Source organism: Brassica napus, unplaced genomic scaffold (assembly GCF_020379485.1).
Source record: "Brassica napus cultivar Da-Ae unplaced genomic scaffold, Da-Ae ScsIHWf_1842;HRSCAF=2478, whole genome shotgun sequence".
NCBI classification, from domain to species: domain Eukaryota; kingdom Viridiplantae; phylum Streptophyta; class Magnoliopsida; order Brassicales; family Brassicaceae; genus Brassica; species Brassica napus.
Window position 1 is genome coordinate 177395 of NW_026015259.1, and position 70079 is coordinate 247473.

Consider the following 70079-nt stretch of genomic DNA (forward strand, 5'->3'; position numbering starts at 1 on the left):
ATTTTCTCAAGAAATTTCTGTTTTAGGCTTGGATCAGAAATAGAATTTAATATTTCAAGATGTAATTCTTGATCTTTAGTGAGGACATAGATATTCTTTTCATTTGACTCTGAACTAGATGATGAACTATTTAGTTCATCAACTTGAAGGGCCTTTTCAGAAGCCACGGATGAGTCAGAGTCATATGACGAAGAGGAATCATTTAGTAAAAGATTAGCTATTTTATTTGAAATTTCTTCTCCGAGGTTTAATTCCTGGATTTTGCGATTAAAACGGCAAAACTTTGAAGTGTGACCTTTCTTATTGCATTTGAAGCATGTAAGATCTTTATAGAAAGGTTTTTTGGCTGGGGTTTCCTTTGAAGGGAATTTGTTTTGGGGTTTTTTCCATGAATTTTCACGACTTCTAAAACTTTTATAGTTTCTAGAATGTTTTCTAGGCTTATTTTTAGAGTAGTAGTTTTTGTTGCAATCTCCTACACAAGATTTACTACCTTGATTGGGATCTATTTCAAATTGTTTACAGAATGATCCTAATTCTACTTTCGTTCTTTTGAGTTCCCATTTAAGATGTTTCTGGAGTTTCAGGTCTTGGCATATCCTAAGACCTTCTTGTTGAGCAATACTGACCAACTCTCCATAAGTGAAATCATCATAGTCTATTATTTGGGTTTCCATGGAATCTCTAATTTTGTTTCTAACTTTGTCTCCTAAGAGAGTAGGAAGGCCAGTTAGGAATTTTTCTTTCCAAAAAGGTTGGTTAAAATCCTGACGGAGTAAGACTCTAGTAAGAAATGTGTTTTTGTACCATTGGAAATCACTTAGTTTTTTGCATTTAAGGTTTGAAAGGAGTTCAGCATTTTTATCTCTAAGGACCGAGGGGTCTCCTATAAAATGCAAGGTTATGGCTATGACTAAAGTAGCAACTGCATCTTGTTGAGGATTTCCGAGATTATCTAGGATTGGTACATTATCTTCATCTGTTTTAATTGAATCTAGGATTTCTGTTCGTTGCTGATTGGTTAGGTAATTATCCCACCATCCTTTTAGCTGTCTCGAAAAGCCAGCTATTAGGAGTTTAGCTACGGTTTTATCCTCATTTCCTATTTGGGTTCTATAAGCGGTTGCGGCCATTGTCATTTTTTGGTTCATAAAGCATAATTTTATGGATTTATAATTAACATTTATAATTTCAGGGAACAAATTTTTCTATTAAAACTGAGGAACGTGATATTCAACTTACAAAACCTTTTGAGACAATTCATTTATTTTCTGAAAGTGCTTTACAAATAAGAAGTGGCATATATATATATATATATATCATTAAAATTAAATTATATACTATATAAAATATATAAATATGTTAATTTCATAATTTCATAATTTGCATTGAAAAATTATTGAGATCTTAATATTTTAATTTTGAAATTTTTATTTATAAATCTCACATTAAAAGTTTTGTGATTAATGACTTAAATTTTTATTACAATAAATATATAAATGTTTATTAAAATCATATGAGTAGAAAGTGTCAATAGTAAATCTTTATATTAAAATATACTATATATATGTCAATATCACTAAAGTTTAATTATATACCAAATAAAATTATGACACGATTGTAAATAAACGAAAAGTTTTGGTTTGATTTATGTGCTTAGTCTAATATAAATACTTTTATGTATACAAATTATTTTTAAATAGGTGGTTTCTAATATGATATTTGATTATGACAATCCCAAAAATACACTTCTTCAAATCGAAGTGATTTTTAATATTGGAAGTACTATATATATTATTTCATTCAGATTAAATATTTTAATCTTGATTTGTATTCTTAAAAAGCTTTTTGTGGGAACCGAAATTCGCACTGTCGATTTCCGTTTAAATAAGGAAACTAAGAAAACCCTAGTTTCCCAGAGGACCCGGATATCTGTTAATTACCACACGTCAAGCAATCAGAACACGAGAATAACAACGATAAAGATAAGAAATCGAAAAGAGAGCAAAGTAGATCTTATTCCGAATCTGCGTATGAGCGTTACAACAAGGTATAAGCCTGGGCTCGAGAGCTGTCGGCGAGATTCCTAGTTCTAGCAACCCTAAGACGGCTAAACCTAATTGAGTCGCAGCTCGAAATAACAAAAACGGAAAGTTGCCTAAATCGCTCTAAGTGCTAAGTTTGCTCTCGAAAAAGTCCTCTCCCTTGCTCCTCGCCTAGGACTCCTTATATACTAGCTCCAAGGTCGGTTTACGCTTTTACTCTTCTGCCCTTAAGCCGTCATAGCATAAAAATGGAGATATTCCATTTTTCCCGATCTTCACAATTATCTTCAAAACTTCCGTATTTATCCGCGGAAACTTGACATTTATCCTTCCTCGTGGGCCAAGCGTGAACCATGCTGTGGTTCACGGGCTTTTGGTTAGGAAAAATCGTAGGATGGGCCTCGATTCGTGATTTAGGTCCCTTTGGGCCGTCTTCCGACTCGACACGTTTACTACGAGTTTTCCGCGGTTTCTAATCCGCGAAGTTTGATCGATGAATTAGAATAGCGGGAAACATGGACTGAGCTTGCTACAGTCTTCGGGAGATAGCATTCGAAGGTTTGACGAGAATGCAAGGACTGGTGTCGTATCGATGTTCGGAAAGGTTCAATCGCTACACAGCGACCGAACTTGGCTCGAGCCCGGTCGCTACGTAGCGACCGAGCGAGATGAGTGCTCGGTCGCTACGTAGCGACCGAGCGGGACGATCGCTCGGTCGCTACGTAGCGACCGAGCTTGGCTCGAGCTCGGTCGCTACGTAGCGACCGAGCGGGACGGACGCTCGGTCGCTACGTAGCGACCGAGCGAGACGGACGCTCGGTCGCTACGTAGCGACCGAGCTTGGCTCGGGCTCGGTCGCTACGTAGCGACCGAGCGAGACGGACGCTCGGTCGCTACGTAGCGACCGAGCTTGGCTCAGGCTCGGTCGCTACGTAGCGACCGAGCGAGACGGATGCTCGGTCGCTACGTAGCGACCGAGCTTGGCTCGGCTCGGTCGCTACGTAGCGACCGAGCGAGACGGACGCTCGGTCGCTACGTAGCGACCGAGCTTGGCTCGGGCTCGGTCGCTACGTAGCGACCGAGCGAGACGGACGCTCGGTCGCTACGTAGCGACCGAGCTTGGCTCGAGCTCGGTCGCTACGTAGCGACCGAGCCGTGTGCATGCTTGGTCGCCGCGTATCGATCGAGCTTGGCTTGTCCGAGGTCTGATTTCCATACTCGAGTTTGTCCGCGGCCGATTTGGATACATGTCCGTTGCCTTCGGACAATCGGTATTTAGTGGTTCGATTGAGATTTGGACGATATTTTACTGCAAGGCTCTTCGTAAAGATATCTTTACGAAGATTACTTTTCGTAAAAACGTTTATGCTGATTTTTACGGACTTTCAGACATTGATTCCGTCGTGACCGATTTTGACCCCAACAGTTAGCCCCCCAGCTCGTTAGAACCATGAGCTTCTAGCGTGAGGTTCTAGCGAGTGGCTTGGCAAGCTAGGTGAGTTAGGCGGAATTAATGGTTGAAAAGGTCTGTGGTAAGTGATCTTCTCGCTCTCCTAAAAGTAGAAAGCGCGATAAGATTGGGGCTGCGCCTTATAACGGCTGCCTACGTACCCTTGTTGAAGGGATCAAGCCTTTCGTAGTTCGTCTTGGAGTTAAGGTTCTTATGACTAGTTTTCCAGTAGGACCTTTATGGTCTAGTTTTTATGTAGCGGTTATAAGGCGTGTTGCTGCCGATGGCATTTTGTATGGGTGTAGAGGGAAGACTACGAGTTGTCGTCTCGTAATCTAACTCTGTGTGTATTGCCATATCCATAATCTGTTTCGAGAGTTTTCCGCAGTGTGTAAACTTGCGGGATTTTTCTGAAGACGTTCGAATATTGGCAAAGAGACAAATTTTGGGATCTCGTATCAGGGTGTTTGATACTATGCCTAGAGATGTTAGAGACCAGTGCGCTGGGTTTAGGGCAAGACCTAGGTTTACTTTCGGTTTAAGGATTGTGCGGTGACTGGCCGGCTATCGTTTTTCCTGTTGCGATTTCTTCCTGATTCGTATCGATTTAAAGTCCGCGATAGGTTCTCGGCTTATACGACTTGTTTGATACGAATCGAGCATCTCTCCGGAAACCGGAAGTGCTAGACCAAAATTTCGGATTTCTTTTATAGCGCTATTATCCTTGTGTCGGATGTAAGAGAGTCATCTTCTACGAGATGGCTAAGTCTGTTTAGGACGTTTAAGAGTTTGTTGTGATCAGCAACAAACTTAATGGTAAAAATTACTATTTTGAGTCTTCGCGAAGAATATGTTTTGAGAAGATGTTAGTGCGTATGACTGTCTGGTCTTCCATGAAGGTGTTTTTATCGAGGAAGGAAATTTCGTCGAAGAACTAATCTTCAGGCGTCCGCGACGTCTCGCGATGCTGAAGATTTGTTATTCTTTCGTATGCCACGTTTCGTGCTTGAAATGTTCGCGGGCTTTGAAGATATTTCGCGATGTTGCGAGGGTTTAGTATTAGCCCTGTGTTTGAGAAACGTTCTGGTTTGACTATGAATGTTCGCAGCCAAAATTGTTGTTCCTGCTCGGATGCTAATAGCTTTATTTGCGATCGAGGAATTATGACTGAGGTGTCGTGTAAATTTGTCCATGGGAACAAGCGTTTTCCTTCATGGTTCTTTGTGAAGAGTTGGCCTTCCGAGATGTATTTCGTGCATTTTTTAGGATGTTTCGTATAGCTCTAGAAGCTTTGTTACGAATTTTTCCTTACATGCCGCGTATTATGGTTAAAACGTTGCGGGCTTAAAGTGAATTGTGGAGCGTATTGAACTTGGTCAATTTTCGAAAAGTTTAGATTTTCCGTTAACCGTTTGGTTGTTAGGACTTAGTTTCGTTACGAAGAATTTATCATATGATTTCCGACTGTGGGCTACACGATAATTTATCATATCATATAACCGATTTTACGAAGGTTGTAAATCAGTGATATGTAAACATATGTCAAAGTAGCATTGTTTCTGCGGGTTCTACGAGAAACGTTCCCGCTGTGATTTTGATCTTAGATGAAAGTTGCTTGGAGTTACCCATGGAGTATTACCGAAGTTTATTTCAATACGATCTAGTCGCGGAACGCTTTTCATAGGTTTTTCGAGAGGATTCTCATGACACATTCGTTTCTTGAACGAATTGGTCAACCAGAAGTGGTTCTAGCTAACCATCGAGAGGAAAGTGATCCTTTTAACGTGCACGATGCTACATATATTCTCGAGTTTTCTTTGTCGCAAATGTTTTCGATGCTTTTCCGTGGCTTACTTGGTACAACGGAAACTGAAAGAAATGCTTTGGTGATTGAAGATTTCTCGTAGAAATTTTTAAAACGAAACTGGCTTTCTGAAGCCGGAAAAGGTTTCAATACTTTGGCTAATCGTCGAGTTTCAGTTTGATATTGGTACAAGTTTTCTGTACGCATGATTGCGATAAGAAATGATGTATAGTTTTTGAGATTATGTTCATGATCGTCTGGATATGTTGCTAGCGTTTAGACGAATATTAAGATTGTCGTTTGCCTATTCTTGACGATTTGCAGAAGTTTTTTGAAGTTTGGGAGTATACGAGTATAGTATACGTACCTACTCCCCCTTTTTTTTTTTACGAAAGAAAACGGTTGAACCGATACTTTGAAGGGTTGTGTACGTTTCCTCTTCTGATGTTTGGAATGATCGATAATTCGGGGCGATTTATAGACGACGCTTGGACTGTGATTTGGTTGTTTCCACGTTGACGACTTGGGATATGTCGGTTCCGAGAAAATTGCCAGAAACGAATCGGTTTTAAGACGACGTTCATGTCTCTAACTTTTTCTCTCTTTAGGAAGCGAGCATGATATGCGTGGCGATCGTTTCTCGACTTTCGGAGAGTTTAGATCGGTTTGCAAGATCTGGATGAACAATTATGGAACAATATACCGAGACAGGAAAAATCGCCTAAGACTTATTTCGCTAGACTATCCACCTAGGTTTTAAGTTCCCTAAAGTTCTACGGCAGTCTCTTAGGCGTTTCTATTTCTTAGTAATTTTCTACGAAATTCCAAGCCTGATTTCAAGTCGGGAATACCTTAGTTCTCTCGTAGATCTGGGTTAGCCTCCTCTCTGTTTTGCTTGCTCATTTGCCCTTACTCTTTTCATGTCTGTCTGCTCATTTCGAATAGCAAGAATATTGATTCTTCCTGGATATCTATGCTTTCCTGGCCGCGTTTAGGCAGCTACCAATTTTCTCGATTTTCGTGATCCATGTTTCGATCTTAATATCATTGGATTTACGAAAATGAATGAGCATATCGTCGAAAAAATCGAGTTGTGAGAGGAAGGATTGGGAGATCGTGGAGAGAGGCGGATGGGCGAATTCTGATTCTCGGATTTTGCTCCATCGCTTCCCTTATCAGAGATTCTTTTTCTATGATTGTTGTTAGAATTTTGAAGGTTGTCAAATGTTGCTTATTTTAGTTTTACGAAAGTTTTTCCGAAAAAATAATAGCGATCGACTCGTTCGCAAGTTGGTCACTACGTAGCGACCGACCGAGTGGCTAGGTCGCTCGATACGTAGTGACCGACCGAGTGGCTTGGTTGCTCAATACGTAGCGACCGACCGAGTGTCTTGGTCGCTCAATACGTAGCGACCGACTGAGAGTCTTCGTCACTCAATACGTAGTGACCGACAAGTGCTTGGTCGCTCAATACGTAGCGACCGATCGAGTGTCTTGGTCACTCAATACGTAGCGACCGACCGAACGTCTTGTCACTCAATACGTAGCGACCGACGGAGTGTCTTGGTCGCTTAATACGTAGCGACCGACTGAGAGTCTTCGTCACTCAATACGTTGTGACCGACGGAGTGTCTTGGTCGCTCAATACGTAGCGACCGACTGAGAGTCTTCGTCACTCAATACGTAGTGACCGACGGAGTGTCTTGGTCGCTCAATACGTAGCGACCGACTGAGAGTCTTCGTCACTCAATACGTAGTGACCGACGGAGTGTCTTGGTCGCTCAATACGTAGCGACCGACTGAGAGTCTTCGTCACTCAATACGTAGCGACCGACGGAGTGTCTTGGTCGCTCAATACGTAGCGACCGACTGAGAGTCTTCGTCACTCAATACGTAGTGACCGACGGAGTGTCTTGGTCGCTCAATACGTAGCGACCGATCGAGTGGCTAGGTCACTCAGTGGCTAGGTCGCTCAATACGTAGCGACCGACCGAGTGTCTTGGTCGCTCAATACGTAGCGACCGACTGAGAGTCTTCGTCACTCAATACGTAGTGACCGACGGAGTGTCTTGGTCGCTCAATACGTAGCGACCGACTGAGAGTCTTCGTCACTCAATACGTAGTGACCGACGGAGTGCCTTGGTCGCTCAATACGTAGCGACCGATCGAGTGGCTAGGTCACTCAATACGTAGCGACCGACGGAGTGTCTTGGTCGCTCAATACGTAGCGACCGACTGAGAGTCTTCGTCACTCAATACGTAGTGACCGACGGAGTGCCTTGGTCACTCAATATGTAGCGACCGATCAAGTGGCTAGGTCACTCAATACGTAGCGACCGACCGAGTGTCTTGGTCGCTCGATACGTAGCGACCGACTGAGAGTCTTCGTCACTCAATACGTAGTGACCGACGAAGTGCCTTGGTCGCTCAATACGTAGCGACCGATCGAGTGGCTAGGTCACTCAATACGTAGCGACCGACGGAGTGTCTTGGTCGCTCAATACGTAGCGACCGACTGAGAGTCTTCGTCACTCAATACGTAGCGACCGACGGAGTGTCTTGGTCGCTCAATACGTAGCGACCGACTGAGAGTCTTCGTCACTCAATACGTAGTGACCGACGGAGTGTCTTGGTCGCTCAATACATAGCGACCGACTGAGAGTCTTCGTCACTCAATACGTAGTGACCGACGGAGTGCCTTGGTCGCTCAATACGTAGCGACCGATCGAGTGTCTTGGTCGCTCAATACGTAGTGAGTGACCGAGTGCCTTCGTCGCTCAATATGTAGCGACCGACCGATTGGCTTGGTCACTCAATACGTAGCGAATGGTCGGACCAAGGCCGATCTACCCCCAGTTTTATCCGTACTTCCACAGTTTGGTCGTTACCGCGCGGTTCCAGGCCTATCGAGTGGTGTTGCGAAGTCGAGTCTTTTCCCGCGAACTTTAGTGGTTCCGCGGGGATGGATTGCTCGAGTCCTTGCCGTTAAGGTTTCAACCTGTTTGGTCAAGGTATTCACGAGCTTATCCTGTTCTTCCGACCTTTTCTCATAGGTGGCGAACATCTTTTTAAACTCCTCGAGCGTCGCGGCGTTGGTTTGTGCATTGGCCGCGGATACGTCCGCTGCTGGAGAATGGAGATCGGTGCCGCTGCCTCCGTTAAGAGGGGTTTGCACGTTATCCGCGTCGTTGGTTGACATGTCTGATTGAGAGTGTTGTGGCTTTTGCGGGTTAGATTGATCCGTAAGTCCCCCTCCTTCTAGCGCCAAACTGTGGGAACCGAAATTTGCACTGTCGATTTCCGTTTAAATAAGGAAACTAAGAAAACCCTAGTTTCCCAGAGGACCCGGATATCTGTTAATTACCACACGTCAAGCAATCAGAACACGAGAATAACAACGATAAAGATAAGAAATCGAAAAGAGAGCAAAGTAGATCTTATTCCGAATCTGCGTATGAGCGTTACAACAAGGTATAAGCCTGGGCTCGAGAGCTGTCGGCGAGATTCCTAGTTCTAGCAACCCTAAGACGGCTAAACCTAATTGAGTCGCAGCTCGAAATAACAAAAACGGAAAGTTGCCTAAATCGCTCTAAGTGCTAAGTTTGCTCTCAAAAAAGTCCTCTCTCTTGCTCCTCGCCTAGGACTCCTTATATACTAGCTCCAAGGTCGGTTTACGCTTTTACTCTTCTGCCCTTAAGCCGTCATAGCATAAAAATGGAGATATTCCATTTTTCCCGATCTTCACAATTATCTTCAAAACTTCCGTATTTATCCGCGGCCGACTGAGAGTCTTCGTCACTCAATACGTAGTGACCGACGGAGTGTCTTGGTCGCTCAATACGTAGCGACCGACTGAGAGTCTTCGTCACTCAATACGTAGTGACCGACGGAGTGCCTTGGTCGCTCAATACGTAGCGACCGATCGAGTGGCTAGGTCACTCAATACGTAGTGACCGACGGAGTGTCTTGGTCGCTCAATACGTAGCGACCGACTGAGAGTCTTCGTCACTCAATACGTAGTGACCGACGGAGTGTCTTGGTCGCTCAATACGTAGCGACCGACTGAGAGTCTTCGTCACTCGATACGTAGTGACCGACGGAGTGTCTTGGTCGCTCAATACGTAGCGACCGACTGAGGGTCTTCGTCACTCAATACGTAGTGACCGACGGAGTGTCTTGGTCGCTCAATACGTAGCGACCGACTGAGAGTCTTCGTCACTCAATACGTAGTGACCGACGGAGTGCCTTGGTCGCTCAATACGTAGCGACCGATCGAGTGGCTAGGTCACTCAATACGTAGCGACCGACCGAGTGTCTTGGTCGCTCGATACGTAGCGACCGACTGAGAGTCTTCGTCACTCAATACGTAGTGACCGATGAAGTGCCTTGGTCGCTCAATACGTAGCGACCGATCGAGTGGCTAGGTCACTCAATACGTAGCGACCGACCGAACGTCTTGTCACTCAATACGTAGCGATCGACGGAGTGTCTTGGTCGCTCAATACGTAGCGACCGACTGAGAGTCTTCGTCACTCAATACGTAGTGACCGACGGAGTGTCTTGGTCGCTCAATACGTAGCGACCGACTGAGAGTCTTCGTCACTCAATACGTAGTGACCGACGGAGTGCCTTGGTCGCTCAATACGTAGCGACCGATCGAGTGGCTAGGTCACTCAATACGTAGCGACCGACGGAGTGTCTTGGTCGCTCAATACGTAGCGACCGACTGAGAGTCTTCGTCACTCAATACGTAGTGACCGACGGAGTGCCTTGGTCACTCAATACGTAGCGACCGATCGAGTGGCTAGGTCACTCAATACGTAGCGACCGACCGAGTGTCTTGGTCGCTCGATACGTAGCGACCGACTGAGAGTCTTCGTCACTTAATACGTAGTGACCGACGGAGTGTCTTGGTCGCTCAATACGTAGCGACCGACTGAGAGTCTTCGTCACTCAATACGTAGTGACCGACGGAGTGCCTTGGTCGCTCAATACGTAGCGACCGATCGAGTGGCTAGGTCACTCAATACGTAGCGACCGACGGAGTGTCTTGGTCGCTCAATACGTAGCGACCGACTGAGAGTCTTCGTCACTCAATACGTAGTGACCGACGGAGTGCCTTGGTCACTCAATATGTAGCGACCGATCGAGTGGCTAGGTCACTCAATACGTAGCGACCGACCGAGTGTCTTGGTCGCTCGATACGTAGCGACCGACTGAGAGTCTTCGTCACTCAATACGTAGTGACCGACGAAGTGCCTTGGTCGCTCAATACGTAGCGACCGATCGAGTGGCTAGGTCACTCAATACGTAGCGACCGACGGAGTGTCTTGGTCGCTCAATACGTAGCGACCGACTGAGAGTCTTCGTCACTCAATACGTAGCGACCGACGGAGTGTCTTGGTCGCTCAATACCTAGCGACCGACTGAGAGTCTTCGTCACTCAATACGTAGTGACCGACGGAGTGTCTTGGTCGCTCAATACGTAGCGACCGACTGAGAGTCTTCGTCACTCAATACGTAGTGACCGACGGAGTGCCTTGGTCGCTCAATACGTAGCGACCGATCGAGTGTCTTGGTCGCTCAATACGTAGTGAGTGACCGAGTGCCTTCGTCGCTCAATATGTAGCGACCGACCGATTGGCTTGGTCACTCAATACGTAGCGAATGGTCGGACCAAGGCCGATCTACCCCCAGTTTTATCCGTACTTCCACAGTTTGGTCGTTACCGCGCGGTTCCAGGCCTATCGAGTGGTGTTGCGAAGTCGAGTCTTTTCCCGCGAACTTTAGTGGTTCCGCGGGGATGGATTGCTCGAGTCCTTGCCGTTAAGGTTTCAACCTGTTTGGTCAAGGTATTCACGAGCTTATCCTGTTCTTCCGACCTTTTCTCATAGGTGGCGAACATCTTTTTAAACTCCTCGAGCGTCGCGGCGTTGGTTTGTGCATTGGCCGCGGATACGTCCGCTGCTGGAGAATGGAGATCGGTGCCGCTGCCTCCGTTAAGAGGGGTTTGCACGTTATCCGCGTCGTTGGTTGACATGTCTGATTGAGAGTGTTGTGGCTTTTGCGGGTTAGATTGATCCGTAAGTCCCCCTCCTTCTAGCGCCAAACTGTGGGAACCGAAATTTGCACTGTCGATTTCCGTTTAAATAAGGAAACTAAGAAAACCCTAGTTTCCCAGAGGACCCGGATATCTGTTAATTACCACACGTCAAGCAATCAGAACACGAGAATAACAACGATAAAGATAAGAAATCGAAAAGAGAGCAAAGTAGATCTTATTCCGAATCTGCGTATGAGCGTTACAACAAGGTATAAGCCTGGGCTCGAGAGCTGTCGGCGAGATTCCTAGTTCTAGCAACCCTAAGACGGCTAAACCTAATTGAGTCGCAGCTCGAAATAACAAAAACGGAAAGTTGCCTAAATCGCTCTAAGTGCTAAGTTTGCTCTCAAAAAAGTCCTCTCCCTTGCTCCTCGCCTAGGACTCCTTATATACTAGCTCCAAGGTCGGTTTACGCTTTTACTCTTCTGCCCTTAAGCCGTCATAGCATAAAAATGGAGATATTCCATTTTTCCCGATCTTCACAATTATCTTCAAAACTTCCGTATTTATCCGCGGCCGACTGAGAGTCTTCGTCACTCAATACGTAGTGACCGACGGAGTGTCTTGGTCGCTCAATACGTAGCGACCGACTGAGAGTCTTCGTCACTCAATACGTACTGACCGACGGAGTGCCTTGGTCGCTCAATACGTAGCGACCGATCGAGTGGCTAGGTCACTCAATACGTAGTGACCGACGGAGTGTCTTGGTCGCTCAATACGTAGCGACCGACTGAGAGTCTTCGTCACTCAATACGTAGTGACCGACGGAGTGTCTTGGTCGCTCAATACGTAGCGACCGACTGAGAGTCTTCGTCACTCGATACGTAGTGACCGACGGAGTGTCTTGGTCGCTCAATACGTAGCGACCGACTGAGGGTCTTCGTCACTCAATACGTAGTGACCGACGGAGTGTCTTGGTCACTCAATACGTAGCGACCGACTGAGAGTCTTCGTCACTCAATACGTAGTGACCGACGCAGTGCCTTGGTCGCTCAATACGTAGCGACCGATCGAGTGGCTAGGTCACTCAATACGTAGCGACCGACCGAGTGTCTTGGTCGCTCGATACGTAGCGACCGACTGAGAGTCTTCGTCACTCAATACGTAGTGACCGATGAAGTGCCTTGGTCGCTCAATACGTAGCGACCGATCGAGTGGCTAGGTCACTCAATACGTAGCGACCGACCGAACGTCTTGTCACTCAATACGTAGCGACCGACGGAGTGTCTTGGTCGCTCAATACGTAGCGACCGACTGAGAGTCTTCGTCACTCAATACGTAGTGACCGACGGAGTGTCTTGGTCGCTCAATACGTAGCGACCGACTGAGAGTCTTCGTCACTCAATACGTAGTGACCGACGGAGTGCCTTGGTCGCTCAATACGTAGCGACCGATCGAGTGGCTAGGTCACTCAATACGTAGCGACCGACGGAGTGTCTTGGTCGCTCAATACGTAGCGACCGACTGAGAGTCTTCGTCACTCAATACGTAGTGACCGACGGAGTGCCTTGGTCACTCAATACGTAGCGACCGATCGAGTGGCTAGGTCACTCAATACGTAGCGACCGACCGAGTGTCTTGGTCGCTCGATACGTAGCGACCGACTGAGAGTCTTCGTCACTTAATACGTAGTGACCGACGGAGTGTCTTGGTCGCTCAATACGTAGCGACCGACTGAGAGTCTTCGTCACTCAATACGTAGTGACCGACGGAGTGCCTTGGTCGCTCAATACGTAGCGACCGATCGAGTGGCTAGGTCACTCAATACGTAGTGACCGACGGAGTGTCTTGGTCGCTCAATACGTAGCGACCGACTGAGAGTCTTCGTCACTCAATACGTAGTGACCGACGGAGTGCCTTGGTCACTCAATATGTAGCGACCGATCGAGTGGCTAGGTCACTCAATACGTAGCGACCGACCGAGTGTCTTGGTCGCTCGATACGTAGCGACCGACTGAGAGTCTTCGTCACTCAATACGTAGTGACCGACGAAGTGCCTTGGTCGCTCAATACGTAGCGACCGATCGAGTGGCTAGGTCACTCAATACGTAGCGACCGACGGAGTGTCTTGGTCGCTCAATACGTAGCGACCGACTGAGAGTCTTCGTCACTCAATACGTAGCGACCGACGGAGTGTCTTGGTCGCTCAATACGTAGCGACCGACTGAGAGTCTTCGTCACTCAATACGTAGTGACCGACGGAGTGTCTTGGTCGCTCAATACGTAGCGACCGACTGAGAGTCTTCGTCACTCAATACGTAGTGACCGACGGAGTGCCTTGGTCGCTCAATACGTAGCGACCGATCGAGTGTCTTGGTCGCTCAATACGTAGTAAGTGACCGAGTGCCTTCGTCGCTCAATATGTAGCGACCGACCGATTGGCTTGGTCACTCAATACGTAGCGAATGGTCGGACCAAGGCCGATCTACCCCCAGTTTTATCCGTACTTCCACAGTTTGGTCGTTACCGCGCGGTTCCAGGCCTATCGAGTGGTGTTGCGAAGTCGAGTCTTTTCCCGCGAACTTTAGTGGTTCCGCGGGGATGGATTGCTCGAGTCCTTGCCGTTAAGGTTTCAACCTGTTTGGTCAAGGTATTCACGAGCTTATCCTGTTCTTCCGACCTTTTCTCATAGGTGGCGAACATCTTTTTAAACTCCTCGAGCGTCGCGGCGTTGGTTTGTGCGTTGGCCGTGGATTCGTCCGCTGCTGGAGAATGGAGATCGGTGCCGCTGCCTCCGTTAAGAGGGGTTTGCACGTTATCCGCGTCGTTGGTTGACATGTCTGATTGAGAGTGTTGTGGCTTTTGCGGGTTAGATTGATCCGTATGTCCCCCTCCTTCTAGCGCCAAACTGTGGGAACCGAAATTTGCACTGTCGATTTCCGTTTAAATAAGGAAACTAAGAAAACCCTAGTTTCCCAGAGGACCCGGATATCTGTTAATTACCACACGTCAAGCAATCAGAACACGAGAATAACAACGATAAAGATAAGAAATCGAAAAGAGAGCAAAGTAGATCTTATTCCGAATCTGCATATGAGCGTTACAACAAGGTATAAGCCTGGGCTCGAGAGCTGTCGGCGAGATTCCTAGTTCTAGCAACCCTAAGACGGCTAAACTTTTTTTCCGATCCGTCATAGCATAAAAATGGAGATATTCTATTTTTCCCGATCTTCACAATTATCTTCAAAACTTCCGTATTTATCCGCGGAAACTTGACATTTATCCTTCCTCGTGGGCCAAGCGTGAACCATGCTGTGGTTCACGGGCTTTTGGTTAGGAAAAATCGTAGGATGGGCCTCGAGTCGTGTTTTAGGTCCCTTTGGGCCGTCTTCCGACTCGACACGTTTACTACGAGTTTTCCGCGGTTTCTAATCCGCGAAGTTTGATCGATGAATTAGAATAGCGGGAAACATGGACTGAGCTTGCTACAGTCTTCGGGAGATAGCATTCGAAGGTTTGACGAGAATGCAAGGACTGGTGTCGTATCGATGTTCGGAAAGGTTCAATCGCTACACAGCGACCGAACTTTGGCTCGAGCCCGGTCGCTACGTAGCGACCGAGCGAGATGAGTGCTCGGTCGCTACGTAGCGACCGAGCGGGACGATCGCTCGGTCGCTACGTAGCGACCGAGCTTTGGCTCGAGCTCGGTCGCTACGTAGCGACCGAGCGGGACGATCGCTCGGTCGCTACGTAGCGACCGAGCTTTGGCTCGAGCTCGGTCGCTACATAGCGACCGAGCGGGACGATCGCTCGGTCGCTACGTAGCGACCGAGCTTGGCTGAGTTCGGTCGCTACGTAGCGACCGAGCGGGACGATCGCTCGGTCGCTACGTAGCGACCGAGCTTAGCTTAGCGACCGAGCTTTGGCTCGAGCTCGGTCGCTACGTAGCGACCGAGCGGGACGGACGCTCGGTCGCTAGGTAGCGACCGAGCTTGGCTCAGGCTCGGTCGCTACGTAGCGACCGAGCGAGACGGACGCTCGGTCGCTACGTAGCGACCGAGCTTGGCTCGGGCTCGGTCGCTACGTAGCGACCGAGCCGTGTGCATGCTTGGTCGCCGCGTATCGATCGAGCTTGGCTTGTCCGAGGTCTGATTTCCATACTCGAGTTTGTCCGCGGCCGATTTGGATACATGTCCGTTGCCTTCGGACAATCGGTATTTAGTGGTTCGATTGAGATTTGGACGATATTTTACTGCAAGGCTCTTCGTAAAGATATCTTTACGGAGATTACTTTTCGTAAAAACGTTTATGCTGATTTTTACGGACTTTCAGACATTGATTCCGTCGTGACCGATTTTGACCCCAACACTTTTGATGAAATATCATGACAAGATTCCAATCACCTCATTTTGAGTTTGTTTGTAAGAATGAGATACCTGAACTATTTATTATATGTTATCTGGTTTATCATTTAGTAAACAAACAATTCTTACTTTATACATAGTTTACATATACTAGAATGGTAAAATATGGTATATATTTTTATCCGTACACTCTTAAGTAATCTCAAAAGCGTAGATTAATAAAATAAGTAATTTGTTTTGTTGTTTTAGAATTGAATAATTTTTATACCAAACTGGTGAATGTATACTATACATACATTTATATTTCGAGTTTGCACTTATATTCTAGAACAACTTGATATATTAGATTTGAACACTAACCTGTGAATAGAGTTTGCCGGTGGTTTTCTTCAAAAAATTTATTCTTAGATATGTATCTGGAGTGGAGCTAATTTTTACAGATGTCAATCTTTTTAAACTGACACTTATGTAGTTCACTGAATTCATAGAAGAAGTTAAAAAAGAAACAAAACTCATATCAGTGAAACATAAACGAGAATGAAAGCACAATTTTATAGAGGTAGAAAATAAAATCACTTATGGAGAGTCAATCGTAAACAAACCGAGAGCATAAAACCTAATCATCTTTCGTCATTTTACAATCGATGTTGTCTATCTGGTTTTTGTGATTTGTGCCAGCCACAAAATTTAAATTTTTTTTGTGCATATGAAGTCTTAAAATGAGCTGTAAATCTGTAATACATTAACTCTTCAACAACGATGAGACATATAAAAAGGCCTACATTTGTATTTGTCATTTTACAATCAATAAATATTATAGTGTTTAAAATGTTAAAATCATTTAATGAACAAACATTACTATTAAAAACTTACTCCGCGCATGCGCGTGGATTATCATCTAGTGGAATATTACTATAACGGATAAGCATATATAATATATATAACCTACTTTAGTTTTAGAATATGTATATTTTCTTCTTTCTCAAAAAAAATACTGTATGTATATTTTCTTTCAAATATGCTTATCAGTTATGTACACATGTATTTCCTCTTTGATATATTTCAAAATCATTTTTATCCATATGATATTTAACTTTGAATTGTTTCTTTTGATTATAGAGGAGCTGAAAGCTAGAAAAGTTTGTCATATGAATTTTAACCTACAATGAACTGTTTGGAAAGAGATTTGATTATCTTAGATAAGCATGTTACAGAAGTGTTCACTCCAAGGAACATACAACTCACTAGTGTAACGTGCATTGGTTTAACTCTTGTTATAGTCCGCAACTCAATTGTTCAAAAGTAAGTGGTCATTACTTGTGTGGTAAGCTTATAACAATAATGCGTGTCTTTGACTTAACAATATATTACTCTTGGTATGAACTAAAAGCTAGAGATGAACCTTGGGCTGTTTCCGAACCTTGGCGAACTCAAGCTACTATTTTTCACTGTTTGTTATTGCTGCAAGTCTCTGAATACAAGTCTTCAGTTGCATAGTACAACTAATGATGGATATTTGCATTGTAAATTTATTATATTCGAGTCAACGACCGTTTTGGAATATGCTCTCATTGGACCGTTGCTGTCTCTTAATTCAATAACAAACGCAAGAGGAAGCTATGCAACAAACGCAAGAGGAAGCTATGTAAATATTTCATCTGTTGTAAAGAAAACATTTTAAAGTGTTACAGTTAACCCAAAAAACAAAAGTGTTACAGTTGTCCAACATATCTTTCTACTCACATAATGGGTTCTTCACCATCTATGATTTTTAAGATTCTTCCTTCTAAAAGAAAACATTACTATATCGCGTGAGGTCAGATACAAGAAACATAGATGCTAACAGCTAGCTTCAAGGCCAAGCGAAGTCAAGCTGGTTGTTATCAACATCCCATACTCCAAGACCAATCTCATCAAACAACTGTTCATAGCTCCAGCTTGAGTATCCCACGAAAAACCAATAATCACTTGGTTTCACATCTCTAGACTTCAACTCTTGGATTCGACGGGCCACCGACTCGTGATCAAGGAAATACACGCCTGGTGAGAGTTCAAGATCCGTGGAGGGGTCTCCCTCTCGGCTCAGAGCCAAAAGCGGCTTCTCTGGATCCATCACTGGACCTCCGAGAGACAGAATCGTGTCTTTCAAGAGCTCAGCTGTTTGGCCGCCGTCCAGGTCAGGGAACGATGACCATCGTAACTGTTTGTTGAAGATAACACCCATGAAACCGGATTCTCGGCCTGCTTTTAGGATCAGAATCTTTGAGTTTGCAAACGGTGGACTGTCACCTAGCCTTTCTGTAGCAACCAGGATTGTGCCAATTTTCACTTTAGGAACAGCAGGTTTGACCGAGTGCATTGGAGGCGATTGGGGACTGACCTGGTCCTGGGTTACCTCTCTTTCAGGAGGATCTCTGTTGCTTACAACGACCTCAACAAGTTTATCCACGTCTTTCTCTTTCACTTCATTGTTTACAGCTGATGAAGATTGGTCGAGCTTGTTTGAGTTTCTTCTTCCTTTTCCAGACAGAGTAGGAATGATTCCTGCCAGAGATAGATTCATAACTTACTTTGTTTAGGGTCTAGCTTATGACAACAGTATTAAATAAATGCTGTTTTCAAAACCAGCTAAGCCTGAAAGAAAATATGCTACTACGAAAAAAACAGGATCACTAGTTGCAATGCATATTAAGATCCTGCAGAACTATGTTGCTTTTATATTATTTTTTTTCTCTGGAAATTCAGTGAGTGACGTCATGTTGTGCCTTCAGATATAATAATATTTTGGCACGTGTAAAAAGTGAATAAACAAGGATGGTGATGTTGACTTACTGAAAAACTCACGAGAGTTATTTGCATGTCGAGCCAGAAACTCGGTTATGTCAGTTACAGACGTTTCCCCTTCATATAAAATGACTTTGTTTCTCTCGGCTGGAAAGAACACCACAGAAGGATACACTTCTCTCTGCAACGTTACATATTCATAGAGCGAGTTAATACTGAAATGAGACTAGGTGAAAGTGTATAAATAAACTCTCAATATTTAAAGGTGTTTTGAGAGGAAGAAATTTTTGCATTGTGATATGCAAATACTATAATCAATAGAACAAACCAGACTAGAATCAGATAAGCTATCATGAAAAGTACCTGATTTATTGAGTTTAGGATCAAGCTACAATCATTCAACGTGCAGTCCATTAAGTAGATCAATGGAGACTTTAGATTCTCGCCATTAGTTGGTGTCTCTGCTTCAGAACAGAAGAAGACCATGAATAAAATTGGAATACATGTCCATTTCACTTTCCGTAATTATTAGTCATTCTAAGTCACATAATTATAAAGACTCAATTACCTGATTTATGTTTGTTCTTGGATTCTCTCTGTAAAATCGCTTTACAATCCTTTAGTGATCGGTATACTTCACGCACAGCTAGCTCCATCCTCTGACAAAAGCCACACCAGCTATTGCCAAAAAGGACCAAAACGTCCTCGCACAAAGGACACGGAGCCTTCTCTCCACTGGATTGATTCCATGCCTGAACCATATGGGAGAACCTATTGACTGTGATACGCGGAATAGAATCCGCCTCGTGAAAATCCAGATTAACAAACGGTGGAACTGTAGCTTCCTTAGGCTTGTGAATAGTGGTTTCAGACCGTGTATAAGGTGATAGACTTCCATTGAGATATCCATGAAGAGAGTCGACCAGCGACGAATAGCTGAATGCTACCTCATCTTGAAGGACGTAGTGCTGTTGTAAAGCAGGATCAATTATTACTGCTGATGGAATCTTTACATCACCAGTTAGACCCCTAAGCAACTTATAGTTTGCGTCAGAGAAGAAAAATAAACCCGTGAAACTATGCACCAGATCTTCCTTCGATTCCGAGTTCAACAATACCTTGATCTCTTCTTCAACATTTTTTGTTTTATAAACCCCAGCCTTATCCATTACTAATTGTTTACTTCTGTTTGTAGAAACCTGCTCTTTATCATCTTGGGAGGATGATTCACTTTCAGGAGGTTTCATTTTGTCCTTTTCTTTCGAACTCATACCGACCTTGTTCTGCACATCTCCTTCTCTAGGCTCAAGAGAACTTTCACTGGAACCTTCTGCTGAAGACGTGTCTTGACCAGGTATAACTTCTGCTTGTGATGGTAAAGCATCCAGTATTTTTATGTGCACATCATCAGATAATAGACGGAAGCCAACATCCTTAGCAATCGAGCATAACTTTTTTTCTTTTCTTCTGTGAACAAGGTTTGTCAGTAGCTCCTGCAGGGAACTGCCTTCCATTCCTGAAGCTATGGTATCAAGGGCCACATTTTTATCCCCATCCATAATCACAAAAGAGACCCTATTCTCTAACTTGATCGTCTTAAAACTTCGGGCAGTTTTCTGAAGAGACACGGATCCCGATTCTTCATCAGCCTGGCTAACGGAGTTCTGAGACTTAATATCATTCCCCCAGTTTATTATGTCAGACGCTTTATGTTGTGCAGCTACCTCCCTGAAAGTACAAAGTGCTTTCATACTCTTCCTTCTAGTTTCCAAGGAGCCACTTGATCTATCCACAAAAAGAATAACCGACGGTTTATTTGCAGGCAAAGATGACTCGTGGTCCTGCCGGTTATCCTCCAGCTACATGAGAAAACAAGATTGATGTAAGTAATGCACAATGGACAGTATTAAATGGTCAGAATTATTAATCTTAGTAATAAATGGACTGGAAATATAGTAATTAATTAATAAATCGATGAAACGAGCAGAAATGCAACTACGATTTCAAATTGTATCGACTCAAACAACATAGAGATCTTGCATTCATGAAAAATTCCCCTCTTCTCTTCTGTTATAGATATACTGACAGTAGGGAGATCCATATAAAACCCAGTTCTAATCACACAACACAATGACAGAAAAAATAACAAACAGAAACTTTTACCCAAAACCAGATTTAGATTTATATATGGAAGCGAAATCTCGAATTATATATGTCACTTCATGATTTTTCTATTTTTCTTGCAACATCTCTTCTGAAATGAAAATTGAAAAACCCAACTTTGTCCTTTATGTTGTTAGATTTCAAGTAGTTTAAGTTACGGAGTGGTTTCTACCAATAAATACAGCAAACAAAGCACACGATCCCACTTAGCAAGTTACACACTCTTTTTGGTCCAGGTAGTTCTCCCCAACAAGTGGAATAATACCTGAATATGCAAAATTAACTAAAACATATGGACATAAAAAAGAATCATACCTCTGAGACGATGGGATTTTCCATCTTTAAGAGTCTCTGAATGTCATCTCCGGCCTTGAGAATATTTGAACAATGTGGACATCCTGCCAGCTGAAGGACTGCTGCCCACGAATCAGATGCTCCAACAATAAATGGTGAAGCCAGCGATTTTTCTGTGATCAGACCAAATTTTTGCCTTTCAGGAGGCAGGGAAAACTCTTTTGCGGCGGCAATCAATTTTGAGAGGAATGAACTGAATTGCTTGAACTGTTCATGGTTACATGTCTGTCCAGAACCCCCGTTCGCTCTGTCATTCTCCTGCAAAGCAGCAGTATCATTGACATAGCTAAAATCCTCAAGCCAAGGAACTCTACCAAATCCGCTTTGGAGTCTACACATCAATTTCCATTTTGTATGGTCTGCTACTAGGGCACGAAGAAAATTGCACATTATGGAGGCAATACACAAACAGTAAACGTATCAACAATCAACAAGGTCTAGACATAAAAGTGAGAATCTACCAGCCACCTTCTGGTTATTTTTTCCTCTTAACTTCAGCACTCGGTCAGTTTCAACTTTTTTGGAGAAGTTTCCTGCAAAGTTGGAATCAGCCAAACATCCCAGCTTCTGATAAAAATTACTAAAGATCATATGCCATTACTGCTATCATATAGTATCCTGATTCTTGAAGATTAAAGAGGGTAACCAAATAAATATCAGGAGATAATTGATGCACTACTGGGAGAAAGTAATCTAGTGACAGCAAAGTAAAATAATTTGATGGATTCTAAGCCTTATACCAGAATAAGACTAATCTCACGGTAAGATTAATAGCCTGAAAAAATAAATGACATTTTGCTTAGAGATGTTAGATGGAAATTTATACTCTAAACTCTAACGAACTAATACTCGCCAGAGTTCACTCACCTTAACAAAGTACTAAACTAAATGTATCAGGAGTTCAAGAAAAAACTCTTTACAAATCAAATCATATAGTAAACATAAAAGATCAATAGTAAACTCACCATGCCAAAGGTTATCTTCAGTGACATTCCTCTTCAACTCAGAGAGAAGTGTACTAGTCCATCCGCAAAACTCGAACAGAATCAAAGCCTTGTCAGATGATTCAAGAAAATCCTTCAAACTCTCTGGAGACTTCAAATGCTTGAGAGGGAGTTCTTCAGGAGGAGATGCCAAATAAGGACGAAGAGACGACAATATATTTAAGGCTCGGAGTTTCCCACGATAGTTATAAGGAACACTATGGTGATAGTACAAAATCGTAATCTCGTTGGTAGCACCAATGGCTTGTGCTAACACCTTCTCTGAGTTTCTGTAAACAACCATCAACTTCAACGAGCCATACTCGTCACTAGTATGAACCAGCTGAGTTATTTCATTCTTGAGAGATCTTGACTCGCCACACCCTACAAGATCAGCAATGAAACCAATCAGAAAACAAAGGAGATAGTGAAAGCAACTCCACATGGATGTTCTGAGATTTATGAGGCTTCCAATTACGGATTGAGGCTAAATGAATCAATACAAATCAATTTAGAGCCAAATGATATTAACCACATCTTGCTAATGCATCACGCCTCAGAGTTTTGAATCAGTGGGAATAAATGATTTGACGAGATATTTGTTCGAGCAGACTCATCTGAGTACATTTATACGGAAACTATGCAAAGGTAACGCGAGAAACAGAGAGAGAGAGGGAGGGAGGGAAAAGGTACATGGAGCGGTGACGAAGAGGAGGATGTGAGGGTGGAGACGGATCTGAGAAGAGAAGTTTTGCTCCGTGAGGATATCCCATTCGCCATGGCAGCTTGACGGAGGAATGATGGATACGAAGGCCAAGAGGAGGAGGAGGAGAGCCGGAGTTCTCATCGGGACGCCGCTCACTCACTCAGTCGTCGCGTCTTCTTCCTTTTCTCGTCGTCGGTGGTGATTCGATTTTATTGGTTAGTTCGGTTTAACAGATCAGAGATCGCATTTTACCGGTTCGGTAGAGGAGATGTGTGTTGCCACGTGTATAATCCTTTATATATATCTATCTTATTAAAACTGAAGTACAAATCTATCTTATTAAAACTGAAGTACAAAATAAGATTGTTTGGAAACTTGATTAGTAATTTAAAAATTAAATCTGTTTGGAAACAGGGTTTGTTTAAATTGTTGTGTCTGCAGGTTTTTCTAAAGCCCATCGAAATCCATGTTTACTATAACCCATCGATTTGAATTTTGAAAAAAAAAATTGTTACCTTAAATATCTCATTCTTATCTTATAAGATCTTATTCACTGTAACTGATCGATGAATACTTTCTCCCCACGTAAAAACATCAATAGGAACAAAATAGTATATACCCTAACTATTTATGATGAAGATATTTAGGAAATATCTATGATTGAATAGCAATATATTCTAAAAAATATTAACCAATTAAATAGAACTTCCATAATTTGAACGAACATTACGCGTGAACAAAATCAATAGTATCTAAGTTTGAATAACATATATATTACAATATATATGATTTCGTCAAAAACAGAAAGGAAAAAATATCGGTGATACATATATCCTCGCCATAAATACAGCTTAACCTATATTTCATCACCCATCTATATATACTGAGACTACATTCAAAGACTTTAGCATCAATGTCTCACAGCAAACATGTCAAACGAAAGAAAAATATGTCTTATTAAGAATCTCAAACTGTTCCTAGATGAATGTCGTCTCACTCTGAAACTGCTTCATTCCTGGAAACAAACCACCAGCTATGGAAGAGATACTCTTGACTGCGTCCTGGTTGACCAAACTGTAAGATACATTTTTCTTTGACAGAATATATATACATATGTATATCGATTCTCATCTAATAGTTACTCATATTCTACTATGTTTACTTAAAAGGATGTTATTGAAACAAATATCATGGGACATGTTACTGATCTTGGACCAGTAGCTATGGTCCAAGCTAAGGGAAATGAGAGTTCTTTTCCGTTTGCGTGATACAAGGTAGTTTTAGTAATAGCTTTTAATAATTATTTTAACATTTTGTATCCTAAGTTTCAATAAATTTTGGTATCTCTCTCAGTGGTCATGAAGTGGCATGTTGCTTATTGGGAAAATATGCTGAGAAATTTGAATCGGTGGAAGAAACTAATGATAAAAGTATTATATGCTTGATAAGGTTTGCAAAAATCAGCGAATACAGAGGTATACACTCCACATCTTATATGTACTTTTTTCAATAGATACCCAAACCCGTTTCAAATAATTTAAATCAATACAATGAAACTAATAAACCAATAGATAATTCATTCACGTAATATCAAAAATTAAAAAGTAGAATTTACTAACCATTGTTTTGTTCCAGTTGGTCGACAAATGCGTATATGGAATTGGTCATCTCGAGTCTTGTCTTAGTTCTTTACGACAAATGCGTATAGGGAATTGTTAGAATTAAGGATTGAATCTTCGTTTTCCTCATAAATCAAATAAAACATATAAATTATTCTCAAACATTTTACAGAACAAACAAACACAATGAATTGAGAAAGAAGGATAATAAATGAGGTTTTACAGAACAAACAAACATAAAAAATTTATACTTATCTGCTTATTGTCTGAATCAGTTACATGGCGGAGATGAAACATGGTGGAGATGATGTTTCAAAGAAAGCTCCATTTTATATGTTGCATCAACCTGTAAAAGTTTTCATGTTAAAGCTTTCGTAACAGTTCCATTATAATTCTAAATTGTAACCATCCGACCATAGAAACGAAGACTGTTCTACAGAAAACAAACAATTTTAAAAAGAAACTAATTTACCAATCTAAAACCTTTTGATGTTTTGTCGGAGACCTCATTCCAAATACAATAGATCAAACAGATTAAAAACCACGAAACCCATAATATAATAGATCGATTGTATTTAACAATATAAAATCTGGCAAACCCTTGCAATGAAATTAGAGCAAACAAATTTTAAAAGTCTAACCTGTAATACAATAGATCGATTGTATTTAATCCGGATTGAGAGTGAACATGAAATCAAAGTAGTTCAGATTCTGTATTTGGGTTAGGTGTTTGAAGGATTGAAGAACACGAAGAAGACAAAGAGTTAAGAAAGAGAGAGAGAGGCAACGACAGATCGAGAAAAAAAGAAGCAAAAAAAGAAATTGTTTTAGTTTTTTATTAGCATGTTAGATAACAAACCCTTTCCCGGAATAATTAGTTGGGCTAATGGACATTGATTACAATTTTTATATGGGCCAGATTTACTGTAATGTGTAAATAATTTAGGAAGTTTATGTGTATGGCCCAATTTTGTAAATAATTGACATTTACATTTTTTATAAAAAGAAAGTTAATGAATACTATATTTTATATAGCATACTATGGTTGTTGTTTTTTTGGAAAAAAATTAAAACTCCGTAACTGAAATTTTAAATATCAAAAAAACACTATTTTCTATATTTTATTATCTTAATTAGTTTAGTCCCATATAAATAGTTAGAGAATATAATTATCAGAAAACAAATTTATTATTAATAACATTTCATATAATTTTTTTTTGAATTAAAATTTTCAATATGTTTTAAAATTTAGAAAAAAAATCATAACAAAACAAGTGGTACATATATTATTAGTCCAAATTCATCTAAAACAAAAAATTGCACAAGTTATACAATTTTGAAAACAAACTACACAAGTTATAAAAAGTAATAAGAATAATCTAATAATAATGTTTCATTTGTGCCAAAAAAAATATATTTTGCTTACAAAATCAGATCGACAAATACATCAGAGTACCCATTACAATACGATCCGTTTTTTCGGATATTGTGTGTTTTAGGGCTTTAGTACAATTAAGATATTATAAATTTCTAGAATGGGAAGGAGTCGGACTATCCTATGTCCGTCAAAGATTGTAACAACCTAAAAACATGTAAATAAATTATACTTCTAAAAATATCTTTACATAGTTAAAAAATATATTTAAAAAATAAAAACCCGCGCGGACGCGCGGATCAAAATCTAGTTCTAATTATAATATTAGTAAAAAGAAAGAAAAAAAAGGTCAGACAGCAACTTAGGGTTTTGAGTCTTCGCGTAAGATGGAGCAACTATCGACATTAGATTTTTTTTTACCCAGGGATCTAACCTCAGAGATTCTCTTAAGATTGCCTGCCAAATCTGTTGGGAAATTTCGTTGTGTGTCGAAGCTTTGGTTATCAATCACCACCGATCCATGTTTCATCAAGTCGTTTGGAACTACACGACCAAGTCTTCTACTCTGTTCAATACAAGGTCACAATATGTTTGTTACTCCTTCTATCAGGTCATACTCTTCTTCTCAGCCTATTTATCCTTATCCTATGAAAGTTCTAGGAGAACATTGTTACTTCCCCCATATGGATTCCGTGCAAGGTTTGATCTGTATTGTAGATGTAGACTCCCTGAAGCCCCTAGTTTGGAACCCTACCATGGGCCAATTATTAGTTTTACCTAAACCCAAATTGAGCTCCAGACATATGAACGTGTTTTTAGGATATGATCCAGTCGAAGGTAAACACAAAGTAGCCTGTTTTCCCCAAAAAAAAATATGCTACGTCTGCCGAGTTTTTACCTTGGGATCAGGGCAAGAATCATGGAGGACCGTCAGAACTAACATTGAGCATAGTGTTGCCGTTGCTTCTGGTAGATGCATCAAGGGGGTGATATATTATCTAGCTTTTAAAAGTCAAGGGTCTGATGCGGTTGTTATGAGCTTTGATGTGAGATCTGAAATATTCCATATGATAGAACTACCCTCAAGTATTCATTGGGATTCGCTGATAACTTACAAGGGGAGATTAGCTTGTATTGATGCAAATAATGATAAAAGATTGTGGAGTTTGGAGGATGTAACAGATAAACACAAGTGGTCGTTTCAAGACTTTCTCTCACCTTTATACAAGATGTTTGAACTACAAGGTTCCACTCATGCTGGTGAGTTTATTTATGTACCGTTCAACAAATCACCTTATATTGAATTGTACGATCCGGTGGGAAACAGTTGGAGAAGACTCGAATTTGAAGGACTCGAATTTGAAGGAATCTCAGACGACGAATTTGGACACACTAGGGCTTTCACGAATCACACTGAAAGTCTTATGCCTTTGTAACCTTTAAAATAGAGTCTTACGTCTTTGGAACAATTTGTTTTTTGCTCTATTTTTGCTTGGATTTCATTGCAAGACTTTTTATAAAGCATGAATTGCTCAAGCTAGGAACATTACAAACTATGTTTTGACTTTCAAAGGATCTGTAGATCACATGATTCTCATGGATAGATGATATGTTTGCATATAGAAACAAAGCGGCTTACTATCAAACTATGACAATGTGATATGAAATTTGTTCACTTACATATTTTTTTCGCTTATTAATTGGTTGGTAAAATATAAGGTCGATAATGGTTGTTTGTTTCCCAGCCGGGTTTTTTTTCTTGAACATGGTGAACTTTATAAAATGAGTATTCTAAAGCCTTTTTGGAAAGTTATTGTAACTAAGCTTGTATAACTAAGGTCGATAAGCGTTATACGTAGTACGTTTGTATGAGTTATTGTATTGTAACTAAGCTTGTAATATAAGTCACGAACTAATAAGTGAGAAATGGCGCAATAATAATCTGAGTTTCTCTGCAACTAATACGATTGGTTTCTCTGCAATAGGTTACAAGTATCTCAACATAAGTAAAACAAATAAAACCCTTTTGGTGTTTCTTACTTTGTTTTACTTCTCTCTCTGTTTTCTAATACTTGTGTACTGTTTTCTCTGTGTTTATAGATGATTGTTGGGTGTACATAAGACAGATTCTCAGGTTATAGAGACACCAAAACAAGAAATATTTTGTTTGTTTTTACTAAGATGTTTTCACAATTTAAGAACCAAACTGAGATGTGTTTTTGATATATATTTGACAGGGAAATCTGCTGCGATGATCAAAGCTTTATCAGATTATGTTCACAGCAGAGGGCTTATATACACAATTTTCACCAATTATTATGGCAAGGCAAGTGAAAAAACAGGTTGAGCTTTTTAATCTATCTACTAACAATTTGAAGACTATCTCTCATTTAGGTTCGTAAGAGACCTCTGGTGGATATAGATTGGTACTAATTTCATCTTTTGCTTCAGCGTTGCTCCTTGATTATTTTTTGAATGAATTGGCTGATCATATCGGAACATACAAGCTGAAGGAGGAAACAGACGACTTGGTAGCAACCAGGGAGATCTCATAACATGATAAGTCCCATTCAGATATGCAAACAGCAGTTCCTTTTCGACAAGTCAATGTGAATATCGAGAAAACAACAAATGAAGTGACTAAGAGAATTGCGCACCTCCTATATGGTAACTCCCACACACAAATTAGTCGTCTATGTTGTCCTTGATTTCATGTTGTAGCCATTAACGATTATGTATCTATTCTATACACATGCAACAGCCTAAAGAGTGAGATTTCCTATTTCAGAACGACATCAAGCTTTAAACGTGTTCTAACAAACTTACATCCAACTGTGTGCTCTGTAGAGGCCCACAAGGCGGCTGCAGCGTTCAGGGAAGAAAATTGAAATCACACCTAGCTGCCTCTACCGTGCTCTTACTCACCACTGTCAAGCCCAAAATCATTGGAGGTGAACGCACTCTCTTATACTCACCAGGTTAATTTCCCCCAAACACTTGGGCAACTAGCACATGTTAATATGGAAAGTGGTTCGGTTCACACGCTGGCTTAGCTTAGTTAGTATGTTTTGTTGATGCACTGTGTAGTACAATCTTCTGTATTCAGATAACTACACTTTTGACTGTCTTCTCCATGGTCATGACGTCAGGGAGAGTGGCGCTTAGCTCCACACCATCATCACGGTTCTTTTCTTATGACGAAGTCTCTCTCACCAAAGAATATCTAACATGGTAGGATGTGCTACCCTCAGACACTTTAGCTAATTGTCAGAGAAGTCTAAGCTTTCCTAACCAAATAGCCAGCTCAAGCTATTAAACTAATAAAAAAATTTTGTTTTGATGATTTACGCATGGCATATAAGTTTATCGTGTCTTAATAATTGTGAAAAGTTACAATAAAAAGTATGAATTCAGTTTTTTTTTTGATATAGCATAATCCAATCACAACAATCTGCAAAGTTTGGACGAGCATTGCAATGCACAACCCGACAAAGAATATACATAAGAACATACATGATAATAAATGACAAAGAAAATAAACAAAATAAAGCAGATATTCTGCCTAAACAAAAATAAATCTCATTCAAAGGATCACAACTATAGTACAGTCAACAGTAATGATTTTGACGCACAAAAATATATAACCAAGAAGCTAAAAAAATATAAATTCAAACACTTAAAAAAAATCAAAATCTCCGCTCAAACCAACCTAGTATTGAATAAAATTATACAAGATTAGTTTTGCAAAACATAAATTACTACTTTTAGATTATTTTTATTTGTTTCCCAAAGTTTTTAAATATAGCTGAAAATATTATATAAAAAATAAAAATTAAGCTTGCAAAGATTTTTTTCGGATGGCCCCATTCTTCAAGAAGAGAAACATTTTCTATGTTTCCTACAAATTAATTCATTGGGTTCTCTCATCTCCTGCAGGTCCGTGTACTTGAATTGACACACTTGAATTGACACACTCAGTACTCTTTTGGACCTTGCTTCATCAAATCAATTTTGTTGTGGCATCTCCTTCATGTTTGTTCTTCTGCCAAAACTGCGGTATACTCTTCATGTTTGCTCTTCTGCAAAAACATTGGTCCCGAAGGTGAACATTCACCACAGGGCCACTGCAAACAAGCTTGCATCCAACTGCGTGATCTGTAGAGGCCCACTGGGACAAGGCGGCTGCACCGTTCAGGGAAAAAAGTTGAAATCACACCTAGCTGCCCCTACCGTGCTCTTACTCACCACCGTCAAGCTCCACTCTCTTATACTCAAACACTTAGGCAACTAGCACATGTTACTATGGAAAGAGGAGTTATTATGTTTTGTTAATGCACTGTGTAGTATCTTCTGCATTCAGATAACCACAGTTTTAATTGTCTTCTCCATGCTCATGACGAAAGTGAGAGTAACGCTTAGCTCCATGAACGCAGAACCGTCACCGGTTACTCTTGATAAGGTGAATGTACTAACCGTTATCGCCCAAAAAGCAAGGTGATTCATGAACATACATGACTTAAACACAGAGAAAAACCATAACCGCAAAGTACATGGACGATCTTTTTGGGGTGTACAGAAGTAGTAAGTAGTTGGAGACATGATTTGGTTTAAAAGATGACGTAGAAGAAAGCTGAGGATGAGCTGAACAAGTTAACTTTGTGTTACTGCCTTTTTTCTATAATGAATATCCGAAATTCAAACAGCTTTTACTTGCTGTTACTTCCTTTTGGTTTCAGTTTGCAAGTAAAAGCTATGCTTTATAGAGTTTTCTTATGCTTATCTCTCTTTCTTGTGGTCTCTTTGTTTGCAAAAAAACTAAAATGATCTTCCAGTAACCGAAGAGCTAAATAACAGGATCTTTACATTGTGATTATAAGTTATTTAGTGTCTGTGAACAATTTTGAAATCCAGGTCGAAGGTGAGGATCACATGATAGAGAAAATGGAGAATGTGATTCTAGGAGCTCTTAAATGGTGGATGTTCTCTGTTACTTCTTTTTAGCCCTTTTTCCTTAGTCTTTTTAAGAACAAAAAATAAGCTCCTGTATTACTAAAGCATTCTCTCAAATCTCAAGATACTCATGCTTTCAGTATGCATATGCAACATGGTAAACAGTAAAAGTTTTTTCAATCACAAGAAAATATCAAAATCTTCAGTGCGTCTAATCTAAAAAAAAAAACTTTTGGGACATGCTTGCAGGGCGGCACTTCTCTTTACTTCTTCTGAGCTTTTTGTCATATACATTTAATCGAATCTGGTAATGCACATTTATAGGATAAGCCAATGGAGTCTTACAAATCAATTCAAGATATAAAAAGATAGTTAGAAAAAGCTATTAAAAAATCATAAGAGCATCACAATTCTAAAGTTCTTCCTCTCGAATCTGGCCCGGTTAGTTGGTTACTTGGGACTGGACCTCTGTTTGATTTGTGAGGCCATATCTTATTCTAAATCCTAATTCATGAATCATGAATGTAAACAAGATACATACATGAACAATTTTTATGAAAATGAATGGTTAATAACGGATGGGAACATGTTCTCAAAGCTGTTGAGTATCCTATCTGGAGAGATAGCTAATGATATATACATATACCACCAATGAGTTAGATACTATAGGTATCTCTCCGATACATGTAATGCAATACCAGCTAGATTCCCTCTCAACTTCATCAACGGTATACAGTGAAAAAAACGCTGCGTGCAATTAGTAACTAGCAAGCATTATACGTAGTAAGTTAATTTGTATGGGTTATTGTATTGAAACTAATCTTGTATACTTCACTAACTAATAAGTGAGAAATGGCGCAATAATAATCTGAGTTTCTTTGCAACTGATGCAATGGTCTCAAGTGGTCTCTTTGCAATAGGTTCGTAAGAGACCTCTGGTGGATATAGATTGGTGCTAATTTCATCTTTTGCTTCAGCGTTGCTCCTTGATTATTTTTTGAATGAATTGGATGATCATATGGGAACATACAAGCTGAAGGAGGAAACATACAATTTAGTTGCAACCAGGGAGATCTCAGTACAGGATAAGTCCCATTCAAATATTGCAAACTGCAGTTCCTTTTCGAACAAGTCAATGTGAATATCGAGAAAACAACATCTGAAGTGAAATGCTAAAGAAGAGAAGTTAGGTGTTTTACTATAGCAGATAAAAACGGAGGAAGAACATGAGTAAAAAGAAAGATTGGTGATAATGGAGCCAACATTGAGAAAGTTCAAGAAGGGTCCTAAGCAATATATAAGATAGATGGGCCACTCCACTTAGTACCAATTGGTTTTAGGTTGGAAGTCCATCTAGCTTAACATGGTATCAGAGCCCGATCCACACAGTCCAATCCGATCCATTATCGATCCAGCCCAAAGTCGGCCCATCGATCCTTGCCCGAGCATTCCGAGATTGACGCTCAAAGAGCCATCATCTCGAGAGGGCGTATTAGGGATAAATGTCCCACATCGGATATTGGAAGGAATCCTAAGCAATATATAAGATAGATGGGCCACTCCACTTAGTACCAATTGGTTTTAGGTTGGAAACCCATCTAACTTAACAAGACCCAGTCTAATGAATCATTCAAAAAAAACATTGTTGTGTATATTGTCAAATAAAAATTAGTAGCGTATTCTAGTTACATATATGGAGCAAACAAAAAAATACCATTTTCCTCTCAGCCACGACTCCCGAGAAAGGTCCTTACCTAGTTTGGTTTGACTTTCCCCACCTGTAAAATCCGCAGGTCAAAGCTCTCCCATTGGCTAGAACCTCTGCTATTCCCCTGTAATTTCAAATTGTTTCTACTTCCGGAAGTAACCTCTGGATATTCCCAAGTACTGATCTATTATTCCCGGGTTCTTCCCCCGACCTGGGTCGGAGGGACCGCCGTGCTGCCTGTTCCGACACCGCCTGGTCCTAGCTCCGACGTCGGAGTTCATACGTGAGACATATCGCTTCCAACTGAGCTCACCTCCTCAGAGTCCCGGAGTCTCAACAATGGACAGAGGGCTGTCGTGATTCTACTGTTAAGTTATATTAAGGGGATTCCCTTCACACCAAGCCCACAAGAAGAAGAGCTCAAACCCTTCCTCAAACGCAGATTTACTCGTTGAAAAGGTCTCTTTTCAGACAAAGTAGCTCTTCTGATACCTAACTTCCGCTTTACTTCTCAACAGAGTTGTTGAAAATGGCTCACCGTCGCCTTTCCTCGGCGGAAAAAGCAAAAGGCCCCGCTATGGAGAACCACCAGCCTCTACGGACGGCTCGCGTAAAGGTTCAAGAACCTGATAATGCGGATTTAATCCGTAAACACTCGCTCACACTCATTGGACGTGTTACAAACCGTTCAACACAGAAAGTTTGGTCTCTGATTCCATTCTTTACTGAGCATTGGAAAACTGAGTTTAAACCGGTGGGAGCAGATTTGGGTAATGGGCTCTTCCAGTTCCAATTCGAGCTCGAGTCGGATCTACTCTCGGTCTTGGAAAACCGACCGTATCATTACGCCCGGTGGATGGTGATACTACAACGCTGGGAACCATCCATTTCCCCTTCTTTTCCATCCCTGATCCCGTTTTGGATAAAAGTTCAGGGGTTACCTCTGCACCTATGGACTGAAGGTACCATCAGAAGTATCGGAAATGATATTGGCTTATTCGAGAAAGCGGAGATCACGAACTTATCAGCCAGAATGCGAGTGCATGTCAATGGACTACTACCCCTGATTGTTAAATCTGTGGTGGAGTACCCTAATGGTGATGAGGTCATCACAAACCTAGTCTATGAAAGATTAGAGAAACATTGCTCCAAATGTCTCCGACTGGACCATGAGGTTAAAGAATGCCTAGAAGCAAAGCATGAAGCAAGGGCCCTGAAGGCAGCTCAGGAAGAAATGGCATCTAGATCAAGCCATGGAACAAACCAGGAAGTAAACAGAGAAGTCAATCACCATGCTATGAATACCTCTCGACCAGCTGGTCAAAAGAACAGAGATTCTTATCATGAGATATCTTCTAAAGACACCCATGCGAGAGGTAACACGGCGCACCTGCGTCATAATGGAGATAGAAGATATGACTACTCAAACCCAAGCAACAGAACCTCTAGAGAACGAGGGAGAGAGAACAGAGAAGGCAAAATGTATCCCGCAAGACACCATCCTTATAGGAGAAGTGGAAATCAATCCTTACCATCCCGAACTCAAAGTTATCGAGAGGTTAGGAGATACGACCCTATCAACCATAAGGCTGTGGAAGGAGCAGATCTGCACGATAATTATCGGGGATTCCCGACGGAAAGACGTGAGAGGTACAGGGAGGAGTCTAGTTCCTCTCGAGCTCTGAGAAACCCTCCAGCAGGAACCTCCCCAATAAAACTCGGCGCACTCGAAGTTCCTCCAGAGGCAATGGAGGAAGCGCTGGGAGAGGTACGGGACGCAATGCTTCAGTACACAAAATGCGCAGACCCAACAGAAAGCGCAGCACGCAAAGAGAGAATGAGACAAGCGGAAGAGAAGGGACAATTGGAGGAAACGGCAGCACGTATGGTTAGAGCGACGATTGCAGCTCAAACACTCCAACCAAGCCATGACACCCAAGACGAAGAACTGGCTAGTTCTGAAAGAATCCCAGCTCTACAGCGACTGGGCCCTCAAGCTATTGAATTGCCGCCTGAGAATTCCCTGGAGGACCTCCCTGTCCTGAAGAGGAAACCTGGTAGACCACCTGGTCGAAAACAGGTTCAATCCAGCCCCCGACTAGTGGCTGGAGTGAGTGCCCGCAAAAGAAAAGTGCTAACGACAAGACCCCCGCTCTGCCGACGCAAAATAACTACAACTGAAGCCCCACAACTTGAAAAGGAAGAGAAACGTAAACGGGAAAAACCAAACAGCTCTCGAGGGTCGGAAGGGGGATCAAGGAAATCAACTAGCTCAGATAATGTTCCTCTGTGCAACATGATACCCAAGACCGCAAGGAAGAGGATGGATTTTCGGGATCCATCTCCTCCTCTTCCTTAAATGTGGTGAGCTGGAACTGTCAGGGGCTGGGGAACCCCCTGACAGTCCGGCGTTTACGGGAACTGAAGCGGACTTCTTTTCCCGACATCCTCTTCCTCAGCGAGACAAAGAACCAAGATGAAGTTGTCCTGAAGGAAACAGAGCAGCTTATGTATGATCATCACTTTCTAGTCTCCCCCGTGGGTCATGGTGCTGGAGGCTTGGCATTATTCTGGAACCAGAAGATTAAGTTACAAGTTTTGAGCTCATCTGCTAATCTTTTGGATACTTGTATTGAATTTCAAGGAAAGACATTCTATGCTTCCTTTGTGTATGGAGATGCTGACCATCGAAATAGAAAATTACTTTGGGACTATTTGGTCGATAACACAAATGCCCGGGAGGCACCATGGTTTATCTCAGGAGATTTCAATGACTTAATCGACAACTCCGAGAAAGTTGGTGGACCTATAAGACCGGAGGGATCATTCTCGGACATGCGCACGTTCTTTTCCGAGGGAGACCTCTATGATCTTCACCACTCAGGGGATCCTTTATCTTGGAGAGGGCAAAGAGGCGATCACTTTGTGAGATGCCGTCTGGATCGAGCAGCAGCCAACACAACCTGGGATGAAATGTTCCCCACTGCTCGCAGCTACTACTTGGCCTACGAGGGCTCTGACCACAAACCACTCCTATCTAGCTTTGAATATGTGCGACATAAGAGAAGAGGACTGTTTCGTTACGATCGTAGACTCAAGGATAACGAAGAGGTTAAAGACCTAGTAAGCAAAGCCTGGAAGGAAGCTCGCAATAAATCTGTACGCGAGCGTATTGCCATTATGCGATCTGTGATTTCCGAGTGGAACAGAAACCAACATCGAAATAGCAAGAGGCTGATAGAGGAGAAGAAAGCCGAACTCGAGTTGACTTTAACTAGCCCAGCAAACGACGTAGCACATATCCACAAGGTCACGGCTGAACTCAAAGCTGCGTATGCAGCTGAAGAAGAATATTGGAAGCAACGGAGTCGCTTGCTATGGCTACGATTGGGAGATAGGAACACCGGGTTCTTCCATGCCGCCACAAAAAATAGGCGTCGGATCAATGCCTTTACCGTGATCGAAGACATGGAAGGAAAATCTGTCTATAAAGAACACGAGATTGCCAAGGTCATTGTATCTTACTTTGACAGCTTATACACCACGTCGGAAGGTAACAGAGAGGAGATTGTTACCCAAGCCCTAAATCCGATGATCTCAGAGGCAGAGAACGACACTCTTATTTCAATTCCTACTCCTATGGAGATAAGGGATGCAGTATTTGCCATCCATGCTGACAAGGCTCCGGGGCCAGACGGATTCTCGGCGTCTTTTTTCCAATCGAACTGGCAGGCTATTGGAGTAGAGATAGCCACAGAGATCCAGGCTTTCTTTGTGTCTGAGGAAATGCCGTCCAAAATAAACGAGACGCACGTCAGACTAATCCCAAAAATCCTGAGCCCACAAACAGTGGCTGATTATCGCCCCATTGCTCTTTGCAATGTCTACTACAAAATCATCTCCAAGATATTAGCAAAGAGACTGCAGCCTATCCTTTCGTCGATCATCTCTGAAAACCAATCTGCTTTTGTCCCGGGAAGAGCGATCTCAGACAACGTCCTTATCACACATGAAGTCCTCCACTTCCTTAAAACGTCCAAGGCGGAACAGCGATGTTCAATGGCGGTTAAAACCGACATGAGCAAAGCTTATGATAGATTGGAATGGGATTTCATTCGGGTTGTGTTGCAGCGCCTAGGCTTTCATCCAAAGTGGATAAACTTGATCATGCAATGTGTTTCTACTGTCACTTACTCCTTTCTCATTAACGGCTCGCCTAGAGGAAGTGTGAAACCGAGTAGAGGAATCCGGCAAGGAGATCCTCTCTCACCATACATATTCATTTTGTGTAGTGAGGTACTCTCGGGTCTGTGCAGACGAGCACAAGAAGATGGGTCTTTGGTTGGAATTAGAGTTGCTAGGGGGAGTCCCCAAGTTAACCATCTCCTATTCGCTGATGATACAATGTTCTTTATTAGAGCTAGTAAGGACTGTTGCAAGACCCTCATGATGATTCTCAAGAAATATGAGGAGGCCTCAGGCCAGCTAATCAACCGCAACAAATCATCTATTACCTTCTCTCGAAAAACTCCACTGAGCTTGAAGAATGCAGTCAAGAAGGAGATGAATATTGAGAAAGAAGGAGGAGTTGGCAAGTATCTCGGTTTACCGGAGCATTTTGGAAGAAGAAAACGAGACCTCTTCACATCCATAGTCGATAAGATTTCACAAAAAGCTAAGGGATGGTCTACAAAGTTTCTATCTGCCGCCGGAAAGCTAGTCATGCTAAACAGCGTTCTCTCACCAGTCCCGTCGTATGCAATGACTTGCTTCAAATTACCAGTGTCTCTTTGTAAACGGATTCAGTCGGCACTAACTCGCTTCTGGTGGGATGATAGAGAGGGAAATAGAAAGATGGCATGGGTCTCGTGGTCGACTATGTCGCTGCCAAAGACACAGGGAGGCCTAGGGCTGAGGGATTTTCAGAGCTTTAATGACGCTTTCCTAGCGAAACTAAGCTGGCGCATACTCAACAATCCGGAAAGCCTCCTTGGACGGGTACTTCTTGGAAAATATTGTAAAGATGAGGATTTCTTAAACTGCACGGCAAAGAGCTCTGCCTCCCATGGATGGCGGGGAATTTTACTGGCCCGAGACCTCCTAGCACAAAACATTGGATGGGCAGTCGGAAATGGCTCATCGATCAAAGTTTGGTCTCATCCCTGGCTCAATTTGCGACAGCAAGAGGGACCATTAGGACCAGCTACAGAGGAAACGATAGACTGGACTGTCTCAGAACTATTCTCTCCGGGGAGCATGGAGTGGGATAGACAAAAGATCCAACATCTCTTCCCAAATGAGGAAGCTAAAATATTGACCATCAAGCCTAGTTCATCGGGGGCTCCTGATAGACGCATCTGGCTGTGCTCAGATACTGGTGAGTATACTACAAAAACAGGGTACTATGCAGCTTTAAAGAGCAGAAACTTGCTACCGGATTATATTCAAATCGACAATGCCTTCGAGTGGAAGAAAGAAGTATGGAATATTGCAACAGCCCCAAAGATAAAACTGTTTCTCTGGAAAACTTTTAAGGGAGCACTCTCAGTAGGCACTAACCTGGCGGCTCGCAACATACCAGTTGACCCTCGGTGTAAAAGGTGTGGAGAACCCGAATCTAGCTATCATCTTCTCTTTCAATGCTCTTATGCCCAACAGGTCTGGAGTTTAGCTCCTTATATGAGAAGCGTTGAGGCAAGTGGATTGTTAGATTTGGAACAAGAGTGGCGTCATACCTGCACTATAACCACCTTACCGCCGGTGGGAATCCCTTCACCCCAACTCACCCCTTGGATCTTCTGGCACCTATGGATAGCAAGAAACAACTTGGTCTTTAACAACAAACCTGCAACCCCACAGGAAACACTAACCAAAGCAATGGTTGCAGCTCGTGAATGGGCCACCAATCAAGTTAAGGAGTCAACAACAAAGCGAAGCTTACCAAGACCTGAAGAAAATGCTGAACGGATCGCTCTACTCCAAACGGATGCGGCTTGGAACTCAGACACACTAAATGCAGGGCTAGGATGGGTGATTAAGATGGAGGGCATGACGTCAACAGCAGCCTCCTTTTCCACTTTTGTTGGATCCTCGCTAGTTGCAGAAGGCATGACGGTTCGTGCAGCTCTCCAACGATGCAAAGATGCAGGGATATCAAGGCTGAGATGTGAATCAGACTCCGCCCAACTTATCAAAGCGCTGACATCAATGTCGATGAACATGGAGATATATGGTGTGGTTGCTGATATCAGGAGCTTAGCTCTGTCGTTTGATGTTATTTCTTTTCACTGGATTCCTAGGGAGAAGAATAGAGAGGCTGATTTGGTAGCCAAACAGATGTTATCTACTTCTCAGGCTTTGGCCTTAAACTCTGTTACCTAACTTTTTATGAGTAATGAATGTTGGTGTTCCAAAAAAAAAAAAAAAATTAGTAGCGTAAATATTAAAAGGATACAAAAAATGGAAAATAGAAATAAAGAAAATGAATTAATCAAAACTAAGTTTAAGCTAACTCTTTATCTTTTCCGCTTAATGTACCTTTTAATAGGACGTGTATATCATAAATTCATAATATTAAGGAAAAGGTCGAGAGCAACCAAGCGTGAAAAAATTAGGGTTTTGAGAATCTTCTTCACGTAAGATGAAGAAACAATCGACATTAGGTTCTTCTTTACCCAGCGATCTAACCTCAGAGATTCTCTTTCGGTTGCCTGCCAAATCCGTTGGGAGGTTTCGTTGCGTGTCAAAGCTTTGGTTATCAATCACCACTGATCCATGCTTCATCAAGTCGTTTGGAACTACACGGCCAAGTCTTCTACTCTGCTCAATAAAAGGTCACAATATGTTTGTGAATTCGATCAGGTCTGACTCTTCTTCACAGCCTATTCATCCTTATCCTACAAAAGTTCCTGGAAGACATTGTTATTTCTCCCATATGGATTCTGTGCACGGCTTGATCTGCATTGAAGATGTAGACACCCGGAAACCCCTAGTTTGGAACCCTACCATGGGACAATTGTTAGTTTTACCCAAACCCAAAATGAGCTCCAAACACATGAAGGTGTTTTTAGGATACGATTCAGTCCAAGGTAAACACAAAGTAGTTTGCCTTCCCAAAAAAAAAAAACATGCTACGTCTGCCGAGTTTTTACCTTGGGATCAGGGCAAGAATCATGGAGGACCGTTGAAACTAACTCTGTGCATAGTGTTCAAGATTTTGCTTCTGGTCGATGCATCAAGGGGGTGATATATTATCTAGCATGTAATCGTCCAGGGTATGATACGGTTGTAATGAGCTTTGATGTGAGATCTGAAATATTCCATATGATAAAACTACCCACACGCATTCGTTGGGATATGCTGATATCTTGGGATTTGCTGATATCTTACGAGGGGAGATTAGCTTGTATTGATGAAGACAATGATAAAAGATTGTGGAGTTTGGAGGATGCAACAGATAAACACAAGTGGTCGTTTCAAGACTTTCTCTCACCTTTAAATAAGCTTTTCGAAGTACAAGGTTCCACTCATGCTGGTTGTTTCAAGGCTTTCCCGAATCACATTGAAAGTCTTATGCCTTTGTAATTTTTTTTTTTGCTAACCGAGTATCATGTCTCCACCGAAATGGTCTAGACTAGAGACCGAAGTGAGCATGGACGCTGCCAGGGCGTCACCATGTGGCTCACCGTGTAACGGTCTTCGGTCTCGGATGCTGCAGCCCATATGTAAATTCCGCAGTGGCCAAGGCTCGAATCCAAGGACGGGCACTCCAGCTGGAGCTCCTATACCACTAGACCTAAGCAACTTGGTTTAAAGGTGAGAGCTCCTATGCCTTTGTAGCCTTTGTAACCTTTTAAACAGTCTTATGCCTTTGGAACAGTTTGTTGTTCGTTCTCTTTAATTTTTCTTGGTTTTCATTGCTAAACTTTTTATAAAGCATGAATTGCTCAAGCTAGGAACGTTACAAACTATGTCTCAGATATATTACGTAATATTTTTTTTGACTTTTAAATGTTCTGTAGATCACATTGATTCTCATGGATATAGATGATATGTTTGCATATCTACTAATAATAGCAATCTCAATTAATTCCAAAGGTCGTGAATTCACTTATGTTGAAAGGTTGTGTATTTTTATAAAAATATGTAAAAGATTGTGTCTTTTCTAAGAGTTCAATGTTGGAAAGTTGTATCTTTTCTATAAATTGTCTAAAAGTTGTGACTATTCATATAAGTATCTTTTAAAAAGTGAAAAGTTGTGATTATATTTATAAGTATCTTTTAAAAATAATTACTTTTAAATTAGAAGAATACGACTATTCAAATTGAAGGGTTGTGACTATTCAAATAGATTTTTAAATCTATAAATAGTATATGCCATGCATTTCTCAAAATATAATTTTCACTAATCAACTAATAATAAAATGGTGGAAAAAAAGTTTTAACCTAAAAATTGTGTTGTTTCATAATAGAAAAGTTGCATCTTCTCAGTTTATAAAGAATTGTATTTTTAGATTATTGACGGCTACTGCACTTTTTGTTCTCAAAAGTCACCAACCAAATGTTATGAAAGCATATTAAAATGCATTTGCTTAAGTAACATGTGGAATTTTGTTGTCACCGTATGGTGAATGTGATATTAAAAATAATTACAATATCTTAATAATTGTTTTTTTGCAATTACTAATTTTAAGAATTGTGCCTTTTCATTGTAAAAGTTGTGTCTTTTCATAAAACTGAGAAGACAAGAACACAAATTTTTAAAGAATTATATTTTATAACTTCATTTTATAAAGAATTGCATTTTTAGAAGTTCAACCATAAACCCTTTCATAATAGAAAAGTTGCATCTTCTCAAAAAATTTACCATTAAACCTTTTCATAGTAGGTTAACTAATTTATATATAGTCTCTTGATCTCTCCCCTCACCATTTTTCTTCTCTCCCCTCACCATTGTTCTTTTAATTTATTGTTTATGTAAAGTTACTTACAATCCAAAGACATATGTATTTTGAGAATTTTATGTTGAGAGCTTCCTATTGGGATTGCTCTAAGCATCATGGCTTAACAAAATCCATCTTAATTTTATGAAGCTTTTCTTCTGATGACTTTGCGTAACTAAAAACTTGTAGTAACCGTCACAAAAAAAAACCCAGAAATTGTAAACACATATGAAAGAAAGTTATGTGCTTTTCCAAACCAATTCCAGATAGAAACTCTCAACTTTTCATGAGTGAACACATGTTGATCAAATTTTAGAATATGTAAAGAGAAGAACATGTTCGTGCATGCATCTTTTACATCGACGGCTGCGTTCGTTTTGTAACTTAAACTCAACACATGTGAATGAATTATGAACAAACACTGAAATAGTGTGAAAAGTCACCACTAACATAGTCGCGCCTTTTGGTAAACATTTTATGGAATTTTATTTATCTGTACGCATGAAAAGTTGCATGCTAAATTCTGGATTAAAAATAAAAATTTACTAGATAGATTATTTGTGAAAGGTCATAATTTAAGATGCCAAAAGGTCATAAAAAGTCAGGACGATGTGATTTTTCAATATAATCTACTCTATTAAAATAGAGTCCTATTTTTTATCTACCATACACAAGTCTATGTTAGACCATTCATTAGAAATTTAACTAAACATCCTACAATTACTCATATATGATATTTTTCTAACAAAAAATAAATATATCTAAACAATAACATTTCTAAAAAAACATAAATATATTGTCATTAGGTAATCATCATTTGACTGTTTCTCATATTTAATATAGACCATATTTTATATATTCCAGTAACTAATTTTAAAATTAAATAGTATAGTCCAATTCTTTTTAAATTATCAAATTAAATTTTTATATAAAACAAAATAAATAATATTTTATTGGTTGTAACATTTTATGTTGATATGTTTAGTAAAAATAAAAACATTAAACTGAAATATAAAATATTAAATAAAATAATATTTTAAAATATAACAAAAATAATTTAATTTATTCACATAAAAATATTTCGAAAATAAAAATTTCTAAACAAAGAAGCTAATAATTTTTTTATCAATTCATATAAAAATAATGTTTAAAATTGAACTATTAATATTGATCTTGCATTTTAAATAAATAAACAAAAATACTTCATTAATATATGATTTGTACAATATCATCAAACAAATTTCAACAAATATAAATTTTCAAAATAAAAATTACATACATAAAATTGATATTAGATATATATCTTTATAACATATTTTATATTTTAAATATTAATTTAAAAATATAAATATATCCGCACGAGTGTGCGGGTTAATATCTAGTTTATATTTATAACGTTATAAAAGCTTGTATATTTTTCTTAATACATTTTTAGCAACTATTTTTCTTATACATTATATTTTTTGTAATAGCTTCTTATACAAAATACATCATAATTATTGTATCACTTCAGTTCTATTTATTTCAATTTTTATAAACAAATTTCATTTATATATTATATTGTCCAGGTATTTTAAAATATTTTAATATTTTACAACAATTTAAAATTATTGAAAAGTCTTAATCTTACATTTAATCGAATGTTTCTAATGTGTAGTTTTAAAAAAAACATATTTACTGGATGGTTACAAATAAATAAATATCTATCATATGCACAAGATCTGATTTATGTTCATTTAAAATTTTCAATAATTTAAGCAAACTACTAGGCATGGGCTTTCGGATATTCAGGTCAGGTTTGGGCCGGTTTCTCTCTGGTCCGGGTCTTTTAGGTCCTAGATATTTGGATTTAATAGGTACTTGTAAATTTTTGGTTCAGATTCAAGTTGATTCCTCTCGGATCCGGATCTATAATTAAAATATTTATAAAATATTCATAATTTTTGGATCCATATCGGGTCCGGATTGGGTATTTAGGATCTGAAGAGGACATAAAATACCTAAACTCAATTTAGTCGATATTATGATTTTTGATAAAAAACAAATAATTTTCACATTTTTCATACATTATTACAACTAACATATAAATAAAATATATTTTTAATATTATCAATAAAAAATATAGCTGTGCACACGATAATTTTGTAATACATGTATATCTCTAAAACAATTATATAAAATGTGGTATATTTTTTTCTGTAAAAATGAGTTCCGTGCGATATCGCACGGGTTCCTTACCTAGTAGAAACAAAGCTGAACTGAGTTCCTCCGATTGAGTTCCAGAGGTCGCACTCTTTTGATGAATTTGAAGCTAACCACTACAGGAGAGGCAATCCATTTAAGAGACAACATAATCGTTAATGGCTACAACATGGAATCAAGAGGCAAATCATGTATAATTACTCCCACACAAACACCCAAAAGTCCACTTATTAGTCGTCTATGTTGTCCTTGATTCCATGTTGTAGCCATTAACGATTATGTATCTACTAGTGGTATTCCGGCGCGTAGTTCCTATGTTTTTTTATTAAATGAATTTACAATTCATATTATAATTTTAACAAACAAAATATGTCAAATTCCACGGAAGTTCCACAAAAACATGTAGAAATATTTCGATAGAGAACCAGTACCGGTCCAAGACTATTTGATGCTTTAATCAAATTAAAATGTGCATACTGATTGAGTTTTAAAAAAAATGTTGATGGATAAATTTAGTTGTAAAAAAACAACTGACATGCTTTTATGTGTTCTACGCCACCGCTTATGTTGCTTCTGCAGCGGACCAGACCTATAGAGAACACTCCCCACCAAAAAACTACAAAGCTGGCTTTAACAACCAAATGAAAACCGAAAAAAAAAAGAAAAACTATTGTTTCGTTCTTAGTAATAGTGTTTGTTGTTATCGCAGCTCGTGCTTGCTCCATCGAAGAGGATTTGCACCATCACTCTCAGTGGAAGCAGCTGGCTCTGTGCAAGATTCTTGCTTGTGTCTACTGATAATTTCTAACAGTCCAAGATTCTGCATAACCTCTTTCTCATAGTCTTATACCATTATACCATGTATCCCATATGAGCCATCGTTGTTGAACGTGTTTTTGATTGCATTTAGCTCACCAATAACGCTTTTACAATATGAAATTGGAGCTCTGTTAATTAAGCAAAGGGATGCTTAAGCATAGTGTAGCTTGTTTGTTAATATCAACTCAGCCAAGGGATTGTTTTCGAAAATACATGTTGCTAATACTTCTTTCTGGAGAAGGCAAAAGCAGCAATTCTAACTAAAGACTTGATACGACGAACATAAAAGAAAACTTAAAGATATGGTTTGTAGCTTAGATTTTATACCTTCAGTGCTTCAGATTTTGCAGCTGCAATACCAGCGAAAACAGCTCTCGCACAGTCTGTCAAGCAGTTACGTTGTTGTGTGCACCTTAAGAAAGCTAAGAAGGATAACCACAAAATCCAAGCTTTAAGTTCGATGCTTTAAGCAAAAGCGAATGGGTTTCCATATACCTAATGGACGAGACGTTGCTGCAAGGGTTTAATACAAATCATCAGTGTTCTTTTCGTTTGCGGTGGTTATAAATTCTTGCTTTTCTCAACTGAAAAATCACATCATCTACCTCCCAAAACTATCTGCACATGATCAAAATCAAAAATTTAATCTTATAGATTTAATCTCATCCTTACTTTATTAAACCTGAACAAATAAGAAGACTGCGCCGGAAATTTGTATATCTTTTGTTTAATACATTTTATTTAAAATGTTTGGTTATATATTATATAAAAATCATTATTATTTTTGTGAACAAATAAGAAGATCACGCCAGAAATTTGTATATATTTTGTTTAATACTTAATTTTATTTAAAATGTTTGGTTATATTATATATAAGGAATCATTACTATTTCAAACCCTTTAACAAAAAAAATCATTATTATTTTCGTGATTTATCTTGTCTATTTTTTATTATTTTTTCTGTTAATATTGTTTGATGACATCCAACTCAATTTGCGATTAACTAAATTTCAAAACTCAATTGTGGAGATGATTTAATTGAAGATATGTTCTAGTTTAATTTTACAATGTATATCTTTTCATATATTTGTTTTCTTTAGATTATCAATTTTGTTTTTGCTTATGCTTTTAGTCAACTTGTTTAATAGTAGTTGTTAGCAAAAAAAAACTTGTTTAATAGTACTCTATTATATGCTTCTTTTGAAATATCATTCTTCTTTTTTTATGGAAGTAGTAAAATAGATACATGCAATAAGTAGTGAATTTGTAGTTTTGTAGCCTTTTTGTTTTTGTTCTCATAACCTCTTCAATGAGAATTTAATGTTTTTTTAGAATTTAAACTTTCTGTTATAAGTAAGTTTTTATGAAACTAATCAGTGCTCCTATCCGTTTGGACTGAGCCTCGCCTCGTCCTCGTACTACCATCTAATGGAATGCTACTATGAGTTAAAAAAAAAAAAGTTTACAATTTCGCCAGTTTAGATATATCAGAAAAGTGCATAAACGCTTTTCTGAATTTTAACAGATGAATGATTAGTTTTACATACAGATTATTTAAATATGTATTTTTATTTTATTTGTAATATTAGTAATAAATCAGATAAATTTTATTATATCTGAATCATACTATTGAGTATAAAATTTTATTTAACTTTTTATGTTGGATATAAGGTAACAATATATGTTTTTGATATTTGGAAAGTATATATATATGAATAAAATTAGAATATTTATCTAGAAAGTTTTGTTTAAGTGAATATAAAGTAATTGTTCAATAGACCTATGAACTTGTCCTGTAATATGTTTAATATAATGTCAGCAAAATTTAAATATAAACATAAGTATAACATAACATCAGGACGATCTTTTCATCGACTTAGAAACCGCAAAAATTTCCCATACGCTATTAAAAAATGCTGCGACGATTGAAACCTTTAGATGTTGTATTGATTCTGTCTTCAAAGCAATCATTTAAGAAGTTGCGGATATTGACTCCATAGTGTTCACTCTCAGACCAAACACCAGAAGAAAATATTCTTCGCCTGGAAAGCCAAATCATAATCTCGGCATACGGCGTTGCATGGGTGTCAGAGATGGCAAACGTAACCAGAATACATATGGAGAGAATCTCAAGAGAGGAAGATGAAAAGGAAACACAGCTAATTGTAGTAGAAGTAAGAGAGCGAGAGAGACTGAGAAAGTTGCCAAGCTGATCCTTTAAAAGTTAGAATAAACCTCTGATCTAGGTCCGTGATCTCACATGACTTTTTGTTCAAGATGTCTTCCATACCCTTCGCTGGGGACCTGAATATAGGTGGGTTAGTCTCCCCTAAGCACGGAGTCAAGTAGCCCTTCATACCATCACTGCAAGTAGTTCCAAGAACATCAAGAAATAGTTCCAGAAAATCTTAAAAGTTGCAAGTGAAAAATTCAAACTTACCAGCTGACTTCGTACTCATTGACCATGAAGTAAAAAAGATAAGAAAGTTATGTTTCATTTTATTTATGAACTTTAGCTGAGGTATGACGTCAACCTTAACGTCTTCTCTCTCCTTGCCACTCAATTGCCGACAATGGTTGTTAAGAGAGAAGATGAATTTGGCAAGGAACGCGAAGTTGCTATGATAAGCATGTCACACATACGGCCGGTTCTACACTTCTTATCATCCTGCGTAAATGAAAACTGAGCCTTCACTGAAGGTAATTACTAAAACATTGGAATGGAAGATTGATACCTTTATTATTATTATTTTCTTGGCATTTTAATATCATCAACAGATGCTATTAAGTCTCCATGTCTGAAACTTTATAAGCCACATCAATGGTGTCTCTCCTCCACCATTATCCTGAAAGCTAACCTCTCTCCTTGATAATTCACAAAATCAACAAAGTAAGGCTCAGAAGGAGAGGCAAATGCAGACCTTATTATGTCTCAGTTTGAGAAGGTTTGTGCCAAAATTAATAGCAACACTTCCAAAAATATTGATGAAATCTCCGATGACATTGCCATACAATATTTAAAGAACGGAGATAACAACATCTAAAGCTGCAAATTTGGTGCAATCACAACTTCAGGCTCTCAGTCCTAAAGCCTTCGGAATCAAAAGGAGAAGAAATCATCTAAGTGTATAGCCTAAGAGGCCTACATGAATAAAATGATGGTAATTGCAAGATATACAAACAGAAACAGAAGCTTGCAACTTTGGTTATGTAATAAAAAAGAAAACTGTCCATACAACTTCATTGGAGGGTTTCTTCAACTGTTAAATCTATCGAAGCATTGACCAAACTGAAGATTATAATAGAATTGAAGAGGCAAAAAAAAAACCTGCTAGAAGACGTGAGGAGATTCAGATTCAGATTGATTCTAAACAGCAAAGCAGAGTAGATGTCCTCCTCTACCACCAAACAACTTGGCGTTTAGTAACAGAAAAAAATAAAAATTGGATCTTTTTCCCCATGTTTCTTCCATCTCCAAACAATTCTCTGCCTTCGGATTAGTGCCGTCGTAGTTACAAAAATCCTTTTAGGTTCTTCAGGATTCTTCAGGATCTCAACAATCGAATCCCTCAACTACTCTTATAGAAATTTTGAAGAGGCAGAAGATATATAAAAATGAGAATATTAATCGAGTACTAACTTGAAGAGGAGAGTAAATGATAAGATAGTGGAAGAAGTGGGCGTTGTCTTTGATTTGTAACTGGTGACGATCTAATTTTGCAGTCGGCTAGAGAGAGAAAATATGAAAGGTCGGGTTTGTACAAAGCCACAAACGAACATAAAGAAAAGAGTTATTTCTTAAGTTGCCACGTGGAAGAAAATGCCCATCCCTTCCTGCTGATGTGGACACCTTAAGGAGAGACTCAAGCCAACTTTATTATATAAGATTATAATGCCCATCCCTTCATATATTTGTTTTCTTTAGATTATCAATTTTGTTTTTGCTTATGCTTTTAGTCAACTTGTTTAATAGTAGTTGTTAGCAAAAAAAAACTTGTTTAATAGTACTCTATTATATGCTTCTTTTGAAATATCATTCTTCTTTTTTTATGGAAGTAGTAAAATAGATACATGCAATAAGTAGTGAATTTGTAGTTTTGTAGCCTTTTTGTTTTTGTTCTCATAACCTCTTCAATGAGAATTTAATGTTTTTTTAGAATTTAAACTTTCTGATATAAGTAAGTTTTTATGAAACTAATCAGTGCTCCTATCCGTTTGGACTGAGCCTCGCCTCGTCCTCGTACTACCATCTAATGGAATGCTACTATGAGTTAAAAAAAAAAAAAATTTTACAATTTCGCCAGTTTAGATATACCAGAAAAGTGCATAAACGCTTTTCTGAATTTTAACAGATGAATGATTAGTTTTACATACAGATTATTTAAATATGTATTTTTATTTTATTTGTAATATTAGTAATAAATCAGATAAATTTTATTATATCTGAAACATACTATTGAGTATAAAATTTTATTTAACTTTTTATGTTGGATATAAGGTAACAATATATGTTTTTGATATTTGGAAAGTATATATATATATGAATAAAATTAGAGTATTTATCTAGAAAGTTTTGTTTAAGTGAATATAAAGTAATTGTTCAATAGACCTATGAACTTGTCCTGTAATATGTTTAATATAATGTCAGCAAAATTTAAATATAAACATAAGTATAACATAACATCAGGACGATCTTTTCATCGACTTAGAAACCGCAAAAATTTCCCATACGCTATTAAAAAAATGCTGCGACGATTGAAACCTTTAGATGTTGTATTGATTCTGTCTTCAAAGCAATCATTTAAGAAGTTGCGGATATTGACTCCATAGTGTTCACTCTCAGACCAAACACCAGAAGAAAATATTCTTCGCCTGGAAAGCCAAATCATAATCTCGGCATACGGCGTTGCATGGGTGTCAGAGATGGCAAACGTAACCAGAATACATATGGAGAGAATCTCAAGAGAGGAAGATGAAAAGGAAACACAGCTAATTGTAGTAGAAGTAAGAGAGCGAGAGAGACTGAGAAAGTTGCCAAGCTGATCCTTTAAAAGTTAGAATAAACCTCTGATCTAGGTCCGTGATCTCACATGACTTTTTGTTCAAGATGTCTTCCATACCCTTCGCTGGGGACCTGAATATAGGTGGGTTAGTCTCCCCTAAGCACGGAGTCAAGTAGCCCTTCATACCATCACTGCAAGTAGTTCCAAGAACATCAAGAAATAGTTCCAGAAAATCTTAAAAGTTGCAAGTGAAAAATTCAAACTTACCAGCTGACTTCGTACTCATTGACCATGAAGTAAAAAAAGATAAGAAAGTTATGTTTCATTTTATTTATGAACTTTAGCTGAGGTATGACGTCAACCTTAACGTCTTCTCTCTCCTTGCCACTCAATTGCCGACAATGGTTGTTAAGAGAGAAGATGAATTTGGCAAGGAACGCGAAGTTGCTATGATAAGCATGTCACACATACGGCCGGTTCTACACTTCTTATCATCCTGCGTAAATGAAAACTGAGCCTTCACTGAAGGTAATTACTAAAACATTGGAATGGAAGATTGATACCTTTATTATTATTATTTTCTTGGCATTTTAATATCATCAACAGATGCTATTAAGTCTCCATGTCTGAAACTTTATAAGCCACATCAATGGTGTCTCTCCTCCACCATTATCCTGAAAGCTAACCTCTCTCCTTGATAATTCACAAAATCAACAAAGTAAGGCTCAGAAGGAGAGGCAAATGCAGACCTTATTATGTCTCAGTTTGAGAAGGTTTGTGCCAAAATTAATAGCAACACTTCCAAAAATATTGATGAAATCTCCGATGACATTGCCATACAATATTTAAAGAACGGAGATAACAACATCTAAAGCTGCAAATTTGGTGCAATCACAACTTCAGGCTCTCAGTCCTAAAGCCTTCGGAATCAAAAGGAGAAGAAATCATCTAAGTGTATAGCCTAAGAGGCCTACATGAATAAAATGATGGTAATTGCAAGATATACAAACAGAAACAGAAGCTTGCAACTTTGGTTATGTAATAAAAAAGAAAACTGTCCATACAACTTCATTGGAGGGTTTCTTCAACTGTTAAATCTATCGAAGCATTGACCAAACTGAAGATTATAATAGAATTGAAGAGGCAAAAAAAAAACCTGCTAGAAGACGTGAGGAGATTCAGATTCAGATTGATTCTAAACAGCAAAGCAGAGTAGATGTCCTCCTCTACCACCAAACAACTTGGCGTTTAGTAACAGAAAAAAATAAAAATTGGATCTTTTTCCCCATGTTTCTTCCATCTCCAAACAATTCTCTGCCTTCGGATTAGTGCCGTCGTAGTTACAAAAATCCTTTTAGGTTCTTCAGGATTCTTCAGGATCTCAACAATCGAATCCCTCAACTACTCTTATAGAAATTTTGAAGAGGCAGAAGATATATAAAAATGAGAATATTAATCGAGTACTAACTTGAAGAGGAGAGTAAATGATAAGATAGTGGAAGAAGTGGGCGTTGTCTTTGATTTGTAACTGGTGACGATCTAATTTTGCAGTCGGCTAGAGAGAGAAAATATGAAAGGTCGGGTTTGTACAAAGCCACAAACGAACATAAAGAAAAGAGTTATTTCTTAAGTTGCCACGTGGAAGAAAATGCCCATCCCTTCCTGCTGATGTGGACACCTTAAGGAGAGACTCAAGCCAACTTTATTATATAAGATTATAATGCCCATCCCTTCATATATTTGTTTTCTTTAGATTATCAATTTTGTTTTTGCTTATGCTTTTAGTCAACTTGTTTAATAGTAGTTGTTAGCAAAAAAAAACTTGTTTAATAGTACTCTATTATATGCTTCTTTTGAAATATCATTCTTCTTTTTTTATGGAAGTAGTAAAATAGATACATGCAATAAGTAGTGAATTTGTAGTTTTGTAGCCTTTTTGTTTTTGTTCTCATAACCTCTTCAATGAGAATTTAATGTTTTTTTAGAATTTAAACTTTCTGATATAAGTAAGTTTTTATGAAACTAATCAGTGCTCCTATCCGTTTGGACTGAGCCTCGCCTCGTCCTCGTACTACCATCTAATGGAATGCTACTATGAGTTAAAAAAAAAAAAAATTTTACAATTTCGCCAGTTTAGATATACCAGAAAAGTGCATAAACGCTTTTCTGAATTTTAACAGATGAATGATTAGTTTTACATACAGATTATTTAAATATGTATTTTTATTTTATTTGTAATATTAGTAATAAATCAGATAAATTTTATTATATCTGAAACATACTATTGAGTATAAAATTTTATTTAACTTTTTATGTTGGATATAAGGTAACAATATATGTTTTTGATATTTGGAAAGTATATATATATGAATAAAATTAGAATATTTATCTAGAAAGTTTTGTTTAAGTGAATATAAAGTAATTGTTCAATAGACCTATGAACTTGTCCTGTAATATGTTTAATATAATGTCAGCAAAATTTAAATATAAACATAAGTATAACATAACATCAGGACGATCTTTTCATCGACTTAGAAACCGCAAAAATTTCCCATACGCTATTAAAAAAATGCTGCAACGATTGAAACCTTTAGATGTTGTATTGATTCTGTCTTCAAAGCAATCATTTAAGAAGTTGCGGATATTGACTCCATAGTGTTCACTCTCAGACCAAACACCAGAAGAAAATATTCTTCGCCTGGAAAGCCAAATCATAATCTCGGCATACGGCGTTGCATGGGTGTCAGAGATGGCAAACGTAACCAGAATACATATGGAGAGAATCTCAAGAGAGGAAGATGAAAAGGAAACACAGCTAATTGTAGTAGAAGTAAGAGAGCGAGAGAGACTGAGAAAGTTGCCAAGCTGATCCTTTAAAAGTTAGAATAAACCTCTGATCTAGGTCCGTGATCTCACATGACTTTTTGTTCAAGATGTCTTCCATACCCTTCGCTGGGGACCTGAATATAGGTGGGTTAGTCTCCCCTAAGCACGGAGTCAAGTAGCCCTTCATACCATCACTGCAAGTAGTTCCAAGAACATCAAGAAATAGTTCCAGAAAATCTTAAAAGTTGCAAGTGAAAAATTCAAACTTACCAGCTGACTTCGTACTCATTGACCATGAAGTAAAAAAAGATAAGAAAGTTATGTTTCATTTTATTTATGAACTTTAGCTGAGGTATGACGTCAACCTTAACGTCTTCTCTCTCCTTGCCACTCAATTGCCGACAATGGTTGTTAAGAGAGAAGATGAATTTGGCAAGGAACGCGAAGTTGCTATGATAAGCATGTCACACATACGGCCGGTTCTACACTTCTTATCATCCTGCGTAAATGAAAACTGAGCCTTCACTGAAGGTAATTACTAAAACATTGGAATGGAAGATTGATACCTTTATTATTATTATTTTCTTGGCATTTTAATATCATCAACAGATGCTATTAAGTCTCCATGTCTGAAACTTTATAAGCCACATCAATGGTGTCTCTCCTCCACCATTATCCTGAAAGCTAACCTCTCTCCTTGATAATTCACAAAATCAACAAAGTAAGGCTCAGAAGGAGAGGCAAATGCAGACCTTATTATGTCTCAGTTTGAGAAGGTTTGTGCCAAAATTAATAGCAACACTTCCAAAAATATTGATGAAATCTCCGATGACATTGCCATACAATATTTAAAGAACGGAGATAACAACATCTAAAGCTGCAAATTTGGTGCAATCACAACTTCAGGCTCTCAGTCCTAAAGCCTTCGGAATCAAAAGGAGAAGAAATCATCTAAGTGTATAGCCTAAGAGGCCTACATGAATAAAATGATGGTAATTGCAAGATATACAAACAGAAACAGAAGCTTGCAACTTTGGTTATGTAATAAAAAAGAAAACTGTCCATACAACTTCATTGGAGGGTTTCTTCAACTGTTAAATCTATCGAAGCATTGACCAAACTGAAGATTATAATAGAATTGAAGAGGCAAAAAAAAAACCTGCTAGAAGACGTGAGGAGATTCAGATTCAGATTGATTCTAAACAGCAAAGCAGAGTAGATGTCCTCCTCTACCACCAAACAACTTGGCGTTTAGTAACAGAAAAAAATAAAAATTGGATCTTTTTCCCCATGTTTCTTCCATCTCCAAACAATTCTCTGCCTTCGGATTAGTGCCGTCGTAGTTACAAAAATCCTTTTAGGTTCTTCAGGATTCTTCAGGATCTCAACAATCGAATCCCTCAACTACTCTTATAGAAATTTTGAAGAGGCAGAAGATATATAAAAATGAGAATATTAATCGAGTACTAACTTGAAGAGGAGAGTAAATGATAAGATAGTGGAAGAAGTGGGCGTTGTCTTTGATTTGTAACTGGTGACGATCTAATTTTGCAGTCGGCTAGAGAGAGAAAATATGAAAGGTCGGGTTTGTACAAAGCCACAAACGAACATAAAGAAAAGAGTTATTTCTTAAGTTGCCACGTGGAAGAAAATGCCCATCCCTTCCTGCTGATGTGGACACCTTAAGGAGAGACTCAAGCCAACTTTATTATATAAGATACACGTCTGCTAACAAATTTGAATAAAATTATACAATATTTGTTTAGCAAAACATAAATTACTACTTTTAAATAATTTTTCTAGGTGCAAACAGATAACTCTAGGTCACAAGAGGATATTCTGGAAGTGTCGAGGAAGTTACAAGAAGCATATAAGGATGAAGAAGATTATTGGCACCAAAAAAGCAGGAACATGTGGTATTCATCTGGGGATCTTAATACGAAATTTTATCATGCTTTAACTAGGCAGCGGAGAGTTCGCAATAGAATTGTTGGATTACACGATGCTAATGGGAATTGGATTACAGATGATAATGGTGTGGAGAAGGTGGCCGTGGACTATTTTGAGGATTTATTTACTACTACTTCCCCAGCGGAGTTTGACAGTTTTTTGGCAGAGATTACACCGAGCATTACTTCCCAGATGAATCAACGTCTGGTGAGGTTAGCGACGGAGGAAGAGGTTAAAGAGGCTTTGTTTATGATGCATCCAGAAAAGGCACCAGGGCCGGATGGCATGACAGCACTTTTTTTTCAACATTCTTGGCATCTTATAAAGAATGATTTGGTAGAAATGGTTAACCATTTCTTGGTTTCGGGGACTTTGGATGCACGTTTAAATATTACCAATATTTGTATGATACCAAAAACGGAGAGACCTACACGGATGACGGAATTGAGGCCAATCAGTCTTTGTAATGTTGGATATAAAATCATCTCAAAAGTCTTGTGTCAGCGCTTAAAAAGCTGTCTTCCTTCACTTATTTCCGAAACTCAATCGGCATTTGTGGCGGGAAGATTGATATCTGATAATATTCTTATTGCACAGGAAATGTTTCACGGATTGAGAACCAACAAGGCTTGTAAAGGAAAGTATATGGCAATTAAAACGGATATGAGTAAAGCATATGATAGGGTGGAATGGGGTTTTATTGAGGTTTTATTGGAAAAAATGGGGTTTGACCTTCACTGGATTAAGTTGATGATGGAATGTATTTCTTCGGTTCAATATAGGGTTCTTATCAATGGTCAACCACGTGGCCTTATTGTGCCACATAGGGGCTTACGTCAAGGAGATCCATTATCACCTTATTTATTTATTCTTTGCACTGAGGCTTTAATTGCAAATATAAAAAAGGCGGAGAGAGAACAACAAATTACAGGAATGAAGGTAGCTCGGGCTTGTCCATCGATTTCTCATCTGCTTTTTGCGGATGATAGTCTTTTCTTTTGTAGAGCCCAAAAAGAAGAGTGTCAAACAATTCTTAGGATTCTAAAGGAATATGAGGCAGTTTCAGGGCAACTCATAAATTTTGATAAGTCTTCTATCCAATTTGGATATAAGATTGAAGAATCTGTTAGACAGGAGTTAAGGGATATCTTGGGTATTCAGAATCTTGGAGGAATGGGATCATATCTTGGCTTACCAGAAAATCTAGGCGGATCCAAGATCCAGGTTTTCAGTTTTGTACAAGAGCGTTTAAATAATAGAGTCAATGGGTGGACTTTCAAGTTTTTCACAAAAGGGGGGAAAGAAGTGGTTATTAAGTCGGTGGTTACGGCATTACCAAATCATACGATGTCATGTTATCGTTTGCCTAAAGCAACGGTGAAAAAGCTGACAAGTGCGGTATCACAATTTTGGTGGAGTCCAGGGGGAAGTACGAGAGGTATGCACTGGAAATCATGGGACAAGGTATGTCTTGATAAGGAAGAAGGAGGGTTGGGTTTTAAAGATATCACTGATTTCAACACGGCAATGCTTGGTAAACAGTTATGGCGTCTGATAGAGAAGCCAAATACCTTATTTTCTCGAGTTTTCAAAGGTCGGTATTTTAGGAATGCTTCACCCTTGGAACCGATTCGTTCATATGCCCCGTCATACGGCTGGCGGAGTATTGTTTCTGCTAGATCTCTGGTTAGCAAAGGACTAATCAAAAGGGTGGGATCAGGGTCTTCCATATCTGTATGGAATGATCCATGGCTCCCAACCACTCGCCCGAGACCAGCAAATAAAAATCAACACAATTTATACCCGGACCTTACAGTAGAGTCTCTCATTGACTCTACCTCGCGAACATGGAATTTAGGGGCAATTCGGACTTTGGTGGATCCTCAGGATGCAAAACTAATAGAAAGTATCCCACTAAGTAGGATTCAACAGGTGGATAAAGATGGATGGCACTTTACGAAAAATGGTAAATATTCGGTTAAATCAGGATATCAAGTGGAACGGATTTATCCTGACAGAGAAAGGCCACCTTTACTGATTGGGCCAACGGTTGATGTCTTGAAGGCTTACTGCTGGAAAATAAGGTGTCCACCAAAGCTAAAACATTTCTTATGGCAATTGGTGACAGGGTGCATAGCGGTTCGGAAAAATTTACATGCAAGAGGAATGCAAGGGGATATTGGTTGTGTACGATGTGGAGCTCCCGAGGAATCTATAAACCATGTGTTTTTTGAATGCCCTCCAGCTGTTCAAGTTTGGGCCCTTTCGAAAATACCATCAAATCCAGATGTTTTTCCAACGAGCGCCCTCTTTACAAACATCGATCATCTATTCTGGAGAGTTTTTCCGCAGATGGAAGATCATCAGTTTGCATGGATACTTTGGTACATTTGGAAAGGTAGAAATAATAAGGTTTTCAGTAATTTGGACATGGATCCTATGGACACGCTAAAATTGGCTGAAACAGAATCCACATTGTGGGCTGAGGCACAAGTAAAGAATGATCAGAGGATACCATTACCATCAGCAGCTACGGTACTGCCGGCGATCCCAGGAAGATGGTGTTTTACGGATGGCTCGTGGAAGGAGGGTTTTAATTTTTCAGGACAAGGTTGGTTCAGTACTCTGGAAGGTTTTGATGGTTTGTTGGGGGCTCGAAATGTGAGGGCTACTCTCTCGCCTCTCCATGCAGAAATGGAAGCATTATTATGGGCAATGGAATGTATGAAGAACTTGCGTCAATCTCAAGTGACGTTTGCAACGGATTGTTCTCAACTGGTGAAGATGGTTTCGGAACCAGAGGAATGGCCAGCTTTTGCAAATTATTTGGAAGATATCAAGATCCTGAGGGAGAGCTTCACCCGATCAGAGCTCATCTATGTACCACGGACGCACAATTCAAAGGCGGATAGTCTAGCACGCAGTGCTCGAAATCAATCGTCTTTCGTCGTTCACATGGATGCAGATCACCCAGTTTGGTTCACAGAGTCAGTATGAGTCTGTATTTTGATGACAAAAAAAAAAAAAATAATTTTTCTTTGCTTTCCACAGTTTTTAAATATAGTTCAAAATTTTATTTAAAAAGAAAAGATTGTAAAGTTATTTTTCGGATGGCCCCATTCTTCAAGAAGAGAAACATTTTCTATGTTTCCTACAAATTGATTCATTGGGTTCTCTCATCTCCTGCAGGTCCGTGTACTTGAATTGACACACTCACTCTTTTGGACCTTGCTTCATCAAATCATTTTTGTGGCTTTTTCATGTTTGTTCTTCTGCCAAAACTGCTGTATACTCTTCTTGTTTTACATCTAAGACCTTATCAACAACAGCTTCCTCTTCACCCTGTAGAGCTCGGACCAGATCATCAACGCTCCTGTCAGTTTCCCTTACACTTGAAGATGATGTCGTATGCTCCTCCTCAGATTCCTTAGCCGTATCAAAACCGGACAAAGCTTGCAAGGGTGGACTTGATGAAGAAGCTAAAGATGTTGTTGCTGCATCACCCAATCCTTTGGAAAGGCACACATATTTGAACACGAGCTGTTTATAACTATTTAACAAACTTTCAACATCTCCTATCCTCAAATCACCAGCGTTTGCAAATAAGTAAGGATATTCTTGGAAGATTTTGTTTGCCTCCGTATCCTTCAGAAGCCTTGCAGCACCCTTGTTTTCCAAATCAGATACGGATTCAACTTTCTTCACTGGTATTTCACTGTTGGCGTTGAGTATGTCACTGGTTCCAGAGAGACTATCAGACGATCTTGACTGGACGATAGTGTTTTCTCTCTTGGGATTCAGCATTTGAGTTTTATGAACGGAGGACTCGTCACGAGGGGGAGGTGGTGCAGTAGGGTGGCTGCTTAAACCAGAGATTCGTGCCCGTGCAGATTCCATGTTCTTCTCAAACTCAGCTTCATCCATTGAAAGTGATTTGGCATCGATATTTGAGATGAAAGACTCTGCAGAGAGAATGTTTGTGAAGAAGTAGGCAGCTTCACCAACAAGTTTAGATTCACGCCTATATCTTTGTATATACAACAGGTTTGAGTGAAGCTGTGGAGGATTAGCCTGTGAAAAGAGAGTACATGATGATCACTAGTACACACGTAGTTGCACAAACAAAACATGCATTACAATAAAAAATACCTTTATTGTAACATATATCAAGACAGGAAGAAACTCATCCGCTCCAGGCGTATTCTCATTGGAAGCAATGGAAGCGTTTAGGAGTAAGTTATTAATCACTTTGCAGCAGTTAAGGACACACACAAGCTTATCACGAGGAGCTTTGTACATGTTTATCTTCTGGAGCTCTTTCTGAGCTAGCTGCGGAAAGGAGAGAGAGTAAAATATTCACTCACAAGTTAAAAACACTAACAAGAAGGTGGAACACTGTATGGCGAGCTAGATCAACTTACCAGCCAGGATGTTTCGTTTTGAAAAGTTGGTTTTATATCCAAATACTCAGGAGAAATGAACTGTTGAACCAAGGACATCTTCTGAAAGAGTTTCTCATCAGATATAACATCCTCTGTATTTGAAGCGAAGACACGGGGAAACAGCTTTGTCATGACATACTTCTCTAAACCCTGCGCGTACATTTAAGAGGCAAATGATTAAGGCAAGAAGATGAGAGAAGAACATTGATGATACTCACATCTCCAGCGCTGTCAAGTTCATCCTCAGAACAACCGGACCAAAGTGGATGAGCCCTGAAAGCAGCTTCCATCTTGGAAAAGAAGTCTTGAACTGCAGCAGAATCCTTCTCTGGGTCTGGCTCATTGTTCAAGAATGAAACAATGAAACTGCAACACATACACATTGTCTTATGAAGCCAGAGAAAAAGAAGTAATGTAAACCCACAAAACACATACCCTCCTCAACTTAAGTATTATTATCCTAACAGTGAATAAGATCTAAGCTTTAGATATTCAGTAAAAATCTAGCTCACATGTATTCTATAGAAAACAGAAGTTAAACAAACACACACATGACAATCCTCATCTGCAGCGAAATAGAAAGAGAAGAACCTTTTGATGGATTTAACGAGATCGCCGGCGGAGGGTTTACGCATCCGCTCCAGGAAATCATGAATCGAAACGTCCGTGTTGTTCTCCATCGTCGATCACCAGATTCGCCGTCAATCACAACTCCGACGATTTGACCAAGAGCCTATGTACAACAGAGATCAAAGAGAAAGTTGAGTTCTTCTTCCTCGCTGACTACTACAACCAAAACGACTGTCGTTTTACTAAGTTGGTGGTGGATGTGGTTCTGTGTTAACCGGTTATTATGTATCTTGGTTTAGTCTAACGTACCAATCACGTACATTACAACTTGCAACATTCATCAATTTTTACCCAACTCATCAAATGATCAACCAACAAACGAATACACACCGACTCACCAACCCTAAAAGCAGACGAACATCACAAGCGATACATATATATCTTGACCATAAGTCTTAAACAGGGGCTGAACCATTTTGTATGTTAATGTCTTACAAGTAACGATCCCCAAAATCAATTACGAGGAAAAAAAAGACCAAACTCTCAACCCAAAACGCTTCTCAAATCATTAAACATTTACCACAATTGTTCAAAAGAACCCACGAAAGGGAGTGAGTAGGTACTGAGTGAAGAAGCATCATTAGATAGTGCAAATACATAAGATCTGAAGAATTCTCTCTCGTTCGGATACTTCTCACTACAAAGCCACAAACGCCATCTCAAAAAAATTCTCAGACAAGGTCTTTTAGATAAGATCAGCTACATTCATTGGCATCTCGTCAATCTGGGTACTGTAGTACTGCTCAATGTCTCGGAGGATCTTTATGTCGTCGCTTTTAACAAAATTGATCGCAACACCCTACAATATAATAGCCGTAAAGTTTGTTGATATCCATTTTCTACTCTTATAAATAGCCAAGAAACAATTAAGAAATTAAATTATAACCAATCAGTTACCTTACGCCCGAATCGACCAGATCGTCCAATACGGTGGATGTAGAGCTCACGGTTGTTGGGGAGATCATAATTTATGACAAGAGAAACCTGTTCAAGAAAGTTCCTCATGTCAATTTAAACTCTACTACAATCTCACGACACATAATCAGAGAACAGAGGAGACTTTAACACTTTTCATGCCCAAGTATCTACAAGATATAGAGCGAATAAGTAATGACTTACTTGCTGCACATCAATCCCACGTGCCCATACATCTGTCGTGATCAGAACACGACTGTCGCCTGACCGAAACTGGTTCATGATCTCGTCTCTCTCCTTCTGAGGCATGTCACCATGCATCGATGAGACTGTGAAGTTGTTAGTCCTCATTTTCTCACTTAGCCAATCCACCTATGACAAAAGAGGAGATAGTTAAGTGAGGCATTGAAAAGAAACCGTAGAAACCTAGTTACTAAACTAACTGGAAACAAAGTTTAGAAAGCATCAAGATTGGTATATAGCATCACTTAATAAGTTAACAGGCCAATGCAGTCTACTAAAAGCAATGGAGGTGGTGACTCCTTCCTTTTAAAGAGTAAACGAGTAGAATTTTTCGAGGACGTTACATGATTCCAAATCAAGTTAAGATCGCATAGCTAGGAGCTTAGTGTAACTATAAAAACATGAGATACCTGATCACCTAAAACATTTCAGACATAGTAAGATGAGCACAAGGATTACCTTTCTTTTTGTGTTGCAGAAGATAACAGCTTGAGTGATAGTAAGTGTGTCATAAAGATCACAAAGTGTATCAAATTTCCACTCCTCTTTCTCAACAGCAACGAAAAATTGTTTAATGCCCTAATAAGGTTTTACAGGAAAGTTAGCAAGTGAAGCAATATGGGTGTGCCCCCACGCATACAGATCCAGAATAGGAAACGTACCTCAAGAGTCAACTCATCACGCTTCACAAGGATCTTCACTGGTTCAGTCATAAACTTGGAGGTCATCTCCAAAATCTCGTGAGGAAGAGTTGCAGAAACCAAGCAAACCTATAAAACATAAGGTATTAGGTTAGTAACTGAGCTAAGCTTGCCCAACTACAGTTAATAGCTACCCAAAAAATACACATGGATCATTCAAGCAACTCGACATTGTCCTTTACAAAGTAAAAGTCTATCAAACCCAAGAGTCCAAGCAGCTAATCAAGAAAGTAAGAAAGCAAACCCAATAAACAATAATTAGGAACCAAATAGTGTTTGAGCAGCGAAATTTTACCTGAAGATCAGGTGGAAGATATCTATAAACATCATAGATTTGGTCCTTGAACCCTCTGCTAAGCATCTCATCAGACTCATCAAGAATCAGAAGCTTAATAGCTCTGGTACGCAGACTCCTCCTCTTAATCATATCACAAACACGACCAGGTGTCCCAGACACAACATGGACACCATTCTCCAGCTTCCTAATATCCTCTCCAACGCTCTTCCCACCAATGCACGCATGCGCCTGAATATTCGCGTGCAATCCAATAGCTTGAATAGTCTTCTCCGTCTGTGAAGCCAGCTCCCTCGTTGGCGACAGTATCAACGCCTGAACTCTACAATCAAAAACCATAACGAAAATCAAACATTAAAAACAATAAAGTTCAAAAATTGAAATTAGGGGTTTTTTCAAACCATAACGAAATCAAACATAAGAACAGTCAAAGTTCAAAAATTGAAATTAGGGTTTTTATTCAAACCATACTCTCTAGACGAAGTGTCAACGATTTGGCAGACGGAGAGGGCAATCATGGAGGTCTTTCCGGTACCGGACTGGGCCTGAGCGATCACATCGCAGCCTTGGAGAATCGGCATGACCGCTCTCTGCTGAATCGCGGAGGGCTTCTCGAAACCGTACTCGTAGACGCCGCGGAGAACGTCCTCCTTGATCCCCATATCGTTGAAATTCGTGATGGGCTCGATCCCTTCCGTCGTCTCGAAGACCAGTTTGTCGTCGTCCATTGGTCCGCCGCCTCTTCTTCCACCTCCACGGCCAGGATTCGCTTCCGCCATTGCTTTCTAGGGTTTCGATCGTTTGGTTTCCTCTCTGGAAATGAGCTGTTCGTGAGATAGGCGCGGCTCGAAGTAGATATGTGATTGTAAAATATTCGACGACTTATTTGGGCTTTTGTATCAAAATAGAAATACCGACTCTATACATGGGCCTGTGGCCCATATTAATTAGAAAAGGGAAAAGTTCCATAGTAATACACCAATTTAATTTTAAATTATCAATTTAATACACTAATTTTCTTTCTTTCTAACAATATTATGAATAAAAAATGAATATTAATGGAATCCTACTTTAAAAATTAGTATATTTTTTTATGGAAATAAAATTTGATGCACTAAATTAGAAATAAAAAAAAAGTTGCTATGTTAAATTGGAAATTCAAATAAAAGCAAAAATGTATTTGATTGGATCATCAAATGTCTAAGCAAAACATTTACAAAAAAAATTGATGTTCTTTGTGTAATATTGCATCATTTTTAATGCAAATGCAGGTAAGTCCGTCGGTGTGATACGATGCAACGACGACGATCGAGTTAAGAAATACGGTGAAGGAGGAAGCCGGACTATGTTTCCTTTTGGTTTCTAAGGCAGTTTTTTGTTACATTCATATTCATGCCATAATAAACAAAAAGGGCAGGATTATCGGGAGGGTTTAATGGGGTTTTAGTGGGTTTTTAAGGGGGGGGAGAGGTCCACAGGGAGGGAAAACCGGTGCCAGAAAATCCATAATAAAAATCTCTGTTAATTGGGTTTTTCAACTGTTTGCAGGCTCCACTAACACGTGGCGACCCGTGATTGGTTAGTTTTTAATTTTTTTTTTATTCAGACAAAAAAATTAAAATAAAAGTTAAAAACCCATTTAGAGTTTCAGGGTTAATCGTGGTCTAAGAAGTCACTATTAAAATTTAATCATAGTTTTTCATTTCATTCCTTCAATCTAAGCAATATATACAAACAAATTAGTTAGGTTATGTATGATGAAAAGCTAGTTCGCAGTCCACCATATCTTGTCTCCCTCATCACACACACCTAAATCACACAAAAAGAAGAAGAAATTTGCTTAATTTTATGTTTACGTAACAATCGAAGAGTGTTTTCATTCATGAGGGAACATCTTAATGTAAACAAAACTTCAAAAGCTAGATCTGTATTTCTTTGCGGTATGATGGTAATAAAAACTTCAAAGCTAGATATTTGAGCATACGAACAAAACACACTGACAAGAAGTCTCATATACTGATATACATGTACTCTTAAGAAGATGGACGCATGCTGCATGCAATTAAAGGGATAACTAGATCTGTATTTCTTAATCTATATCCATTTTTTTCTTGAATTAAGAAAACTGTAACGTATCTGTGTTACAAAAAAGAAAAAAAAACTTAACGTTATAGAATATCGTTTCATTAGGTGTATATATGTAAAACATAATTACGTGTATGGTTGATATCATACGTTGTATTCGGAAGAATAAACTAATGTAGGGTTTTCAACTTCTAGTATGTACCTTTTGTGGCTGTAATAATTCTATTATTTTTTGTCAAAATAATTATATTATCTGTTCCAATCATTTGGAATATTAGTGGTGCTGTTGAAGGAGACCCCAATACTGTTTTCCATTTACAAAATAAGGAAAATAGCACATGTGTGCATCAAGTTCTAGAAAAAAACTTATTAATCAATTGAAGGCGTCCTTTCTCAAAAAAAAAACTTATTAATCAAACCTTAACGTTTTCTGTTAATAGCTGAAAATGTAACTTTCGCGTACATGGATGGTATCATACTATCAATCATGAATGTTTTAATCTAAATATTAGCCTAACTGTATAATTTACAGTGAAATGTAATATTTTAATTTTTACCATCATCTCTTTGGTCTTTAGTCCCATTTTAAGTTGGATTTTAGTTTGAGACAAGTGATAATAGGTTTTAAAAAACTTACGGTAAATCTAAGTTAGAAAATTAAAAATAAACATGAGATAACTATAATTGTGATTATGAACAAAACAAAAAATGTAGAGTTGTTATTTATTATTGAAACTAGCTAAAGAGATCTCTTTTCTTTATCAGAATTTATCTTCAGCTCGAAAATTTTGTGTGTTTTACATTTGAATCCTTCACTAATACACATTTGACCTACCCTCCTCCTACCCATTAACCTCCACCTAACTAAGAGCACATTCACATTTTAAACACTATCTTTCTTTCAGTTTCAGCCACATCCTCAAAATTTTAATAATTACAAACAAATTCTTAAATCTTAAAGTTTTCTCCACGTGACGAGAAAGAACTGTGTTTCTCCACGTGGTGCTTATTCTGTGATCTAACTAGGGTTCTTGTTCTTTTTTCGTTAAAGACGTTAGTAAAATAACCGACCAAAAGCTATATAGCACATTAACATCAAGAAATTAATATAGCTACAATGATAATCTTACATAATTTTCGAAAAAATATTTGCATACATAAACTTAATCGGATCAGTGAGTGAAGTTGTTTAACAAGAAAAAAATATCATTTTTTCAAAAAAAAAAAGGACAAATTATATAAAACTATTAATTTCTAACAAGAAAATAATAACCTTTTCACTTTTTTTCATTTTTTAGCTTAAGTTTAATATTATTATAAGAAATAATTAAAAGTTGGTTGCAGACGTATATATAAAGAGAAGCACTCCAAAGCCTTAAAGACAGACAAATCAAGTTTCTTTCACAAAAGCAACTCGACTATCAAACAGGAAATCCATGGCTCCTTCTGCGCAATCTCTTCCTACAAGGTAAAATATATCATTGCAAAAAAGTTGTATGCATTAAGAAAAGATTATAATAATCACGCATTTACGTATTTAAGTCTGATAATATGATATATGATTGATGATGATTATTATTTCTTTTAACAGTGTTTCGGATGAGAAATACGCGAATGTGAAGTGGGAAGAATTAGGATTCGGGTTTTGTCGTACCGACAACATGTATGTTGCCAAGTGCAAACATGGAGAGAGTTTCCAAGAGGGGAAGATCGTTCCCTATGCTGATATCCAAATCAGCCCTTGCTCTGCAGTTCTTAACTATGGCCAGGTTTGTTACTAATCAGTAGAGATCAATTAATTAAGAAAACCAGAACATGCATCCATCATCACAAATAGAGTTAATATTTTTTAGCATTGCATGCATATTTTAGCTATTAATTAGACTTGTAAATTTGACAACATCGTAATATTTATAGTATATGATATCAAACAAAATTGTTTGAATTAATGTGTTGTCCCATATGATGATATTGCTATCAATTTATTGTGACCTACGTACAATTGTACACTTTTGTAGATATAGATGGCACAATAAACTCTCAAGTAAGTGTTTAATTAATTAGATAACTACTATAAACATGTTTAAATTAAAATACATTAATATATATATATATATATATATGTATAACAAAATGAATAGACTGCCCTATAAATTTTACAAGTGAATTTTCTTTTAATATATGAAAAGATGATGGCGGATTGAGTTATGTGCAAGCAAAATATCTGAATTATATGTGGTTTGGGCATGAATAGGGCTTATATGAAGGGCTTAAGGCGTACAGGACAGAAGATGGCCGGATTGTTCTATTCCGACCAGACCAAAACGCTCTCCGCCTTCAATCGGGAGCCAACAGACTTTGTATGCCTTATCCCACGGTCGATCAATTCGTCTCCGCCGTCAAACAAGTTGTTCTTGCCAACAAGAAATGGGTATGTACAAAGCTGTGCTCAAACTTCTATACCATATATACATGATAATAAATCTTATGAAAATGAATATATTTTTGAAATATATAATGACTTCTTATAATTTTGTATATATAGATTCCTCCTCCGGGGAGAGGAACATTGTATATCAGACCAATCTTGTTTGGTAGTGGTCCTATACTTGGCTCACTTCCTGTTCCCGAGTACACCTTCACAGTGTTTGCATGTCCCGTTGGACGTTATCACAAGGTGAGTGTGTCCTTCTCATTCTCAACATCATCTTTATTATTTTAAACTATAATGTTTTAATGATTTTGGTGAAATTTTGTTTCTTGGTATAGGATAACGCGGGGTTGAATCTGAAAATTGAAGATAAGTTTCGTCGTGCTTTTCCAAGTGGAACCGGTGGTGTGAAGAGTATCACAAACTATTCTCCTGTAAGTTTGAAAGAAATAATCAATTACATAGAGGTCCCTTAGATTATGTACCAAAATTTATAAACATTATTTTTTTTTTTAAATGCATAGTTATATGTTTAACTTTTCTTTTCAAATTACAGATCTTAAATTCAAAGTATAATCAAAAGTCTACAAATTTAGGTTCTAATTTATACATTTGTTTAAAAATATTAAGATTTTATAAAAGATCAAACCATGTTTGACCCCTCCAATTCACATGCTATAAACGGTCCTGTACTGCCCATAATATTAACATAAGCTGTGTTTTATATTTTCTGAACGATTAGTTAATTAAGAATGTAATAAATTTTCTTTGTTGAAGGTTTGGATAACATTAGCAGAGGCGAAAGCGAAAGGTTTCTCTGATGTTTTGTTTTTGGATGCTGCAACTGGCAAAAACGTCGAAGAGCTTTTCGCTTCTAACGTTTTCATAGTCAAGGTAATTAGGAAAAAATAGTCACATAGACGTTTTATCAAGATGTTTAAGAGTACATTATGATCGATATGTATTATTGTATTGTAGGGAAATGTTGTGTCGACTCCAGAGATTTCAGGAACCATATTGCCCGGAGTCACACGTAAAAGTGTCATCGAATTAACTCGTGATTTCGGCTACAAGGTTTGAATATTAATTTCAACATCATATTTGATACAAGTTTGTAAACAATATTCACTAAATCTGATCATTTGCTTTGATACTCATCTTTTTAATAGGTTGAGGAACGTGTTGTTCCCGTTGAGGATCTTCTCGATGCCGAAGAAGTTTTCTGCACTGGAACTGCTGCAATTGTGACAACTATTGCGTCCGTAACCTTCAAGGAGAAAAAGTAATTGTTATCAACAAATATATACAATACTATACCAAGAATCGTTTTTGTGTTTTGTTTTATTTTCATATATGTTGACTAAAGAATTGGGTGTATATATATATTCAACACGTACAGGACTGAATTCAAAACAGGTGATAAGACATTGGCTGCGAAGCTCTTTGCGACGTTAACGGATATCCATATGGGCCGCGTCGAGGATAAGAAGGGGTGGATAGTGGAGCTGACTGATGCCACCAAACCAGGGTTGAAACTTTGAACTTTATTTGAAGCTGTAACTTGACAAATTATATAAGAAACATCAGAAGATGTCTCTCGATCTTTGTGTTTATCATATTATGTCATGTTGTGATGTATCTTAAAGGGTTGGTATGAAATATTATAAATAAAAATCTCATGGCTTTTTCATTTTTTAGTTTTACTAGTCTCCCTTTCAAACTTACTATTTGTTTAGACCAAAAAAAAATTTATTACACCAAAAAAAAAACTTACTATTTGTTTACGTGTTTGTGCATAAATAATATGGTTGTATCAATTTTGATTAAGGTAATGGGTTTTCTATTTAAAATATAGAAACGAGAATATTTGTTTTCCAAAATACGATGAATAAATAATTAAAAAAAATACGATGAATAATGCATGCACCATTCACCAACACGTTACATATACACATTATTATTTTATTTTTTTAGTGCTTTAATTATTCATGGACATTCGATTTCTTTTTCATGTATGTACACCGTTTACGATCCACCAATCCTTTTGTTATAATTTTTATTTTATTTGCAGATTAATATTTTGCTTTATCAAAAGAAAAAAAGAAGGATAACGAATACAGCGTCAATGAGGAAAATAACGAACATTTTGTTTGGTGAACACCGAAACGAAGTAGTACCTAAATCAAGTAAAATGGTAAACGTTATTACCACAAAAATGAACGGAAATAAATAAAAATCTGACAGCTGTGGGATTTGAACCCACGCCCTTTCGGACCAGAGCCTAAATCTGGCGCCTTAGACCACTCGGCCAAACTGTCTTCATATTCGGTAATGGTTTATATATGCTTCATATATCGTCGCTAACTTCGGAATTTAATTTTAAAATTCTGGCTTAACATGAAATAATTAGTAGTATCGATTATCTTATGGAAAAAAACAATGAGTCGGTAATATAAAACTCCTGCATGAATTTTATAAACAGACCTTTCTCCTAATGAAATAAGTTTTAAAACTATTTACAAATTTTGATACTTTTTGTTAGACACCCTGTTCAAAAACGCGGCCACCTTGTTCGGAGATTGACCGCGGCAAATATGTCCAAATTGGTATAGTTAGGTGTTGATCCGCATAAGACCGCCTAATTTTCACATTGACAGCCTAATTTCCGTCTAGACCGCCTAAGTTTTTTTTTCGTTCGTGTAAAATTAAAACACGGTTGATTATTTTTTACTCATTTTTGACAGATTTTGTGTAATTATTCACAATTAGCTATCGAAACCAAAACAAACACCCGGTTCCGTTGCTACTGCAGGCTTTACACAATCGATCGGATCAACATAATTACTTCATTTAGGAATTTTTTTGTACCAAACACACCATAATCTAAATGTTCGACGAATCAAAAAGAGGCTATTTAAAATTATATATAAAAAAATTATATAATTATGTCTAAAAACATGTGTCATCATGTTTAAAACTAGCTAATTATAGTATAAATATATTAATTATATTTAAAACTAAACTCCGCGTAATCTCCGAATACTCTCCGATTTTTTGGTAACTCGCTAGGTCCAGAATTACCGTCCGACTAGCGCTTAGCATAGTTTCGAACAGGAGTTGGACATCAGCCACGAAGCCACCCTTCTTTAGGTTTGTCCAATCTATGGGCCATGAAACTTCAATAATCTCATCACTATCACTCAAAACGTTTTTTGCTTCACCATTGTTGTTCCAAGAAGCCCTGTTTTCAAGTATACAAACCAAGAATTGCCCATAACGAATCCTGGAATGAGGTTGGGCCAGAGACCCATTGGTTTATGCAGGTGGGTTTATGACGATGAGATCACTGTGCAAACCAGATGATCAGTACTGATTGTGCCATGTTTACATGTTTGGACTAGGATATGAATAGGATAGGATAATGAGATAAGAAGTTGCTTCTGTCGATGTTTAGCTGTACATAAAAACATATAAACAATCTTAATAATGATGACATCCACCTTCTGAAAAAAAATTGCCAGCTAATTCCTAACGCTACCTCAGAAAAAAAAAACATTTTCCAGAAGAAAAGAAAAATTGCGAGTGGAAGACAACTCATGAATTGGTAAAACGACAAAGCAATAAACGTCAAACGACACCAAGCTGGCTTTGCTGTCTCAGCTCTTTCCTTAGCTTCTGTGAAAACAGCCTGCAAGCATCCAAACTCAGATCCACCGCCGCAGCTAACGCCACGTGAGCTGCTGCATCCTCCGTGCATGTCACGTGCGTTACACCCACTTCCACCTCCGGTTTGCTCTGTTTCCCCACTCCTTCCACCGAAGCCGACATCACGAACCCTCTGCTCTGCGCCGGATGCTGCGGCAGTAGATATCCAAAATCCGACCCGGACCCTGATCCTGGTCTCGACCCGGAGCTGGAACCGGATCCGAGATCCAAACTTCCCTGAGGACTCGTTGTCGGCGTCGATCCCACCGTGGTTGTCCCGCCGGTAACGTCAATAACAAAACTCCCGCCATTTTTCAAACTTATAGACGACGACGCGGAGACCTCGGTGGCGATTCCGTCTTGGAAGAGCTCAAAACGGTAACCGAGTGAATCAGAGTAACCAGCTTCACGCCAGGCCTCTAGTCGTCCCCATGGCTTCCACGTGCAACCGTCGGGTCTGAGAATAAGCCACGCGCCGGGACTTGAACGCGTGACACGGTTCGAACCTGGTGATGGAACGAAAGGTGTGACCATGGAAGCCA

The 70079-nt window shown here is 38.9% G+C and overlaps 6 protein-coding genes, 1 long non-coding RNA gene, 1 other non-coding gene and 1 pseudogene across 23 annotated transcripts in view; 3 read left to right on the forward strand and 6 right to left on the reverse strand.

Annotated features, from left to right (window-relative positions):
- Positions 1 to 17348: 17348 nt before the first annotated feature.
- On the reverse strand, positions 17349 to 22950 carry LOC106410746. Of its 12 annotated transcripts, XM_013851341.3 has the most exons (9): positions 22684 to 22950; positions 21973 to 22374; positions 21469 to 21540; positions 20969 to 21372; positions 19059 to 20349; positions 18854 to 18954; positions 18539 to 18671; positions 18087 to 18250; positions 17349 to 18004 (listed from the first exon to the last, which is right to left on the reverse strand). In XM_013851341.3, the coding sequence occupies exons 1-9, from the start codon at positions 22835 to 22837 to the stop codon at positions 17996 to 17998; spliced, it is 2730 nt and encodes a 909-aa protein (XP_013706795.2). In that variant the 5' UTR covers positions 22838 to 22950; the 3' UTR covers positions 17349 to 17995. The 12 variants fall into 12 exon arrangements, with proteins under 12 accessions (XP_013706795.2, XP_013706791.2, XP_013706788.2 ...); XM_013851337.3 differs by having other exon boundaries at positions 17349 to 18250; positions 20969 to 21366; positions 22684 to 22948; XM_013851334.3 differs by having other exon boundaries at positions 17349 to 18250; positions 22684 to 22948.
- Positions 22951 to 26031: 3081 nt separating this feature from the next.
- On the forward strand, positions 26032 to 29118 carry LOC106409265 (putative F-box protein At3g10240). Of its 4 annotated transcripts, none has more exons than XM_048772736.1 (5): positions 26032 to 26950; positions 27791 to 27824; positions 27928 to 28032; positions 28142 to 28357; positions 28538 to 29118. In XM_048772736.1, exons 1-3 carry the CDS (start codon positions 26077 to 26079, stop codon positions 28022 to 28024), a joined length of 1005 nt encoding a protein of 334 aa, XP_048628693.1. In that variant the 5' UTR covers positions 26032 to 26076; the 3' UTR covers positions 28025 to 28032; positions 28142 to 28357; positions 28538 to 29118. The 4 variants fall into 4 exon arrangements, with proteins under 4 accessions (XP_048628693.1, XP_022575299.1, XP_022575300.1 ...); XM_022719578.2 differs by lacking the exon at positions 27791 to 27824 and having other exon boundaries at positions 28538 to 28668; positions 28840 to 29118; XM_022719579.2 differs by lacking the exon at positions 27791 to 27824 and having other exon boundaries at positions 28538 to 28641; positions 28840 to 29118.
- A 9646-nt stretch (positions 29119 to 38764) lies between these two features.
- Positions 38765 to 39978, forward strand: LOC106408738 (annotated as a pseudogene).
- A 6829-nt stretch (positions 39979 to 46807) lies between these two features.
- On the reverse strand, positions 46808 to 53935 carry LOC125599352. Of its 2 annotated transcripts, none has more exons than XR_007333142.1 (3): positions 52707 to 53935; positions 47047 to 52639; positions 46808 to 46979 (listed from the first exon to the last, which is right to left on the reverse strand). It is a non-coding gene; the product is annotated as an uncharacterized LOC125599352 (long non-coding RNA). The 2 variants fall into 2 exon arrangements; XR_007333143.1 differs by having other exon boundaries at positions 47047 to 49810; positions 49878 to 53935.
- Positions 53936 to 57149: 3214 nt separating this feature from the next.
- On the reverse strand, positions 57150 to 59358 carry LOC125599351 (vacuolar protein sorting-associated protein 9A-like). Its single transcript, XM_048772737.1, has 5 exons — positions 59124 to 59358; positions 58751 to 58898; positions 58512 to 58682; positions 58240 to 58419; positions 57150 to 58161 (listed from the first exon to the last, which is right to left on the reverse strand). The coding sequence occupies exons 1-5, from the start codon at positions 59210 to 59212 to the stop codon at positions 57349 to 57351; spliced, it is 1401 nt and encodes a 466-aa protein (XP_048628694.1). The 5' UTR covers positions 59213 to 59358; the 3' UTR covers positions 57150 to 57348.
- Positions 59359 to 59551: 193 nt separating this feature from the next.
- LOC106411012 (eukaryotic initiation factor 4A-III homolog) lies at positions 59552 to 62176 on the reverse strand. The gene is made up of 7 exons (XM_048772738.1): positions 61788 to 62176; positions 61317 to 61638; positions 60983 to 61090; positions 60780 to 60899; positions 60282 to 60449; positions 60060 to 60146; positions 59552 to 59961 (listed from the first exon to the last, which is right to left on the reverse strand). Exons 1-7 carry the CDS (start codon positions 62093 to 62095, stop codon positions 59848 to 59850), a joined length of 1227 nt encoding a protein of 408 aa, XP_048628695.1. The 5' UTR covers positions 62096 to 62176; the 3' UTR covers positions 59552 to 59847.
- A 2553-nt stretch (positions 62177 to 64729) lies between these two features.
- On the forward strand, positions 64730 to 67522 carry LOC125599356 (methionine aminotransferase BCAT4-like). The gene is made up of 9 exons (XM_048772741.1): positions 64730 to 64869; positions 64993 to 65170; positions 65656 to 65832; positions 65947 to 66078; positions 66171 to 66266; positions 66610 to 66726; positions 66811 to 66906; positions 67002 to 67114; positions 67232 to 67522. Exons 1-9 carry the CDS (start codon positions 64838 to 64840, stop codon positions 67371 to 67373), a joined length of 1083 nt encoding a protein of 360 aa, XP_048628698.1. The 5' UTR covers positions 64730 to 64837; the 3' UTR covers positions 67374 to 67522.
- Positions 67523 to 68070: 548 nt separating this feature from the next.
- On the reverse strand, positions 68071 to 68150 carry TRNAL-UAG. Its single transcript has one exon. It is a non-coding gene; the product is annotated as a tRNA-Leu (tRNA).
- A 1104-nt stretch (positions 68151 to 69254) lies between these two features.
- LOC106411239 overlaps positions 69255 to 70079 on the reverse strand; it is a 1862-nt gene continuing 1037 nt past the window's right edge. The window contains exon 2 of the mRNA XM_013851955.3: positions 69255 to 70079. This exon is cut by the window's right edge and continues 128 nt beyond it. Within this exon, the coding sequence (XP_013707409.2) occupies positions 69460 to 70079 (620 nt within the window). The 3' untranslated portion in view covers positions 69255 to 69459.

Coding starts and splice junctions, on each gene's coding strand:
- LOC106410746 (XM_013851334.3), bottom strand. CDS start 22,837: ATGAGAACTCCGGCTCTCCTCCTCCTCCTCTTGGCCTTCGTATCCATC. Junction 21,541..21,972: donor TGAAGATAACCTTTGGCATG/GTGAGTTTACTA, acceptor CCAACTTTGCAG/GAAACTTCTCCAAAAAAGTT. Junction 21,373..21,468: donor AAATAACCAGAAGGTGGCTG/GTAGATTCTCAC, acceptor TTCGTGCCCTAG/TAGCAGACCATACAAAATGG.
- LOC106409265 (XM_022719577.2), top strand. CDS start 26,077: ATGGAGCAACTATCGACATTAGATTTTTTTTTACCCAGGGATCTAACC. Junction 26,951..27,927: donor ACAAGGTTCCACTCATGCTG/GTGAGTTTATTT, acceptor TATATTTGACAG/GGAAATCTGCTGCGATGATC. Junction 28,033..28,141: donor CAAGGCAAGTGAAAAAACAG/GTTGAGCTTTTT, acceptor CTTTTGCTTCAG/CGTTGCTCCTTGATTATTTT.
- LOC125599351 (XM_048772737.1), bottom strand. CDS start 59,212: ATGGAGAACAACACGGACGTTTCGATTCATGATTTCCTGGAGCGGATG. Junction 58,683..58,750: donor AACTTGACAGCGCTGGAGAT/GTGAGTATCATC, acceptor ATGTACGCGCAG/GGTTTAGAGAAGTATGTCAT. Junction 58,420..58,511: donor AAAACGAAACATCCTGGCTG/GTAAGTTGATCT, acceptor TCCTTTCCGCAG/CTAGCTCAGAAAGAGCTCCA.
- LOC106411012 (XM_048772738.1), bottom strand. CDS start 62,095: ATGGCGGAAGCGAATCCTGGCCGTGGAGGTGGAAGAAGAGGCGGCGGA. Junction 60,147..60,281: donor GTGGGATTGATGTGCAGCAA/GTAAGTCATTAC, acceptor TTTCTTGAACAG/GTTTCTCTTGTCATAAATTA. Junction 59,962..60,059: donor CTGGTCGATTCGGGCGTAAG/GTAACTGATTGG, acceptor ATTATATTGTAG/GGTGTTGCGATCAATTTTGT.
- LOC125599356 (XM_048772741.1), top strand. CDS start 64,838: ATGGCTCCTTCTGCGCAATCTCTTCCTACAAG. Junction 66,079..66,170: donor CCGTTGGACGTTATCACAAG/GTGAGTGTGTCC, acceptor TTCTTGGTATAG/GATAACGCGGGGTTGAATCT. Junction 66,727..66,810: donor CTAACGTTTTCATAGTCAAG/GTAATTAGGAAA, acceptor ATTGTATTGTAG/GGAAATGTTGTGTCGACTCC.